This window comes from Lolium perenne, chromosome 2 (assembly GCF_019359855.2).
Source record: "Lolium perenne isolate Kyuss_39 chromosome 2, Kyuss_2.0, whole genome shotgun sequence".
NCBI lineage: Eukaryota > Viridiplantae > Streptophyta > Magnoliopsida > Poales > Poaceae > Lolium > Lolium perenne.
The window spans coordinates 315089449-315161537 of record NC_067245.2 but is presented as its reverse complement, the minus strand read 5'-3'; the positions used below and the strand labels follow the sequence as shown (position 1 = coordinate 315161537).

The 72089-nt window shown below is 44.4% G+C and overlaps 4 protein-coding genes across 6 annotated transcripts; 3 read left to right on the top strand and 1 right to left on the bottom strand.

The window, feature by feature from the left end:
- Positions 1-28801: 28801 nt before the first annotated feature.
- LOC127330765 (WUSCHEL-related homeobox 1-like) lies at positions 28802-30546 on the top strand. 2 transcript variants are annotated; one of them, XM_051356865.2, is made up of 3 exons: positions 28802-29444; positions 29535-29677; positions 29775-30546. In XM_051356865.2, the coding sequence occupies exons 1-3, from the start codon at positions 29051-29053 to the stop codon at positions 30156-30158; spliced, it is 921 nt and encodes a 306-aa protein (XP_051212825.1). In that variant the 5' UTR covers positions 28802-29050; the 3' UTR covers positions 30159-30546. The 2 variants fall into 2 exon arrangements, with proteins under 2 accessions (XP_051212825.1, XP_051212824.1); XM_051356864.2 differs by having other exon boundaries at positions 28803-29444; positions 29526-29677.
- Positions 30547-31556: 1010 nt separating this feature from the next.
- Positions 31557-34797, bottom strand: LOC127336775 (U11/U12 small nuclear ribonucleoprotein 25 kDa protein). Its single transcript, XM_051363614.2, has 4 exons — positions 34465-34797; positions 34260-34365; positions 32370-32469; positions 31557-32074 (listed from the first exon to the last, which is right to left on the bottom strand). Exons 1-4 carry the CDS (start codon positions 34685-34687, stop codon positions 31979-31981), a joined length of 525 nt encoding a protein of 174 aa, XP_051219574.1. The 5' UTR covers positions 34688-34797; the 3' UTR covers positions 31557-31978.
- Positions 34798-34930: 133 nt separating this feature from the next.
- Positions 34931-37690, top strand: LOC127336776 (PHD finger-like domain-containing protein 5A). The gene is made up of 2 exons (XM_051363615.2): positions 34931-35095; positions 37117-37690. Exon 2 carries the CDS (start codon positions 37134-37136, stop codon positions 37464-37466), a length of 333 nt encoding a protein of 110 aa, XP_051219575.1. The 5' UTR covers positions 34931-35095; positions 37117-37133; the 3' UTR covers positions 37467-37690.
- A 900-nt stretch (positions 37691-38590) lies between these two features.
- Positions 38591-44294, top strand: LOC127336773 (zinc finger CCCH domain-containing protein 30). Of its 2 annotated transcripts, none has more exons than XM_051363613.2 (4): positions 38591-38949; positions 42231-42346; positions 42433-42557; positions 42641-44294. In XM_051363613.2, exons 3-4 carry the CDS (start codon positions 42505-42507, stop codon positions 43950-43952), a joined length of 1365 nt encoding a protein of 454 aa, XP_051219573.1. In that variant the 5' UTR covers positions 38591-38949; positions 42231-42346; positions 42433-42504; the 3' UTR covers positions 43953-44294. The 2 variants fall into 2 exon arrangements, with proteins under 2 accessions (XP_051219573.1, XP_051219572.1); XM_051363612.2 differs by having other exon boundaries at positions 42137-42346.
- The last annotated feature ends 27795 nt before the right edge of the window (positions 44295-72089 follow it).

The following is a 72089-nucleotide window of genomic DNA, read 5'->3' as shown; positions in this document are numbered from 1 at the left end:
AGAACACATGTGTTCATACGAACCAGCGGAGCGTGTCTCTCTCCCACACAAGCATTTATTCAAAAAAAACAAAAACAAGAAACATAAAGACGCTCCAAGTAAAGTGCATAAGATGTGACGGAATAAAAATATAGTTTCAGGGGAGGAACCTGATAATGTTGTCGATGAAGAAGGGGATGCCTTGGGCATCCCCAAGCTTAGACGCTTGAGTCTTCTTAGAATATGCAGGGGTGAACCACCGGGGCATCCCCAAGCTTAGAGCTTTCACTCTTCTTGATCATAGTATATCATCCTCCTCTCTTGACCCTTGAAAACTTCCTTCACACCAAACTCGAAACAACTCATTAGAGGGTTAGTGCACAATAAAAATTAACATATTCAGAGGTGACACAATCATTCTTAACACTTCTGGACATTGCATAAAGCTACTGGACATTAATGGATCAAAGAAATTCATCCAACATAGCAAAAGAGGCAATGCGAAATAAAAGGCAGAATCTGTCAAAACAGAACAGTTCGTATTGACGAATTTTAAAATGGCACCAGACTTGCTCAAATGAAAATGCTCAAATTGAATGAAAGTTGCGTACATATCTGAGGATCATGCACGTAAATTGGCTTAATTTTCTGAGCTACCTACAGGGAGGTAGACCCAGATTCGTGACAGCAAAGAAATCTGGAACTGCACAGTAATCCAAATCTAGTACTTACTTTTCTATCAACGGCTTTACTTGGCACAACAAAACACAAAACTAAGATAAGGAGAGGTTGCTACAGTAGTAAACAACTTCCAAGACACAAAATAAAAACAAAGTACTGTAGCAAAATAACACATGGGTTATCTTCCAAGAAGTTCTTTTCTTTATAGCCATTAAGATGGGCTCAGCAGTTTTAATGATGCACTCGCAAGAAATAGTATTTGAAGCAAAAGAGAGCATCAAGAGGCAAATTCAAAACACATTTAAGTCTAACATGCTTCCTATGCATAGGAATCTTGTAAATAAACAAGTTCATGAAGAGCAAAGTAACAAGCATAGGAAGATAAAACCAGTGTAGCTTCAAAAATTTCAGCACATAGAGAGGCATTTTAGTAACATGAAAATTTCTACAACCATATTTTCCTCTCTCATAATAACTTTCAGTAGCATCATGAGCAAACTCAACAATATAACTATCACATAAAGCATTCTTATCATGAGTCTCATGCATAAAATTATTACTCTCCACATAAGCATAATCAATTTTATTAGTAGTTGTAGTGGGAGCAAATTCAACAAAGTAGCTATCATCAAATATAGGAGGCATATTGTAATCATAATCAAATTCACTCTCCATAGTAGGCGGCACTAAAAGACCAATATCATTATAATCATCATAAATAGGAGGCAAAGTATCATCAAAGTAAATTTTCTCCTCAATGCTTGGGGGACTAAAAAGATCATGCTCATCAAAACCAGCTTCCCCAAGCTTAGAATTTTCCATATCATTAGCAACAATGGCGTTCAAAGCGTTCATACTAATATTACTACCAGCATGCAAATAAGATTCCATAGGTTTTTTAATTTTCGCATCAAACAATCCATGTTTTAAATCAGGAAATAGAATAAGAAGATCATTCTTGTCCATTATGCCAAACTAGTGTAAACAAGAAACAAAAAGTTGCAATTGCAGGATCTAAAGGAAATAGCTTTGAGTACTTACAACGCGGAAAATAGCTTGGTAGCCGAGGTCCGGAGTGTGAGTACCTTTTACCTTTCCTCCCCGGCAACGGCGCCAGAAAAGTGCTTGATGTCTACGTTCCCCCTCCTTTCCTGTAGACAGTGTTGGGCCTCCAAGAGCAGAGGTTTGTAGAACAGCAGCAAGTTTTCCCTTAAGTGGATCACCCAAGGTTTATCGAACTCAGGGAGGAAGAGGTCAAAGATATCCCTCTCATGCAACCCTGCAACCACAAAGCAAGAAGTCTCTTGTGTCCCCAACACACCTAATAGGTGCACTAGTTCGGCGAAGAGATAGTGAAATACAGGTGGTATGAATATATATGAGCAGTAGCAACGGTGCCGTAAAAATAGCTTGCCGGCGTGTAGTTGATGGTGGTAGTATTGCAGCAGTAGTAACGCAAGAAACAGAAACAAGCAGTAGTAACGCAGCAGTATTTAGGAACAAGGCCTAGGGATTACACTTTCACTAGTGGACACTCTCAACATTGATCACATAACAGAATAGATAAATGCATACTCTACACTTTTGTTGGATGATGAACACATTGCGTAGGATTACACGAACCCTCAATGCCGGAGTTAACAAGCTCCACAATAATGCTCATATTTAAGTAACCTTATAGTGTAAGATAGATCAACAGACTAAACCAAGTACTAACATAGCATGCACACTGTCACCTTCATGCATATGTAGGAGGAATAGATCACATCAATATTATCATAGCAATAGTTAACTTCGCAATCTACAAGAGATCATGATCATAGCATAAACCAAGTACTAACACGGTGCACACACTGTCACCTTTACACACGTGCAGGAGGAATAGAACTACTTTAATAACTTTGCTAGAGTAGCACATAGATAAATTGTGATACAAACTCATATGAATCTCAATCATGTAAAGCAGCTCATGAGATTATTGTATTGAGGTACATGGGAGAGAGATGAACCACATAGCTACAGCGGAGCCCTCAGCCTCGGAGGTGGATTACTCCCTCCTCATCATGGAGGCAGCGATGGCGGTGAAGATGGCGGTGAAGACAGCGGTGGAGATGGCTCCGGGGGCAATTCCCCATCCGGCAGGGTGCCGGAACAGAGAGTTCTGTCCCCCGAATTGGAGTTTCGCGATGGCGGCGGCGCCCCTGGAGTCTTTCTGGAGTTTCGTCAATTGGTACTGCGTTTTTAGGTCGAAAGGGCTTTTATAGGCGAAGAGGCGGCGCAGGGGGCACTGGGGCGCCACACCCTAGGCCGGCGCGGCCTAGGCCTGGCCCGCGCCGCCATGTGGTGTGGTGGCCCCTCGGCCCCTCTCCGACTCTTCTTCGGTGTTCTGGACGCTTCCGGGAAAAATAGGAGGTTTAGCGTTGATTTCGTCCAATTCCGAGAATATTGCCCGAACAGCCTTTCTGGAACCAAAAACAGCAGAAAACAGGAACTGGCACTGTGGCATCTTGTTAATAGGTTAGTTCCGGAAAATGCATGAAAATGATATAAAGTGTGAACAAAACATGTTGGTATTGTCATAAAACAAGCATGGAACATCGGAAATTATAGATACGTTGGAGACGTATCACCGCCGCCAAAACACATCCGGGGCTGGGCTTGGTCAGACGAGGACAATGATGATGACGAGGAAGAAGCCTCTGCTGAAGGTCACAGTTAGGGTTGTAAATGGTACGGATAATTTCCGCTCCGAATCCGCATCCGTATCCGTTTTTGAGGATATGGTATGCATTTTTAGCAATCCGCCGGATATGGATGCGGATGCGGATAGTGCTCAAGCGGATATCCGGCGGATACGGTAGAGGATATGGTATTGATACTATCCGACGGATACGGATTATCCGCCATTTTTTGCGGATTATCCGAGGTCCTCAATGAGGATAATCCGAGAAAATTATCCCAACCCTAAATATTTAGACAATATAGTTAGTTCATGGGCTAAAATATGTATGCTATTAGCACGCAATTTGCTTTGTTGTACAAACATGTGTGTACATTTAGCTATAGCCTATAATTACAAACATATTATACATAAAAAAGCATACTTCTATTTTTTATTTGTATATTTGCTTAATAATCCGCTTCCGATCCGAGTCCGGTCCGAATCCGCTCCATATCCATAATCCGATATAATCCGCATCCGAATCCGCATCCGACCATTATCCGCTCCGATCCGAATCCGTCATAAAAATATAGTAAAGGATATGGTAATAGAAATATCCGATCCGATCCGTTTACATCCCTAGTCACAGTAGCAGCAACGAGGAACTCGTCGACAGCAGCAATGACGGCAGCTACCCCAGCGATGGCGAAGACAGCAACAACCCTTAGAGTAGGGATCTACTAGCATAGGGCTAGTAGTAGTAATCTGTTCCCTTTTGTCGAACAATCGGCTTCTCTTTGTAAGAAATCTTATTATCAATGAAAAATTTCCTTTGATTTTGCCGATGTTCTTTATGCTGATTTAGCCGATTTTTCCTCATCTGACTTTGACGATTGTTAGCCTAACCGATGCTCGATGACCAGATGAGGCCACGCCTTGGTCTCTCACGATAATCTGCAAGACAGGCCAATTCAGTCATCCTTCCAAGTTAGCCAGCTCTGCCGATGATAGCACTGGGTGCAGCCGACTGCGGCAGACCGGCGATTTGAGCTTGAGCGGGCGTTTTTAAGAGAGCCCCGGAACTGTTGCTGAATCAGCTTGGATGCTGAAACTGATAACTCTGTAACAAAAGCATCATTCTTCAGAACAGTTGCGATGTAGAGCCAGCTGATTTCGACAAAATCGGCTCCCAAAGCCAAGAACCTCTCGGGCGAGTTGCCCCCCGAGCCTCATCCGAAGCGAGCCAAATGCGTCGCCATCGGTTTCCAAGAACCAGCCGATTCCAACCAAATCGGCTCTCCAGAGCAAAGATATTTCAGGGCGAGCTGCCCCCCGAGCCTCTTGATTTCTGGAAGAACCGTTGTACTGAAAAGCTTTGGAAAGATCAGCAAATCTGTTCCTTGAACTAAGAAGCCTCAAATATAACAGCTTTCCAACTCCTCCTTTGCGCCTTGCTGATCAGATCGGCTCATCATCTTTGGCAGACTAATGCAACTTCCGGTGAGGATGTTTTTGAATCTCTGATGCCCTCCTAAACTCTGGGCGTAACAACCCCTGAAAGTGACATTGATCAAGCCGCCATCTTGGTCCATGCCAAGCAAAACGCCATAGCCGCTTGACTCGTCATCGGCTGTGCTCATGTTCCTAGGATAGGTATGCTCCCTTTGTTGGACTCACCCTTAACCTGATCTGTATGCTTGCATTGGTACTGCTGAACTTGGAAACTTTGCAGAAGGAGTTGGAAGTCTTGAGAAGGAATTTATCCAGTAGAGCCTCTCCTTGTAACTCAACAACTGCTCCATCGGGCTTCTGATTTTTTTTTACGGGGCCGATTTTTCTATCGGCCCCCAATGTTTTACTGCACACATGTTTATCTGCACATGTTCACATGTTCATCTGGTTCAGGTGCCCCCCGAGTCGAATCTGTCAGATAACTGCAGATATCGGCTCTGTAGTTCAGCCAAAGCATTGTATTTGCACGTCGGCTCTGATAGGACCAATGTTGATTCTTCTTTAACTTACTAGCCGATGTAAAAACCGCTGCCAAGTAGATTGATGCTGAACACAAGCAGAACATGTGGTGAGGATAATTTTGGCCGATTGCTGAAAATCGGCCTCCATATTGATCGAAACGCTCAATGAAGGTCTTGTAATTTTCCTTCATAGATTTTTTTGGGGCCGATCACAAGGATCAGCCTCGCCACGTTTGCTCATTGGCTTGCTCCAGTTACATGGTCAGGCCGGTGGATAAGACCAGCCCAACCTCATCCTTTATCATGTCGATGCGCTTGTTGTCGTCTACCTTGAGTGCATCGTTTAATCCTGGAGCACTAAGCTCCATCGGAAGGACGAGCACCATGTTTGTGCCAGCCGATGTCTCATCATCGGCTTTCCTTTGCTTGGGGCGCCACTCCATTTTTCGTGGACGACCCTCTTCATCCAGGGTTCGCTGAACTTTCGCAGCCAGATCAGGTCGCGCCTTCCTTAGCGTATGCAGGTATAACCTTTCGGCTTCCTCCAAGCCACGTAATCTCTGAACCCTACGCTTTTGGGAACGGTTGAGTCCATCAGGGCACCACCTTGGACGGTGGTACCTGTCTTCTTCTTCTTCTCCCTCGTCTTCTGAATCCTCGAGATCTTCCAAACGTGGGGACTTAGCGCGTTTGCTTTGTGTTGGGAGAGGCCCTAGACGTTTGAACACGGACACGTTGGCTGCCTCCTTCTTCTTCTGGTTGCATTCTGGGCAATTGCCGATTGTGGGCAATCGGCTCATTCCTGAATCCCAGCAGAAGAACCGAAGAAGGGGCAGTCCCAATGCCTATCTTCGTCGCCTTGCTCCCTTGTCTTTTCCTTGGCACGGCGCTCGTACTCCTCCTCATCGCGATCATGCCGACGATGTCTTCTGGCTTCTCTAGCCAGACGATCTCTTTCATCATCATCGCTGGATCGTCGGCGTTGGTCATACCGACTCACATACTTGTTGAGGAGGTGATCAGAGAGGGGTCGCTGATATCTTATGTTCTTCACTTCTCCCTCTGTGACGTAGCGCTTGCCATCATGATGGAGCCGATCGCGTGGAGCGGCCTCCTCTGTGTCCTTGCTACGAGAGCAGTTGCCCTCGTCTCCATCCTTGCCAGAGTGGTGCCCAGGTCCTACCATGTTGATACTGAACGAGGATCCTGGCTGGCAACCTTCAGGGTAAGTGCATTCCACCATGTTAACGGCGGGGAAGGGGTGAGTGTCGACCTTCATGGCGCATCGTTGAAAATCAGACGTCCTTGTTCTATCGCCATTTGGATCTGGCCGACGCCACACCTGCAGCCGTTGGTGGCATGGGAGAGCGAGTTATGCCATTTGCGTATGGCTTTCCGTTCAGCTCTTGTACCGTGGGGAATTTGAGACCTTCGGGTATCTTCAATCGCTTCTCCTTGAGCAGAGGTCGAAGATTTGCTCAGTTTTGGTCACGTCAAAATCAAACCCCCCGGGCGGACCTGGTGGCTTAACCCATTTGCAGGACACGGGGTTGCCCCCGAGTCCATTCAGCCATCGCTACCTCTTGATCTCCCGCAGCAACTTCGTCTTCCTCTCGCCTCGACCAGACTATCGCACGCTTGAATTTATCTTGGTACAGGTCCGGTGGCGCTGTTCATATGCTTGACGCTTCAACCATGTGCGCCAGTGAGGGATAGTCTGCTTGGGAGGCCATGTCCTTGATTTGTGAGGCAAGGCCCACCACTGCCAACTCGACTGCTTCTTTTTCAGTCACACGAGCCGAATAACATCGGTTCCTCAGATTCCTGAAGCGCTGGATGTACTCTGCCACATTTTCTCCACGCTTCTGACATATCTGTGCTAGATCGGCAAGGCTAGACTCGGAAGCTTCTGAGTGAAACTGCATGTGGAACTGTTCTTCCAACAGCTTCCAAGTCCGGATCGAGTCTGGTGGCAACGAAGTGTACCACCCGAAAGCCGATCCCGTGAGGGACTGTGCGAAGAACCTCACGCGTAGTGGATCCGACGCTGAGGCCATTCCTAGTTGTGCCAAATATCGGCTCACATGCTCGATGGAGCTGGAACCATCTGATCCACCGAACTTGGAGAAGTCAGGGAGCCGATACTTGGGTGGTAGCGGGACCAACTCGTATTCATCGGGGTACGACTTGGAATAGCCGATTGTCCTCCTTTTCGGCACCATGCCGAACTGGTCCCTGAGGATCGTGCTGATCTGATCCGCGGTGCTGGCTGCAGGAGTCGAACTCTGAAGATTCGCCGGGGTGGCGTACTTAGCCAGCCATGCTTGCTTTTCCAGCTCTGAGCCAACTGCAGGAGCTGTGCTCTGGAGGTTCGTCGGGGTGGCATATTTAGCTAGCCACGTCTGCTTCTCAAGATCTGTTGCCGACGTTCCTCCTGCTTTCCCAGAAGTCCCTGATGTTGCGGCCTGGCTTGTGAGCGCCTAGTTACCGCAGTCTGGCACGTATGTGCACATGTACCCATGAGGGATCTCCTTAGGCGCCTCATGCAAGAACTGACAGTCACTAGGGTCACCACCGATCTTGTAGACGACGAATGCCGGTGAATTCGGCACTTCTGGTGCTGCCAACGCAAATGGCAGCGGTGGACGGGACTGGAGTGGCATCTCTCCTTGGTGTGTCCCGAGAGCTGGTCCTGACGGAGAGTACTGGTGCCTCATGATCTCCTGGATCACCCGGAGAGCGACACGCTCCAGAGTGTTCACCAGGTTCTCAGAGTGGCGGTGCAGCGAGTGAGCCACCAGGTAGTTGATCTCCTGACGTAGGGACCTGGTGCGTTCTTCTGACGGGGCAGAGAGGTCTATCCCATCGAGTGCACCATTAGGCGAGAACCCCTTCCACCTGATGCCATGTGAACGGGTTCTGTGGAAAGAGCCGATGAGGTCGGCTTCGAGGATTGCTTTGACCTCGTCATACTTTTTCTTGAGCTCGTCGGTCAGATCCTCGTACGTGACTGGTGTGCCGTCCGCCATCTCAGATGTAGATGGCGCCGTGGTTGATGACGAAGCTTGTCCCACCGGGCGTGCCAGAATGTGTTGCGGTCAAAACCCACCGGCGGGCAGCGACGGGCAACACAGTAGAGCCGGGAACAACTTAGGGCTGCGGCTGGCCCTGGTCCCTCCGAGCGACGGCCCGCAAAGCCTCTGGTACACACGTCCGATGCTGATGCAAGGGCGTGCCACCTGACCTATACCTGGTCAGGAAGGTGATGGAGATGCCTCGCTTAGTTTCCTGCATGGCATACACGTAAACATTAAATACGAGCCTCGATCGGCTCTCAGGTTATCCTGTGAATCGGCTCAAGGAGCCGATCCACCCATGATTCGTACGAGGTGCACGAATATATGGTGGTCCTGCTTGATCAAGATAAAGCTAATGCGATCTACGACGATTTAGGGTTTTCACCGCATAATCGGATCATCCTACTCACGATTGGGCCTCGCGGCCACGCACGGTGATCGTAAGCCGATCCTAGACAAGGCCTAAAAACCAACACGAGGTTGATCCCCGGAACATCCTGTCTAGGACTAGCAAACGACACCCTACGTGCCGCTGGATCCTCCAACCCTTTGTAAGGCCTAACTATTGCAGATATTAAACTAATCCTTGAAGAACAAGGAGCAACCGTAACGGATTGGATCTACTAAATAATGATCAAGCGGTGTCGCCCCACACCTAAGATAGGTGTGAGGGCGGCTAGATATGCAAGGGTTGCACTACGATAGCATATGATACGAAGAACAATGCTAACCCTAACATATCTAAGATAACTACGTTGCTCGCCATCAAAAAGGCTTCAGTACGAGCAACGCATGATGCTTACCGGTAGAAACCCTCGAGACGAAGGAGTTGGCGATGCGCCGAGATTGATTTGTGGTTGAACGTTGGTTGTTGTTTATTCCATAAACCCTAGATACATATTTATAGTCCAGGGGACTTTCTAACGTGGGAATAATCCCCACCGTGCACGAGACAAACTCTACCTAAACGACACGTATCCTACTATATCACAGATACACGGGCCAACTAGCCCAAACTCTGCATAACAGGCCGATTCACGTACTTCTTCCAATGCATATTCTTCAAATCCATCTTGATCGCGGCCCACCTCTGACTCGGTCAAATCCTGGTGATAACAATGTGAACGTTGAATCTATCACATCCGATCATCACGAGATGCTTCGAAACGACGAACTGTACAACGGTGCATACGAGGGGAGAACACTTTATTATCTTGATATTAATGTGAGGGATCATCTTATAATGCTACCGTCGCGATCTAAGCAAAAAAAGATGCATAAAGGATTAACATCACATGCAGTTCATATGTGATATGATATGGCCCTTTTGTCTTTGCGCCTTTGATCTTCATCTCCAAAGCACGGACATGATCTCCATCATCTTCGGGCATGATCTCCATCATCGTCGGCGTAGCGTCAAGGTTCATGGCGCCGTCTTCATGGTTGTTCACCTCATGTAGCAACTATTACAACTACTTTGAAAAACAACTCAACATGAAATTTAAAGACAACCATAAGGCTCCTGCCGGTTGCCACAATACAATAATGATCATCTCATACATATTCATCATCACATTATGGCCATATCACATCACCAAACCCTGCAAAAACAAGTTAGACGTCTCTAATTTGGTTTGCATATTTTACGTGGTTTAGGGTTTTCGAGAGAGATCTAATCTACCTACGAACATGAACCACAACGGTGATACTAGTGTTGTCAATAGAAGAGTAAATTGAATCTTCACTATAGTAGGAGAGACAGACACCCGCATAGCCTCTTATGCAATACAAGTTGCATGTCGAACGAGGAACAAGTCTCATGAACGCGGTCATGTAAAGTTAGTCCGGGCCGCTTCATCCCACTATGCCACAAAGATGCAAAGTACTCAAACTAAAGATAACAAGAGCATCAACGCCCACAAAACCATTGTGTTCTACTCGTGCAACCATCTATGCATAGACACGGCTCTGATACCACTGTTGGGATACGTTGCATAGAAAACAAAAAATTTCCTACCGCGAGAACGCAATCCAAGCCAAGATGCAATCTAGAAGACGGGAGCAACGAGGGGATGATCAAGACTAACCCTTGAAGATTTCCAAAGCCTATAAGAGTAGGCTCTTATTGCTGCTGTAGACGATCACTTGCCGCTTGCAAAAGCGCGTAGAAGATCTTGATCACGGCGCCACGAACGGGCAGCACCTCCGTACTCGGTCACACGTTCGGTTGTTGATGAAGACGACGTCCACCTCCCCGTTCCAGCGGGCAGCGGAAGTAGTAGCTCCTCTTGAATCCGACAACACGACGGCGTGGTGTCGGTGGTGGTGGAGAAATCCGGCGGAGCTTCGCTAAGCGTGCGTGATGTGGTGGAAGAGAGAGGACCGCTAGGGTTTGGGAGAGGGGCACCGGCTAGGGCACCCTTGAGGGGTGCGGCCATGGTGGTGGCTTGGGTGGCCGGCCAGCCCCTCTCTCCCCCTCTTTATATAGGTGGAGGCCCCAAGGTTTAGGTCAAAGTGTCCGAATAAGACCCCAACAAAAACCTTACAAGTGTCCAAACCTAGGGGGAGTGGGACTCCCCCCTTTCCTTGGTGGGGTGGCCGGCCACCATGGTGGGGAGTCCACTTGGGACTCCTCCTCCCTTAGGTTGGCCGGCCAAGGTGGGTGGAGTCCCACCTTCCATCCTTATTTCTTCCGGACTTTTCTAGAACCTTCTAGAACCTTCCGTAGAACCTTCCGGATCATTTTAATTCACATAAAATGACATCCTATATATGAATCTTATTCTCCGGACCATTCCGGAACTCCTCGTGATGTCCGGGATCTCATCCGGGACTCCGAACAAATATTCGAACTTCATTCCATATTCAAGTTCTACCATTTCAACATCCAACTTTAAGTGTGTCACCCTACGGTTCGTGAACTATGCGGACATGGTTGAGTACTCACTCCGACCAATAACCAATAGCGGGATCTGGAGATCCATAATGGCTCCCACATATTCAACGATGACTTCAGTAATCGAATGAACCATTCACATACGATACCAATTCCCTTTGTCACGCGATATTTTACTTGTCCGAGGTTTGATCATCGGTATCACTTTATACCTTGTTCAACCTCGTCTCCTGACAAGTACTCTTTACTCGTACCGTGGTATGTGGTCTCTTATGAACTTTTTCATATGCTTGCAAGACATTAGACGACATTCCACCGAGAGGGCCCAGAGTATATCTATCCGTCATCAGGATGGACAAATCCCACTGTTGATCCATATGCCTCAACTCATACTTTTCGGATACTTAATCCCACCTTTATAACCACCCATTTACGCAGTGGCGTTTGGTGTAATCAAAGTACCTTTCTGGTATAAGTGATTTACATGATCTCATGGTCATAAGGACTAGGTAACTATGTATCGAAAGCTTATAGCAAATAACTCAATGACGTGATCTTATGCTATGCTTAATTGGGTGTGTCCATTACATCATTCATATAATGATATAACCTTGTTATTAATAACATCCAATGTTCATGATTATGAAACTAATCATCCATTAATCAACAAGCTAGTTAAGAGGCATACTAGGGACTCTTTGTTGTCTACATATCACACATGTACTAATGTTTCGGTTAATACAATTATAGCATGATATATAAACATTTATCATAAACATAAAGATATATAATAACCACTTTTATTATTGCCTCTTGGGCATATCTCCTTCAAGGGCGCGGTGCGATGCGATGAGGACGACGCCGATCGCGGGCCCTGATGAGGAAGAGTTGGAGGAGGACAAGTACGTCCTCCTCGGCTGCCAGCGTGCCGCGGGAGATGGTGGAGGCGGCGACGTTCTCCAGGGTGCGCCTCGGAACTCCCCAGAAGAGGACACGCCCCTCCCTGTTCCAGTTGTTTCGTCGGCCGATGAGGCCGGCGATGCTATTCATCTCCATGTCATACTGCGCGTAGAAGTAGGCGACCCACTAGGTATCATTGCCGGTGTCCGCCTAGGTCGGATCGGCCAACTCTTCGGCGGTGAGGCCAGACCGCCGGGCCCTGATCGCGTCCCTCCAGCGATCTCTGCCCGACGACGGCGGCGGCGGGACGCCTACGTCATTGACGGCCGTCCTCCACCCGTCGTTGCTTGGCAGGCGCATGTCCGGCGGGACAGGATATCTCGCGCGTTACAGCGCCCACGCCTCCGCCACGGTGAGGTTGCCGCGTCCGAAGCCGTTTGCCGCGGCGATCTTGCGGGGGGGACGATGACATTGGCTAGAGGTTGGAGCGACGAGGAGAAGATTTGAGAGCGGCGAGAGATTGGGGTGAACAAGAACCGCATGGGCGTTCTTAATGTACATCGACGGCAGGCGAAGCGGGGCGTTGGTCGCAATAAACGCCGGCGCGGATGGCCACGCGGTCATGCACGACGAGATGCGTCCCTGCGTCGCCCTGGAAATCTGGGACGCCATTAACGTCGCTTGACCAAAGGTAGGCGACGGGGTTTTAGGCTTCCGAGCCGCTGACGCGTCGGACCCGCGTCTCCTTGCATCGCATTTCGTTATGTCTGGCGTGCCCGGAACGTTCCCTGTGTAGCGGAAACGGGCTCGAGGCGCGGTCACCGTAATAGGCCGCGCCGGATAAAAAAAAGTTTTAAAACACACGGGTTCAACACATTTCAAAACCTTTTGGAGACGCTTTGTGAAACGTGGCTGTAGATGCCCTCAAAGGGCAACGTCCGGCGCGGTGAGGTGTCACTCGCCGGAAGCGGGCGCAGCCAGAAACACAGTTGTCTTCTATTTTTTCCCCGTATTCTGGGTCAAGTCGGCAATTTAACCCATGGGTAGGTCCGCCCATGGGTACCCGACCCGAATGGGTAGGGTATGGGTCGCCATGTGTGCCCATGGGGGCGACCCGTGGGCAACCCGATTAATTGTGGGTAAGGTATGGGTATGTGTCTATACCCGTGGGTTACCCGATGGGTGACCCGATTATTACATACATGATGCTATAATTTATATGTATCTAATTATTTTGTATACATGATAAGTATCACACACAAATTTATATGTATCTAATAATCACTTCATACGTACTAGTAATTAGTAGTCTAGCACACAGTCACATTCATATAGACACAGAATAATGTTCAAAATAAAAACATAGACACAGAATAAATGAAAAAGGTGGCCGGCCGAGTGCACATGAACGAGTGGGCCGTATGCGCAGAAGCCGTAGTGAAGCACACAGCCCATCTGCCCATGTGCTGCTAGCTTGCTGCGGTGCATGCACCATGTAGGCAGTCTTTGTGGTTCGGGCGTGGGTCTGGTCTTTCACCCGTGGGTAGGGTCGTGGGCAGAGGACCTCACCCATTTGGTCATCGGGCATGGGTCTAGACAAGATCGACCCGGTCAAACCCAACCCGATTGCCGGGCTTAATTCTAGGCTATCTTTTCCAATCGTTTTCACAACACGTCAGTAAGTAGGCTTTCTCCCGTATCTATTTTCGTAGGTGTAGCATTACCGGGTCGGCACACAGTTTATTACCATATCACCCCATTTGACCAATGTTACACGTGCACGTGACCTTCTTCTCCTTCTTCTTCTTATTCTTACTTGTTTGTATCTTGCGCACGAGACGCAATGATGTTTCTGTCTTATCCCCCGACGACGACGTTGGCGTGTGCCGGTGCGTGGGACCTGAACGTACGTGACTGAACCCTGTAGAGGCGAAGAAAAACTCCCGACCACGTACATACACACGCACAGTACGTAATGCTAGAATGCCTTGTCGGGTGACGACGACCATGATTGGTTGGTGCAAGGAACACACACACGGTTACGCATACGATCGATGGACGTGACGAGACGACACGAGAGACGGCATGATACGGGGATCGATGCTTGGCGTTGGCAGCCTCCTGCTGCCTGCTGCGAAGCTAGCAAAAGGACGTAGCCTGCCGCCGCTGGCTCTGTTCATTTCGCAAACTTTGGTGCAGCCATTCGTGTTGATTTTGGGATCAGAAAAATATTGATATTGTGCGATGCTCAGTCCATCCATGGATCTCGAGCATCTCAAAATTCCAACGTCTCGGCTGCATGCATGCCCGACCGTGATTTGCCCACACGACTGCACCGCAATTCCTCCGGCCGACAGATTCAAGTCAGCTGCGCACAAGTTCCTGCATGCGTGCGTGCGTGGGGGTGCCTCGTTTTCTGCACCGGATTGTTATCAATTCTTGTGATTTACTGAAGCAGTCCAGAAGTATTGAGATTCTTTCTTTGTCATGACTCGTTTTCAAACTTTAGATCATCTTTGCCTCCTCTTAAAACTTTAAAGCTTATACGATCAGACACACCATATTAAATAATTTAATTGAAATCGAGCTCAAGTTGCTTTGGTTGGCAAGTTTCCTTAAAATCTGTGTTAAAAACGACTTAAGTTAGTAAATTTAGCTATACCAAATGACGTGATCTACATGTTTAGTTATCCAGAGGATCCAAAATTATTCTCTGAGAACATCTTTGCAAACCAGCCAACCTAAGTAACATGACCTAGCTATTTTGGAACTAAAAACAGCTAAATCATTTCAGTCTAGCCAATCTGATTTACGTGTCGTGTCATGTGCTTCACTTAATCAATCTAGCATGACGTGACCAACAGCCATAAGAAATTTTAAGGTGTTTCAAGAAGCTAGAAGCCGCTTTAAAGTTTGGCAAAGGGTTAGGTCAAAGAACTCGCTGCAATCATACAAGTTCGACAACTGTTTTTCACACAAATGTAATGGTTAATTTATTTTTTCCAAAAGTCTAGATCAATTGATAAATTAACATCCATGGTAGTACATGTTGACGTGTACAAGTAGATTGCCTAGCCCTTTCCATCAGTTCGGATTTTTGGTTCAAGTGGCTAGTGCATGAAGCTTAACATGGTATCAGAGCCCCAGGTCTCGAGTTCAAATCCTGACTTTCCCAATTTATTCTAAAAAATTATCTCCTCTCCCCGCAGCCTCCTGCCGTGTGGTCCCGGCCTTCTGCTGCCTCTCCTGCCATGTGGTTCCGGCCTTCCGCTGCCTCTTTGCCTCTCTACACGTATTGACTTGTCTTCTCGTCTCCCCGTCACACATGAGAGGGGGTGTTGACGTGTACAAGTAGATTGCCTAGCCCTTTTCATAAGTTCGGATTTTTGGTTCAAGTGGCTAGTGCATGAAGCTTAACAGTACAAATAAAGCAATAATTATAAATCAATCTTTAGACCACGTACCGACGACTACATACACTGGTATGAGTCGAAAGCGCACCACCATCTGTATCCATTTATCACTAGAGGCGAGCAAAGCTTGTCATAACATAACCTATTGTTGTAGATAAAATGAATACATGCTAGGGTTCAAGGAATAGTATATCAGAGTAGCAACCATCGGTAAAGATGAGATCGGTAGATCGCAAGATGTAAACCTGAAATCACACCAGCGAACACGAAAACCGACTAGATACCAGGAGATTTGCGGGGACGCCCAACTCCACCCGCTCTCCTTTGCACTAGTAGGAAAAGCCTTATAGATGAGATTCTATTTCTGTGGCGCACCAGCTACCCGTGCAGTCGTGCGCCACACTAGCTACTCGTGCGTCACAGATTGTTTCTGTGGCGCACCAGACTAGATACACCAAAAAATAGCTTATTTTTGGGGCGCACCCGAAGCTCATGCGCCACAGACATAAGGTGGGACCCACACCCTGCCAGTCCCAACCATTAGTTTCGCTATTTCTGTGGCGCACGATACCATGTGCGCCACAGAAATAAGGCATTCTGTGGCGCACTGGTCCTGGTGCGCCACAAAATTAAGGCTTTCTGTGGCGCACGTGGGATGATGCGCCACATAAACTACGCATTTCTGTGGCGCACATGAGCTCCATGCGCCACAGAAAAATTTTCTGCTCCCCACGCAACCCCACCCCCTCCCCCCCGATCGCCTTTTTGATGTCTGTAAAATATCTAGCACCACTGAAAATTAACAAAAATGAATTTCAACTTTTTTTGCAAAATTGCATCGCAAAATCATCAAACTGGATTTCTGGTTGCATACGAACTCGAAAAAAAATGCACAATATATCAAAATGTTCCCATGATAGTTGACTGAAATTTAGTTAATTCATAGCACAAATGAGCACCATTTTAGATATTGACACGCTACTCACACCGTAATTTTGACCACAAGCTAGTCTTTATCACAGTCCTAGAAAACCCAACTAAATAGAATATTTTGAAAACAATTTTTTATTCTAAGCTGAATATTGACAGTCAGCACGGAGTTGTGTCCGAAACATCATTTATTGCTAAATTGGATGAACGTTGAAAAGAAAGTCCCTCCATTCTGTAACATGGAGTAAGCAAAATCATCGAAACTTAGTTTCAAAAAAAAATCATCGAAACTTACTATGGATCGGATAAAATATTAAAATCAGTTACTCCGTATTTTTTTTACTATGCGATTTCTTGTTTAATTTCATGCATGGAACTATTATCCTTTGTGGAGGAAATGGAACCATTGCCCCGAAATCAATCTGAAAAATCTACTACTCCCTCCATCTTTAAAAGAAAATCTCCTCAACTTTATATAGGTACGGATATATACAGATACTTTCTGCGGTACAAAGTTTTGGTCAAGCTTGCATGCGTCCATTCGAACCTGTCGTACGCCGGTACACGGCTAGCTAGCTTGTCTGTTGTGCACGGCGATAAACTTGCCGGCCGGTACGTACAGTACTGATCATCGCAGATCGACACGGCCGGGCAAGTCGAGGCGCGGTACGATATGGATGGGCACATGGCACGTACATACAGGCAGCTAGCACGAATCGGGTGCGTGCGTGCGTGTGGCGCGCCGACCTCCACAGCCACAGCGCAGCCAGGCGGCCATCAATCGTCGCACGTGGTCAATGCACGCCATTAGCGCGCGTGAGTTTCTTCAATTCTGGCCGGTGGCGGCCGACGACGGCGCCGTAGGGCCCGGCCGGTTGATTGGCAATGCTACGAGATGCTGCCGATTTTTTTCCTATCGATCGGGTCTGTTTAGATGAGTCCTTATAAAAATAAACGAAACATTTTTTAGGCACTAGTGCCATTTGTACTTGAAGGTGTCTAAGTAAGCATCTGCCAATTATAAATAAGACCGATACATAACTAAAAAATGTTTTATTCTAAACATATCTCCTAAGCATATACTATATGCACATGCGGCGAAGGGAGATCTTAGTACATGGGTGTACAAATGTATACCTATTTTTTTTTACAAAAGCTTGTATATCTGTGCATAGTTCACATCTAGAGCAATAAACATCAAACAAATGAGCAGAAATATGGGTAAAACTGTGACTCTGTACATCCATTATACACACGCTAACTCTGCCCCTCCATTTGGGTTAATTCTCGTTTACCATATGCACATGCCATTCGTGCTCAAAATGACTGTTACACACTTCGTGTTGAATTGGAGTACTATACAGACCTAGATACTGTGCTCGTACGTTAAATGAACCAAGACACATTTTATTATACATTTATCCTAAATCTACGACAACGATTTAGGGGCATACTACTTGACCAAAATCTACACATACTTTATTGCCCGATATACGGCGACCGAGAACCCACCAACGCATAAATCCTCTATATTGATCTTAGAATTAGTGAAATGTTTATGATTATTCTTCACATATATATTGTTGTTTTGTTGAAATAATACTGAAACCAAACTCAATTGTCTATCGTCCTCGCCATCTTTACGTAATGGAAGCGACTAAATTTTAATCTTATTTTTGGCAAAAATGCCAAAATATCTTGATAGGATTTGAAAATAAATATCCAATGCAATGTGGATACCTATACCTTCTTCCTCATGTATCCACCGATGGCGTGCTGTGAGAATAGCTCGGTGCGGCATCTGGACCTCCCTCTAAACTCTAAACTCTATAAACCCTGAATTGAAAGGGCTTGGATGTTGCCCCAAGTCTGGACAGACGGAACATTGGAACACAAACCTCAACACTCTCTAATGATATCGAGGTAGGAAATCAATCTTGAACTAGATCCGGATGGCTAAGACACACGACCACGCCGTTCGCTTGACATTACAACGCGCCACTGAGATAAGCCTACAACACTTGTAGGCAAAAAACAAGATCCACCACTCCAAGAAAGCACCGTCAAGATGATGGGGAAAGGTGGTAAGGAGATGGGGAAACCTTAATATTTTTTTGCACATCACCGCTATATAGCCACCATACGTACCGCCGTTAACGGTTGGCCAAACCCTAACTTTATAGACCTAACTACAACATCGATTGCAGGACCAAGGTACCCCTCCCCCTCTCGCAACTGGAACGACAAGCATAAGAGGCGAGGACCAACAATTGTCGGACAAAGACAAAGTAGAAGGCGACAACTGGGATTTAAGAGGCAGTTGTTACAAACGCCACAAGAAACATCGATTAACATGTTTTTTTATAACTTGAATCATTTAGGGGTTAAGGAGAACAAACTTCTTTTTTTCGTTTTGCAAAGGAAAACAAACATCAGCATACACATCTATCGATACGTCCTTTCGTTTTTCGTTTGGGATCGATCCATAGATTCTTCTTCCATGCGTGAATCGTGAGGGATCTGCATGCTAATCCGCACCATAAAATATTGCTTGCTCGCTCGGCTAGAGTAGCACTAGTACCAGTAGCTTAGCTCATGTGAACAAGTGTCAGCCGATATAATGAATGAAGGATCTGCATGCGATATTGCGGTGATCCCGGTGAATCTTTTCAGATCACGCAGACACAGCAGCGGGCAGGCTAGCTAGAAGCTTTTGCAGCGGTAATAAAAATCGGACAAGAAATGACGCGACATACATGAGCTATCGCAGTGAATGGAGTAAAATATGGACAGACCGTAGGCTGAAAATTAGCATCACGCTAGTGGTAATCGGGCATTGGCCGCAGTTGCTTTGCCTGCGTTTTTCAGAGTAACCTCGGGAAGGAACGCGCCTACTACGTCGGAGTGCGTACGTACGTATACGCGTGTCTTGGATCGCCATGATTGGCTCGTTGAATATATTCACGGACTCCTAGCGCAGCTGATTTTGATGGGTGCTTTCTGCTGCCTGTCCGTGGAATGAAGCGGCGGAGCTCCTAAAATATTGTCGGCGAAATAATTCAGATGAACCTGTTATTTTGTGGGTAGTGTGATACTTAAATACCGAATTTATTATATCATAAAGTTGTGCTTGTTTTCATGAACACTACGCACGACCATACCGAAAACATGAATTATGTCTAGTCAGAAAACCAACTCTTTTTTTGTATAGAAAAAAGCTAATTATCAATCCAACAAAATCCGGCTCTAAATAATGTACTCCCATCTAAATGTATCCACAAAAAATAATCCACATTTTTATAGAATAATAAATACTCCCCCCATTTCGATGAATAAGGTGTCCTTGTTTTCCTTTTTTTTTTTGCTTTGACCAAGAATTACTCAAAGTATATAACGATACTAATTATGTTGGTATAAAATTAACATAATTAAAAGTGTGTTTAATATGAATCCTACGATATTAATTACGTACAATATAATTAAGATTTTATCGCTCAACTTATATAGTCAAAGATCGCATTGAAATACGTGTGCGCCTTATTAATCGAAACTGAGGTAGCATCAATTTTGGTTTTTGAAAAGTAGGGCTCCCTAGAGCTCGGAGCAAAAATGACTAGGCCGCCATTCCTAGAAATCATTGGTTTTATTATGAATACTAAGGAGCTCCCTCGTGTGCAATTTGAATATAAACTCATAACACAGTTTTTCATCGCTAGATGTGGTTACTTTCCATTGATATCCTCTCTTGTCGCCCCGCATGCGAACTATTGGTGAGAAATCAGAGTGGGAAAGCAGTAAGGAGACCTACAATTTGGGAAATCTTGAAATACTATAGGGCTTATTTTTCTTGGATGGGAGGGATGTGTACTCTTGGACAGAGCAGAGGCCATGGAGGGTGCCCTAGAACCTTAAGTCGTAATAGAGCACTAACTCTTAATTTAGTACTATGTCCAAATGTCCAATAAGATAAGGCGTGTTTGACTTTTCACAATCCCATACGCAAGATTTTGGTGATATATTTCTGCATATAATATCCGTAAAGTTTTACAACATTGATTCTAAATATTGTAATTCACATTATATTCCTCAACAGAGGAGTATCAAGAAATGACTTGATGTTTTTCTGAAAACAAAGTGACAGCATTCATTGGCATGAACATACAATTTCAGATCCAAATTTAATCCACAACTCAAGAAACTAGAATGGTAACTTGCGCTCTGAACAATCGCAGCATGGTACTGTTCATTTAATAATGTTTCTATCTGTTACAAATCCTTGGTCTATTTTTATCTCTCTTCTCTACAAAATTTTAGATCTCATGCATTTGAAGTCGTAATTTATACTCTATGCCGTGATTATTTTTCGGAATATTTTGCAACTATTAGATTCGTTTTTCAGTGGTGGCCAAATACACCCCTTGATGTGGTGCAGTCTACATTATGGCTCTTTGAATAACAAATCTTTAGAAATATATGTGAAGTGAAAGAAAAGTAATTTGACATTATGATACTTCAATTTTTATGACAGATGTAGTGGTATGGTATCATCTATATTTTTTTACTTTTGGAATTTTTCTCTTAATTTATGATTGGATGTCAGGTTTGTTTAGTCTCACGTTAAAGTAATTGTCATGTACAAATACAAATTTGAGTAAACCAATCAGGCATCAAATTACCCCTTCCAATATATACTTAGTGTTGTGCTCCTGTGCTTTCCAACTTTTGTTTGCACAAATTCTAAAGCAGACGGATGGCTGTGATTAAGGGAGCTAATCCCACCTGGGTTTCCTAAAGAGATAGAACTGACGTCACAGAAGCGCACTTCTCTCGCCCAGGTCCAGCTCGTCCCGTTGGCCCGCCCAGCCCCTGGTCGAGGCCACGATCCCCTCCCCTCCCCTGGTCGAGGTCCCCACGCACGATCCCATCCCCTCGCCTGGCCGTTCCTGCCGACCGGGCTTGTACTGCAGCCTCCTCCGCACACCGAGCGTGCTGGTTGCGCGGGGCGGCGGCGATGGGTGACGGCAGGGGTGGGTGCGGCGCCCTCGACCAAAGTTGCGGGCGTGGCAGACTCTGGAGGTCACCGGCGTGGTTGCGCGGCGGAGAGTCCAAACGGCGGCGCCGGCCTCGTCCTCGTGACACGGGGAACGAACATGTCGTGCTGTCCGAACGGAACCGCCGGGCCAACGGGCCAAGATGGATCTGGGTTTGGACGTGTTGGGGTTTAGGGTGACGTCAGTTTCACAAATCAGGAGGATTAGCGCCCTTAATCGTGGCAGTCTGCCTGCTTCGGAATTCGTGCAAAAAAAAGTTATGGGAAAGCACAGGAGCACTAATAGTCTGCCATGTACTACTAGAAGACACCATTCCTTAAGTATGGAACAGATGTTTAGGCACCTCACCTGTCGGCATGTTTGATCCCTAGAGCCGAGGTTTGTGAATATGTCTTTTTAATGCCAGAGCTCCTAGCCAGCACTATAAAAAAGAGAGGATCATCTACCTCAGTAAAGCAAGGGTTGGTAGATAGCCATGGATTAATGTACCTTAAACACACTTCAGAAAACAATGTTCGATCTATGCCAACATTTTGTTAGACTGTCTCTTGGTACAGTTCCAAGCCATAGCAAGAGTTCTAATCAAGTTGGGATTGGTGAAGCCATATATTAGCTTTCCTGAAAAATCCTCAAGCTCTAACAAATTAAATTCTGAAACCCTTCATAATTTGGACCCAACTTCTGGGCTCTTCTCTTGTTCACTCCCACTTCTCTTCACCACAGCAGTACTACTAGTACTTATCTTGAGTTAACCGATTTGATCCTGCCCTGATATATATAGCATCTGCCGTCTAGCCCTCCCAAGTCCCTTTCACTGGTTTTTTTTTTGCGAAGGAAAGTAAGCTACTAACTAAGAGTAACATTACAATCCATACGGATGATTTTCTCAACTTCTTCAGGCAGACTGCTGAGCCATAGCTGAGCCCTTTCACTGGTTGCAGTGACCGTTTTGCCTCGCAGCATTCCATGTGGCCACAGAGTTGCTCTCCACTCCTCTCCCTATCATACAAAACAAGAAACACTCGATGGCTCCAACTGAAGTCACACACAAGCTCTTGCCAGGCTCCCCTAGACATTCAATGAAGACAGGGATGTGAGAGAGAGGAATGAGAGAGAGACAAGGGAACAGGGTCTCCAACAGGAAGGACCTATGTTCTTCAGGCACAGATAGCCGCAGGGGGTGAGTGAGGGCAAGAGCTCCTCTAGGGTAATCATGCCTCTCTTTTCGGTCATATCCCTAGAGAGAGATAGAGAATGAGAGTATAGGGGGAGAGAAGATCAATGTTGCATCACTGGAGAAGATATCACGAGCTAGCAAGCTAGGGCTGGGCTGCATGTACATGTTCACCTCTGCGTGGAAGCAACGGCAGCGCAGCCTGGCTGGCCCCTCCATGCGCATGGCTTTGTCTCTCTCTCATGCAGCTAGGTGCAGTACATGCTTGACATGGACACAAAATATTATACTACATGCACTGTTGTGCAAAAGGCTAGCTAGTGTGGCTATGAGAAGGATCATATCAGTTTGTGATCTGAGCCTAGCTGCGTGCTTCTCTTGACTGACTCGGTGGTTTTTGCCGATTCCGTGGCGATTCTTCATGCCAAAGTTATGTGGCTGATCGATCCATCACATGATCTGCAGAGGAGGAGGTTCCAGTGTGAGTTAATGTGGGAGTAGCCTGGTGGCCTAACTGATCGTGATTGGCATTGTTGCTAGAGCCTACTACAGTTCATGCGCGGAGTACGGTGCGGGTCATTGTGCGGGGGCGGCGCATATGCTTGCTACCGTGCGCGCTACTACGAGTACTTCTCTAGGCAAATTGAAGGAAACAGAAACTCACCGCTGTGCTTATGCCCTTGCTGTCCGATGTTGTGGCGTCGCGTGCTGCCATAACGATCGGGAACATGGTGCCGGGGGGACAGAGATCAGGTGACATGCAAGAGGCATGTCACGGATGAACAGTGCTGTGACATGCAACCATGTTCTGATCGTTGGATTGAAAATGGATGGCCAGATGAACATGAACAGTAGCCGCTACAGGGACAATCTACAGTGTATCGCTACAGGGATAAATCTACAGTGTGTCACTACAGTACATCTGCTACAGGGTCATCTACAGTGCAACGCTACAGTGCTTGATCTTGTCTATCCATTTTCGATCCAACGGCCTGCAGCGCATGTTACGGCACTGTTCACCGGTGACATGCCCACAGCATGTCACTGGATCTCAGTCCGTGCCGGGGGGCGTGACAGGATGCCAGATACGGGAGGTCATGTGAATTTTCATGGGGCGGAACTCATCTGCAGCACCAACCTGCTGGTGATGAAGCGGTCTGCAACTTCTATGGCAAAGCCGGCCACCGGGTCAAGGGGTAGCTGGAGGTATTCGACGCGATACCATCACGTGGATGGCCATGATCGATATCGCCGGGTGTACGCGCAGAACGGCCGGGTCAATAAGTCATTGGAGGTCTATGCCTGGGATGGTTCGGTACGGGTGCAGGCAAGATTACTGTCGGCCTCATGGGTCTGATCTTTGCGTGCATCCACAACAACTTGGTAGACGCCGACTGTGCTCACTTCAGGTCCATGGAGGCCGAGCATGGTGTAGCATCCAAGCCGGACCACTATGCGTGCATGTCGACCTCCTTGGCCGAGCCATGAGGAGGTCATGGACCTTCTCTGCCGGAGCAAAACGAGTCTGGATGCCAGAGTGTGCAAGCCTCTACTCGGCTCATGTCGGACGCGCCGGAACGTGGAGATCGTTGAGCACGTGACCGAATGCATGGTTCTGAAGCTGGACACGACGGCTGACATCCTGGACGGTAAGCCATGTCTTCAAACCTGCATTCGCGTGCGAGGAGCGGCTATTACCGCGATCAACATAATCAGGAAGGCGTACGTGAGGGATATCATACCTAGGACGCCAATTGCTTCAATCACATGAGGATGCATGGCACCTGTTCCGCAGCGACGACTGCTAGATTTATTATTTTAGTCCAGCTATGCAGGTATGTACAGCCTTGGCTATTTTTTTTCTTTATTTATCCACCGTAGGCATGTGTATAAGAGAGCGAATAGGTATATTTGCTTTCAAGATTTTGCACGTTTTCTTAAGTGTGGAATGTGCACCAATAACACTTCCCGGTTAATTATATACGTGAACACTTCCCGATTACTCCCTCTATGCTGAAATATAGTGCATATTAGGTTCTTTTTAAGTCAACCCATGTAAACTTTGGCCAAGTTTAAACAAAATTATAAACATCTAGACTATTAAATCAACATTAGTATATTTTAATATGGTATACATTAAGCATTGTAAATATAAATATTTTTTAATAAACTTAGTCGAAATTAGTGCAGTTTAACTTTCATCTAAACTATATTATAGCAGAAGGAGTGTACATGAGTAAATTTTTTTGATGAAGCAACCCATCACCGAGTAATTTTAGCCGATTTTTCTAGGCCAAGTTAATGAGAGTACAGGGCCCGTTAGCTTTTAAAAAGGTCATATGACCATCATAAGATTCTAATTAGGACGTCACGAATCATATTGTAGAGATGTAAGTGGGTCAGTGCTAGGGTACCTTTCTTTTGTAAAAATAGTTACCTAATGTCGTTGAAAAAGTTAGTGCATTTGGTTAAACTAAATACGGTAAAGGGTACCCCTAACTGTGGTCCACTTAGAGTATAATAGACATATGTACACACAATAGATGTGTTATTTACTATGAAGAATTAAGTTGGAAGTATTGTTTTCCATTTGAGGTAATGTTTGATGTGAATTGGTAGAAGGAACTATATTTTCATCTAAACTATATTATAGCAGAAGGAGTGTACATGAGTAATTTTTTTTTGATGAAGCAACCCATCGCCGAGTAATTTTAGCCGATTTTTCTAGGCCAAGTTAAAGAGAGTACAGGGCCCGTTATCTTTTAAAAAGGTCTATGACCATCATAAGATTCTAATTAGGACGTCACGAATCATATTGTAGAGATGTAAGTGGGTTAGTGCTAGGGTACCTTTCTTTTCTAAAAATAGTTCCTAAGTTCGTTGAAAAAGTTAGTGCATTTGGTTAAACTAAATACGGTAAAGGGTACCCCTAACTGTGGTCCACTTAGAGTATAATAGACATATGTACACACAATAGATGTGTTATTTACTATGAAGAATTAAGTTGGAAGTATTGTTTTCCATTTGAGGTAATGTTTGATGTGAATTGGTAGAAGGAACTATATTTTCAACTTGAGGTAATGTTGAATTGGTAGAAGGAACTATATTTTCAACTTATTTATATAATACATCATATTTCTAAAATTAACCCGTAGCAACGCACGGGCAAATTTACTAGTAAATAATAATACCTCGAATTCTATTTTCAAGTTGCCAGTATCACATAATTTTGGCGCATGGACCAGTGATGGAGTCCACAGGTGTAAAATCATCATTTTTCAAAAGAAAAACTGCCGGTATCATAGCACATCAAATACACCGATGACATAAAATATTAGGGCCTGTTCGGTTCAACGGAATTTCGTAGGAATCTCCAAGCATTCTACTACTTCCTTTTTTTTGCGAGGCACATTCTACAATGCTTGAAAGTTGATCATAGAGTGTGCTTGTTTGGTTTGTAGGATCTGAATCCATAGGGTTTTTGTTTTGCCAAAAAAAAAGTGATACTAGCGTGTGCGGTGCTAGTAGTAATAGTACTACTACTACTACTACTACAACTTATCTAGGAAAGTACCAATGGCTTGAATTATAATTTGGAATTGCTAGTATCACACATTTTTTGTGCATGGACCAGTGATGGAGTCCATATTGTAAAACCATCATTTTCAGATAAAAACATATGTATCATAGCACATCAAATACGCCCAATTACATAAATCTTAGGGCTTGTTTGGATCAATGGAATTTTGTACGAACCTTCGATAATTCTACTACTCAGAAATTGTTCATATAGTGCTTGTTTGGTTTGAAGGATTGGAATTCATAGGATTTTTCTCATATGATGTACTATGCACGCAATTACACAGGAAAATTTCCCTTAGGTCCAACCTCATGGAATTTTTCTTTTCTTTCTATGAGATATAGAGATATTCTTTCAAAAAAAAAACCTAACTTTAGAGACCTTACTACAATGGTGACCACTTCCATTCAACGGGATGTTGAGAGAGAGAGAGAGAGAGAGAGAGGAGAAAAATGTTTATTTTATTTTTATTGCACTGACAAGTAGGCCCTAGTCCACGTCAGGAATTTGTCTCTGATAGGTGGGCCAAACTGGTCAGAATCAATGTTAATTCATTGTCAATTCGGTATTTATGTGTGCGACGATGGATGGATTAATGCATGGCGTGCATGCACGGAAACTGTGGAGCTAGCTGGTGTGCTACAGTGCATGACACCGTACGTAGGCGCGCGCGCGCATGCATCGGTAGCGGGACGCGCGCCGACCCTGCCGGTCGGTTCTATTCGATGCTAGCTGCTGCTGCTACGGCCCCGGCCGCGCGGACGTACGCCACGCTTTTCCCACGGATCAATCATGGCACAAGACATATCCGTCCTCGTGTTCACTGTACACATACCGTCCCTCCAGAAAAAAGAATATTCGTGTGTACGTACCTGCGGTAACCATGAAGTTTGAGCAGACGTAATTTTCTCAAAAAAAAAAAAAAAAGCAGAGGTAATTAAATAGCAGCAGTAGCAGCTACTAGTACTCCGGGATCTAAAATCCCCATTGCACGGCTCCACCTGCTGACATCTGTCTGTTTTTTTTTATACCAAATCCACACATTTATACTCGGTATAAAAAATTTAAAAAGTTCGCATCAAAATCAAACCCGGCTCCGTCCCATGGTAGCATCGCCGTTCGCCCATGGTAGCACCCGTCGAAGACTTTGGCAGCACCACCCAACACCACTAGGAGCATACACCTTAGCTGCTGAAAGCAACTAGCATAATTTGTGGAAGCCAAAGACCTCGCTGCAGGCCGTCGTTCGCAAGCAACATGGATCACGATGGCATTGGCCAGCAGCACACACCATGTCATCCTCGACGTCGTCCTGCAACACGCACGACGAGCGAGAGGAAGCTAGGGTTTCGGGGCATGGCCATTGTCGGGGCCAGCGACCTGCACGGCCCTTGCCGTGGGCAAGCTTTGCATCACCATCCCGAAGCAAGCTTGGTGGATATGGGGAGGGTTGGCGACGCTTGAGGGGGCAGGCGGGTGAGATTCGGCGATCTGCGAGGGCGTGGGTGGCGGCGGGAATTCAACATTTGGATCATTGAGATGTGAGCGCAGCGAGAGAAGAAACTAGAGGAAGGAGAGGGTAGAGAGGATGGGAAGGTGGGTGGGACCCACTGCAACATGACCTAGTTTTTCCTTCGCCACGAGGACCATGCATGTAACTAGCTCGACCCGGGAGGATCGGTCCTCCGGGGAAGTACAAGTGTTTTCCTTTGATGAATGGGTAATTGGAGAGCACAAAGAAGCATAGTTTTGCAAGAAGAAGGTATTTCTCTTCAGCATCATATCCCTTGTATTGAGTCTGTAAAAAACAACACAAGAAAAGGGTTTTGCTAATTCTCAACTGAGAATCGGAGATGAATTCTAAGTCAACTTATAAATAGTTAGTTAACTCTGCTTATAAATAATTGGATTACATCACGGTTTGTGCTAGCCATGAGTTGCAACCGAAAAAATGCACGCAAAACCATAACATCACCTAACTTACAAACCATCGGATTGCTTCGTGATTCAATAAGATCACCTAACTGATAATTAAGTTAATTCTCCTGAGAATTATTCACTGCCTTGTGTTTCAGTCCATATCCAAAATGCTTCAGTCAGTCAACCTGACCAAAACAAACAAATTAGAAGCGGCAGACAAGAAATCACGCACACACGTCAACCTTCACATCACATTTACTCTTTGTCCCACAAACGAAAAATAAACGAAAATGGCGCAACTTGAACTCGATCAGTCCATCCATGTATGAACACCACGATACATCGATCAATGCTTTTCCCCATCTCTATCTCCCTGTGTGTGAGAGAGAGAGAGAGGGAGGGAATGCAACCTATGTTAGGCTAGGCGAGGAGGAAGCAGTTGCCAAAAGCAGGCGTCTGCGTCCCATGCCCTGTTCATAGTCCCCACATGCCTTGCTCCCCCTCCATCTCCATGATCGATGCTCGATGCTCCATGGGGTTTTCTTCTCCGAGAGAGAAGAAAGAGCTGCTACGTACGTACGTACGTGTGTCAACTTCACTTGTCCCTCTCCAAAAGATACCGCCATGATTCTCTCCAACCCTATATCACCCTACCTCTGCCCAGGCTACACTCCTATTCCTCCTACCTAGCTCATCCTGCCTCCATATATACTCTCTCATGTGATCCATCCATGTCTCCCCCAACCCTTCTTCCTCCTCTTCTTGCCACTGCTCGTCGGAGTAGTACTAGTTCTAGCAGCACGATCCTCTCGCCATGGACAGGGCGAGCGTCTGGAGACAAGTGCAGCAGCAGCAGCAGGCCAGCGGCGGCGCGGGCGCGGCTGGCCATGCCGTCGTGCCTGCCGCGGCCGGTGCTGCAGCAACTCCACCGTGTCGGCCGACCGGGGCGCGGTGGACGCCGACGCAGGAGCAGGTCAAGATCCTCAAGGAGCTCTACTACGGCTGCGGCATCCGGTCGCCCAACACGGAGCAGATCCAGCGGATCGCCGCGCGGCTGCGGCAGTTCGGCAGGATCGAGGGCAAGAACGTCTTCTATTGGTTCCAGAACCACAAGGCCCGCGAGCGCCACAAGAAGCGCCTCGGCGTCGTCACCACCTCCCCCGGCGACGCCAACGCCGGCTACCTCGGCGTCCTCTCCCCTGGTTCCGGTACGTGCGCACGTCTTTCTCGCGCTGCTACATTTTCTTTGCTTCATGCACTTCCGACATCAAGCTAATGGTTGTGCGTAGCGTGTTCAGGTGCAGCGGCGGCTGCCTCCTATGGCGGCATGTACGGCGCAGGCAACGGCGGTGGAGGCTCGGACGTGCAGATGGATGGGAGCACTACTACTACTTGTTGGGAGGACAGCAGCGCCCCCGAGAGAAGCTTCGTGCAGCTGCAGGTAATTAACTCGTGCTCGATCGATCGATCGAACATCTAGATGTACGCCGATGAAACTCAACCATTCGCACACTAATCTATCTGCTTGTTGCATGCAGGACTACATGGGAGTGATGAAGAGCTCGGGGGCGGGCAACCACGGCTCCACCGCGCCGACGCGCTGGCCGGCATGCTTCTTCTCCGCCGACCAGACGCCGCCGACGAGGGAGCCCGAGACTCTCCCTCTCTTCCCGACGGGCGGCCAGCACGGAGGCGGTGGCAACGGCAGCTACCTGCAGTCCAACTCCAGCTCCAACTTTCAGTCCTGGGTACCTGCCACCACCAACACCATGACATTCCAGCAGCAACACCATCATCAGCTGCAAGAACAGCAGTACAGCTTTTACAACAGCAACCAGCAGCTAATGACGATGCCCAGCCAAGACGCAGGCACCTCCCTGGAGCTCACTCTCAGCTCCCCGTACCCTGCAGGGTTCATGTGAGAGCCCTGCCTGCTTACTCGCCTACTGATCCAAAGAGCACTGGTGTCACTGTCCTAGCTATATCTACTTACTTGCAACAGTTATTAGAAGCATATATGGAAGCATGTCTGGAAGTTGGTTACAGTCCTAGTATTAACCGGTAGTGTGGTCCTCAGCCTCAACTGGTAGTGGTAGTGCACTCCATGCCAACATCTACAATTAGGTGTATGGCATGGCGCAGTGTGAGTTTTAGTAGAGTCTTGTGCTGGTTGGTTGTGTAACCAGCCAAAGTGTGCCTGTGGCTGGGAGACTAGAAAGCAATAGTGTGTTTGGGATTGGGACAGGAGGTAGTACCACAGCTGTGCCAAGCCCCTTTGGTGCCTTCCATATTAAGGAAAAAGTTATCCTCTCTGTGTCTCTCTCAGCCTGGTTGATCACCTGCTGTGATTTGTGCATGTTTTTTCTTCAGCCAAAGAGCATGTAATTTCTGTGTGTATCCATGCATTTTATCTTGTCAGCATTGCAGGTATGCTTGTGGACTAGTGTTTGAATTCTTGGAGATTATTTTCAAGGTAAGACCTTGGGGAATGTTGGTTCTAAGAGAAGAATCAGTTTCCACTTTCCAGTCAACACATTTTGCTTTTGTTGACTAAAATCAGGTTGTCCTTTTGGTTTTGATCATGGTAAAAAAGAAACTATGTTTTAAATCAATACATTTGTTTGTTGCTGCCTGTTTTAAACAGTTGAGACATCAACCAATTACTTCGTAACAAGGGCATGTCATACGTATAACATGGTAGATTTGATTCTCTGAACCTGAATTTTGAGTTAATAGTTTACCAAAGCTAGCTGACTTGCAAAAGCAGATAGTTAAGCTGGCTTTGGTTTGCTGTGTAGCCAGCTAAAGTGCCTGTGGCTGGGAAACTAGAAACCAATAGTGTGTTTGGGATTGGGACAGGAGGTACCACATCTGTGCTAAAAAGTTATCCCCTTGGTGCCCTTCCAGATGAAGAAAAAAGTTATCCCCTTTTCATGTCCCTCTCAGCCTGGTTAATCACCTGTTGAGATTTCTGCATGTTTTTTCTTCAGCCAAGAGCATATAATTTCTGTCTGTACATGCCACTGCATGCATGCATGCCAGTTTTATCATCTCAGCATTTCAGGTATGGCATGGCCCATGTGCCTGGGGACCACGCTGGATGAATTGTTGGGAATGTTGGTTCTAAGAAAAGAATCAGTTTCCAGTCAACACCTTTTCCTTTTGGACCAAAGTCAAGTTGGTCTGTTGGTTCTGGGCACAAGGCTTGAGGCTTGATCTTACAGGAAGTCAGAAAGTAATTTTAATCAATACATTTGGTTTTGCTTAGAACATCAGAGAGGAGCAATCTACCACTTTGTGTAACATGTGCAAGAGTTAAATATAACAAGCCAGACTTTGATTCTCTGAATAAAAAATAAAGTTAGCTGACTTGTTAAAAGTGCATTATCGTGGAATGGACTTCCCACTGGCAGATTACATGACTAGACTAGGTTTGAAACAAGAACATACATTAGCTAGGTGCTGCTCTTCCCAAGCATACACAATCTTCTGCAACTTCTGCCTCTTTTCTTCGTTCCACAAATACACTACCGGTTTCTAGTTCCCCATTTCGTTGGCGTAGCTAAATCTTGGAGCATTCTTCGTGTCGGAAATGAACTCTCCACTGCCATTATGGGCTTCTCTTGCTCGGAAATCATGAGGTGAAATCGCATTTTCCTGCTAAGACCATGGAAGAATCGGCGTTTTCTTCTCCTAGAATGCATCTGACGGGCTTCTCTTGCTCAGAAATCATGAGGTGAAATTACATTTTCCTGCTAAGACCATGGAAGAAACGGTGTTTTCTTCTCCTAGAATGCTTCTGATGAACTCTGGACATGACGTGCGGTGAGAAACAAACCTAGTTAACAGAGTCAATGACTTTAATCAGTTAAAGCTCGGTTACTACCTGCCATATCTAACAACATTATCTCTATGATATATCTGTGGTCAAACTATCTTATTTGGTCATACGGATTCCACTGCCATCTTAAGAAAGAAGTAAATATAAACATTATCCGAAAAGATAAGTATCTATATATACCATAAGAGATGTGTAGTTCCCCAAACAGGTTCCATTTGCTACTATGCATACTGATAATTCCAGAAAATTGAAATGAAGGAATTCTGTTACTCTTTAACAGGAGGAAGTATACCTTTGAGTTATTACGAATGCCCTGAGAAGAAAGTACAGAATTGTCATCTATCAACTTCTCACTCTGATGTGTCAGACAGTAGTTCTCCCAAATATGCTTCCTGGGACAAACATAAATAAATACTTAACAGAAAACTTTGGACATGCCAGTACCGTTATCAACGGAAATATGTCAAACAAAAGGTTGAGATATGCCACCAAAAGTATGCCAGTTCTCCTTATCCTTAATAGAGAAATGGACGAAAGGATTGATATTTACAGCTAAAATAATAGAGCTGAGTGATAAAATTCAGCAAAAAAGCATTGCACAGGTTGCTTACATATACAACTTATATAGTTCAGGAAGAAATGGATACCAGGGTGACACTTTTTGGGACTTCAATACAAGCCTGTCAGCTATTATATAGTTAAGTTAACATTAGAACAGAAGGCTGTATTATCAAGCCTAGCAAACATCAGTAAAGTAGGATCTCTAACTAGTTGTAAGCTTTCATGGCTGGAGCTTTTGAATTGCAGAACTCTTATATGGGCTTGAACTTATAGTTGGTAGATGCTGAACAATATTATGAACTTGTAATTGTTTTTTGCAGCATTAGTAACGTTCTATCTGTACATCAATCAAACAGTTCAGCTTTCACAACATATAGTTTAATATAACAGCACTACAATCCTCATATGACATATTATAATTTCTCTGGCAAATAGGCATAATACATTCTAAAATTTAGTGGCAAAAAATGCTAATGCCAAGAACTCTTTGCACTGAGTGCTACTGTTATATCAGACATGCAAACAGAAAAAGTGTACTGTCCTAGACAAACTTATAACCATGTAGTTGAAGCTTCATGGAGTCAAGCAAATGGGTCATAGTTTAGAGTTTAGAATCCCCGTGGAATATCTCGAGAGCAATTTCTTTCAGAGTCGAGCTCTTCAGAAGACAATCTCTTAACATTATACTCTCCTATGTTTCAACTGAAAGAGATTAGTCAAGATAGGGACTACCCTTATTCACACATGCAGATAGCCAATACCAAACATGTCCTTGTTCAGTGGAAAATCAAACCAAAAATCACAATAAGCTTCAGCTTGGATTCTCAACGTCTCGAGCTAATGCCACAAAGTGTTTGCAGGGAGTGCTACTGTCATATCTGACAGTAAAACAGTGTGCTGTCCAAGACAGACTTATAACGGCATAACCACATAGCAGAAGCTTGGAATCAAGGAAATGGCGTCTCAATTTTAGAGTTTAGAAAGTTCCTTATTTTCTCTGGAGAGAAGGATCTGAATAGCACGAGCATAAGATTGAAACAGTGTACAGAGAAAGGACTCATCCGTTCCCAAAATAGTCGTAAGAAATATTCAGTCAGCAGTCTATATTGAGCTTCAACTACTTCTACAAGTCAATCTTGGAACATCAGTTTTCCCAAGTATCAACTGAAAGATATTAATACAGAAAACGTAATTCAGATGACCTTGACAAACCCTATGTACAGACATTCAGTTATTTACTACGCCCTATGTTTGACAACTAATATGAAACGGAGGGAGCACCAAACAGGTCCAAGTTCAGTGCAAAATCAAACTAAAAATCACAATTGACTTCAGATTCTCAACTGTCTCGAGCTAATTCAGAATTCAAATCAGCCCCATATATCTTGTGACTCTCAGCCTCATATTTAGATTACCACACACATCTAAACTAGTACATTTGATAGATCAACAGCCTGTTGTGCCCAGCATGGGCTTAATTAAAAATGAATATACATCGGCAACATCTCGAAGAACGTCAAGTACCTAGATGAATTCCATTTCAACACGAATCAACTAGACACCATGAATGAAACGACACATGATCCACAATAGCAATAAATCTTACGCCGTATGCCCTTACCATGAGATATGCCGATGGCCCATCTGGCCCTGCTCTATCTCAGTGATCTTCTTCCTGACAGCCAGCTTCAAATCCTTGACAGTAGCAGTGTTCAGCACAGCGACATCTTTTCCACCACAAGCGCAAGCGTGGTAACGAATTGCTGCGGGTCAGCACATGGTTTTACAGGATCGATTCTGACGAAGATGTGGGGATTGGGATATACCGAACTGGGAGTTGTCCAGCTTGACGACGGTGACTCGCATGGCGCTGCCGAGCTCGAGGTTGATGAGCGTGTCCACGTCCCCCAGCGACGGCTTCCTCGGGACGTCCGCGAGTATGGGGTCGTCGAGCAGCGCGGCGAGCATCGACTGCAGCCTCGCCTGCTTCGCCTCGCTGCTCTGGTACGCGGCGACCTCCTCGAGTTTCGACGCTCCTTCCGAATCCATCGCCTCCTCCTCCGTCGATCGCGATTTTGTCGCTACAAACCGCGGATTTCCGCTGTGGCGGCGCTCAACGGCGGCGGCCGGAACTGACACGGAGAAGTGGGGGTGAAGAGGACGGGGGAGTAGAGAGGCCGACAGGTGGGGCCCACCTACAAGAGCAAAATATGTTGGACTGCACGGACCACTGCCAGCCGCCCGATAGTGCGTCCTGGGCGATTTAGACGGCGATCCCCATCGCGTCACCACCCGAAATCTTCTCCGTCTTTCATCTGCAAGCTTCTAGTCGCGTCGGCCGCCGCCGCCGCCGAAATCTCTTCCGCCCTCGTCGTCGCCGCCGTCTCGGGTCTCGGCGCGTCGCCTGCGGGGAGCGAGGAGGAAGCGCCGCCGCATCTCGAGCTCCTCCTTACGAAGGTGCGCGCAACTCGAACCCTAGGGCTTCTGATGTGTGATGTATGGCAATCACCAGGTTATCTTACCTGAATACGATGGGTGCATTCGCTAGCTTCCTCTGCCGTGCGTTCGTGCCACCGCTCCGGTGGGTGATCTTTGCTCGGAGTTTTGGTAGTACTACCTAGAGGCTGGATGTAATTGCTTCCCAAAAGTAATAAAGCATCCTTTATCGAAAAAAGTCCCCTGTTTCTCGCGTTATCCCTTAGGTCAGCCGCCGTAGCTTGGGGGCGGGGCGAGCCCGTTTGTACCAAACCCTAGCTCTCTAAGCACCTGGAGTAGGAGTCTTCCGAGTAATGTTCTCTAGATCCACTAAACTTCAAGTGGTTCGATTGACCGCAAATTGAAACACGTCCATGAGAGCAAGGAATACAGGTGGCAACTCTAATCCTTGTGATTCAGATGCAGTCGATATAGTTATAATCATGCAGCATCACACTTACATTATGTTGGCTATCTTTACATAGGAGTTTGGAACAAATGCTATTTGATTTGTACACTATGAGGCTGGAACCCATACTGTAAATTTTATTTTGTGGGGCTGAATTAGTGATTACTGATTAGTGAAGTAATTAGTATCATAGCAGGTATCTCCTACATGTGATGTGATTCATTTATGTTGCTGCTAGTGGCCTGAAACAAATGTATGTAACTAGTATCATAGCAGGTTGTTTGTGTCAATCGAACTGATAAAATATTCACTTAAATTTTGTGTTGTTTAGTCTTCAGAACATTTGGTTGTATTTCAGTTTTTTAATGTGTATTGTGTTTAAAATATATATGGATATAGTTATAGTACGGCACTGTCTCGTAACTTCCAAGTCGTGAACAAGATTCTTTCTGTAACTAGGTGACTGATCTGATCGGAAAATGTTATGAATCAACTTTATATCAAAGAGTTAGAACTTAGAAATTAGAAATTAGAACATCTGAACCACATTGTACTGTCGTAAGATACCTTACCTAATCATTGTGTGGTGGCATTCAGGATATTATTTGTTCTGCTGTGATTACATTTGTAGCTCGCAGTGTGTACTATGATGTGGCTTCTGTGGACATATGCCTACATGTCTGTATGCTTTTATGAGGAAACGTTTGATGTTTGATGGGACTGTAATGATAATAAATAAGTATATTGGAAATATGTCCGGTGGAATTTGAAACCATACCCATTATCTTTGTGTCAGTTAATCCATGTAAATAAGTTTGAGGTGGGCCTAATGACACTAAACGAATACATGGGAACATTGGGACTGAATTTAGAACCATACTTCTCCTTAAGAGTAAACTGTCCTTGTGTTGATTATTTCACTTCGATGATACAGGGCTTGATGAATTAATAGTTCTTAAAACAATTTCAATGTTAGGAATGAAATAAGTTAGCTCTTGTTTTCTTCTATGCCCAGAAGGGTTATTACATCTTAGTTTCCATTGATTGCAAGTGTAGCAAACATATTTCGTTAAAAGTTTGTTTCGGGTGATGTTTCTCTTTGGAAAAGATATATCCCATGGAAATATATTTAGTGGGATCCTAATTACAGTAATGAACATATCATCGAAATTTGAGTGGAATTTGGAACCATAACCACAGTATTTGTGTGAATTATCCCATGGAAATATGTCTGGAGGGGCCCTAGTGACACTAAATGAATAGATCTTCAACATTGTGTGTGGAATTTGGAACCATACCTGCTGTATTTGCGTTGATGGTTATTATGGATTCTAGTACGAGTAGTAAACTTCCTTCTCCTATAGGTCAATCTGTTCTTGTGTTAACTATTGTTACACCTAAGTGTCATCGGTTGCAAGTGCAACAGATAAATTGCATTAACAGTTTGCTTCTCCTCTAGATGCTACATTTCCAAAGCTGCACTAACTGAATTAACACTTTGTTTCTCTAAGGATGCTTCAACATTTCATTTCGTTTGCAGACAGCCTGAGATGACTAGTTCCTGACAAGTATTGGTTTGAACAATATTTCACAGGTTAGCACCTGACAGCCATGGCGAAACATCACCCCGATCTCATCATGTGCCGGAAGCAGCCCGGCATCGCGATCGGCCGCTTGTGCGAGAAGTGCGACGGCAAGTGCGTGGTGTGCGACTCGTACGTGCGCCCGTGCACGCTCGTTCGCGTCTGCGACGAGTGCAACTACGGTTCGTTCCAGGGAAGGTGCGTCATCTGTGGAGGAGTCGGAATCTCAGACGCCTACTACTGCAAGGAGTGCACGCAGCAGGAGAAGGACCGAGACGGATGCCCCAAGATTGTGAATCTGGGAAGTGCCAAGACCGACCTCTTCTACGAGCGCAAGAAGTATGGTTTTAAGAAGAGATGAACGGGGTGGATTTTCTTCCCAGGTCCTTTCGGCATGAGCGTGTGCTGCGGCGTTGATACCGAGATGAGTAGGTTGCTGAGGGTGCGGCATTGTATTCGTGTTATGATTTGGTACTAATGCGAGGATATGCATTCCTGATATGATCTGTGTTAACTATTTATGTTGTATCGTCGAAAACTCTGGACTGGTGATGAGCATCCATGGATGTTGACTTGAGATGTGAAGTGGCATGGCCTCCTCTGTCACGTAATTTCTCTTGGCTGTTCCAACATAGTATTGCATGGTTGTCATCAAAAAACAAGCTGGTACTTATCCCAGAACCAGCTGGAAATACCCTTATCAGTTGCTGTCTCTTTTTTTTTTATCAAAGGATCAGTGTCTGTCTGGCTGAGCATATGGACATACCGTGTACTATGGATTTTCAATATTTTGTGTTCTTGTAGGGAAATAACTTAGCATGCACTATGCAGCTTTTGAATTCTGATCCAGCTTTGAAGATATATCTTCAATGAGAAGCGCATGACACAGCAGACTATTCCTGTGAGCTGATTCATTGTTAAGTACCTGCGCTGCACCTGCTCAATGCCTGGCAACGCTGTACAAAATTCATTTGGTGTCGAACTCACAGGGTAGGACCTGGGTCAGTTAGCTCTGGTACAAGTAGACCAGAAGCTTCAGGTTAAAACAAAATAATCAGGCATAGAGTCAAAGAACATAAAAAAATATTTAAAATGTGATGATCTTCGGAACCCAAATTGTGCAATTTTTTAATCATAAAAGTCTCTGTCAATGAAATAATGGAGTCAGTACTGGATGGAGTTGTCCTGTCTGGTACGCACGTATATACCCTCCTAAAAACACTAACCTTCGACTAATATGTTTTTGTCAAGCAAGTACTGTACGTCTGATGAACCTGCTCGACGAGCTAATACCTGACCACGCGATAATTACGTGCCAGTTACGGACTGCGACGGCGCAATTACCAACCTACCCTCGGGCAACTTCGGTGCAGAGTCCGAACAGGACAGGGGCAGCCCGGTAATTTCACACCGACTCGGCCGAGAGGCTGGCTGGGTTTATATTTGGAACCGTATTAATCAAATCGTGTGAAACCGCAAACCGAAAAAAGGGGAAATAATAAACAACCCAAACGCAATCGACGATAGATAATAACAAAGGGGCAGGGCAGGGCAGAGCCGCCGACGCCAGCACATCCTCGCCTCTCCACCACCTCCCGTCCCCCATCCACCCGCCGCCGCCGCCGCCGCCGAGAAGCGGAGGAAACGAAACCCTAAGCGACCCTCATCTACCCGTCCGTCCGTCCGTTCCCTTCGATCGCGCCCCTTGCGGCGGCCTCAGCGTAGGGTTTCCGCTCGCGTTCCCGTCTACTAGATCGGACTCGATTCGGTTGCCGGGGGGTTAGGCGATGGGGTCGAGGCGGCAGAGGCGCGTCTCGTGGGCCGCCGCACCCAACCTCTGCAAGGTATTGCCATCGACAAACACGGATTCGCGCCGCCGGTCCCCCATTCGAGGATTTCCCCAGATTTTGATTCCGCTTCGTTTGCGTGCTGTGCTGCTTTGTTTTGATTGATTGATTATTATCTTGTTGTTGTAAAACGAACCCGGTGCCGATCCACCATCTTATTGCGTGCTTGCGCTTCTGCCTGGAGGTGCGAGAGTTTTGAATCTCGCCAGCGGCGGAAGCGAATGAGATGTGGGTTTCGTTCCGCCAATGGGCAGAAAAAAACCCAGCGCCTACGCAAAAATAATCGATTGATCGGGCAGCCTCTGGGCTGTGCGTATACATCTAACATAATCTGTATGAAGCAATGAAACAGCACCAGGATACAGATGACGTGTGGGGAAAACTAAGCAAAAGGGTACTTGGCTGCGAGCAATGAATTCATTCATCAAGCCAAACAATTAAAGAGAAGTGCAATATTGCATCTAGTAACTGCTGAAAAATCTGGCTACAAACCCCTATAGATCGCCTACTTTAGACAAAGTATATCTTATCTTTATCATCAACAAACTTCAGCCCTTTGATGCTTCACTAGGAAGATTTAAGTGGCGATTCAAGTTTAACCACATTTTCAAGCAGTATTAACATGTAATGCGGAATTTTGCTACCAACAAGAGTAACAATATGACATGTGGTCTTTGTAAGTATGTAGATTAAGTATAATTTGGGCATATGCAGTTATATTTTTCTTGCTGAATAAGTCTGTTCAAATTACAGCGTCAACCGTACATCCAACTTCGGTTTACTAAACCCAAATGGTCAATCAGGCTGAAAATTTTGGTTATAAAATTATATCTTATAGATAGTCTACTTTAGACAAAGTATATTTTATCTTCATCATTAACAAACTTCACCCCTTTGATGCTTCACTGGGAAGAGGGAATATCTTTAGTTTCTACATTATCAGGAGCCCATGATTACATGACTTAAGCGTCGATCCAAGTTTAGCCACATTTTTCTAGCAGTATTTAACATGTAATGCTGAATTTCGCTACCAACAAGAGTAACAGTATAACATGTGGTCTTTGCAAGTATGTAGATTAAGTATAATTTGGGTATATGCAGTTATATTTTTCTGCTGAATAAGTGTGTTCAAATTACAGCGTCAACCGTACATCCAACTTCAGTTTACTAAACCCAAATGGTCAATCAGGCTGCTGCGTTTTAATGCATGCAGTGTAGCCTTTTATCCTATCATCTTATATTTTACACTACATGATCTCCTCCAGTGGCTCAGTTCTTGAATAAATATTGTAGTGTTCTGCAAGTCGAAGAGCTTACTCTTAAAATTTGAAATACATCTGATCCCATAGTACAAAGCATCGCATACTCTTAAAAAGTATACACTTCATGATCTGCACCAGTGGCTCAGTTCTTAATAAATATTTTAGTGTTCTTCAAGTCGAAGAGCTTACTCTTAGAATTTGAAATACATCTGATCCCATAGTACAAAGTATCGCATACTCTTAAAAAGTATACACTTCATGATCTGCACCAGTGGCTCAGTTCTTAAATAAATATTTTAGTGTTCTGCAAATCGAAGATCTTACTCTTAAAAATTGAAATACATCTGATTCCATAGTACATCTTAAAAGTCGAAGAGCTTACTCTTAAAATCTTTGCTGGGGACTTGTTAATATACTGAGCTTAATGATTGGACTATGATACGGTTGCTTGCTGAATTGAAATATGCAAAAAAAAAAAAAGTGCAATGGATGTGATGAAATGTGATGAACTGTGCAAAAAATTCAGCCGGCATTGTTCTGTTGCATTCTTGGCCATTTTATTGTCATCAATGAATGTGATGAAATGTGTATGATTTAAGTTCATAAAAAAAACTTAGTGACACACTAGATTCTCTCTTTTTTCTTGCTATATAATAGTGTAACCATATTTGACCTATTAAGCAATGCGCTCTTGCCACTTAACTCATTGGTCTTTGAGAATCAGACACATTTGATTGCCATTTATGTTAGACATATCGTTTGGCAAGCCCTCTTTTATGTACCACCAGCAAATTTATTTTATTAATCTATTCATTAATGAGATAAAGCATTTAGAGCAACATATACACTTCTCAAGCTTGTTTTGTCAGTTAACATCCCTAAGTTGATTGCATTTTTGTTCTGTAAAACCACAAAGGCATACATCACACTCATGCTTGTCATTACAAGATTTTATGCGTATAGCCTTGTCCATGTTTCCTAAGCACTCTGGTGCTGATTCGTGGTTGGTACGTCCAGTCATTAGCCCCAAGGATCATGCATGTCTTTTTTTGGCTCAATATCATGACTGATTATCCATGTATTTTTGTTCCAATAACATCACTCCATTTACTGCTGAGCGATGCGCAACATATGAACACTTTTGATGGGATATTCATTGTTTATTGTTGATAGCCTGTATCTATAGCTAGCATCATTACTTAGCTTCACTGCTTTCTTATAAATGGAGGTCACAAGCCATGTCCTGACTCTAGCATTGTACTGATCTATCACAGAACCATTTGTCAAAATCTCCTTTCTTTTCCTTGGGGACCTCCTTAATTGATCTACTACTATTTTTTTATCATAGATCGTACATAGTCCTGAACATAGATTCTAGTATGAGAAAGAAGAAAGCAACAAGGTTTAAACTGCTCTAATATGTCACAGAACTCCTTTGAATCTCATCTTTTTGTTCGTAGGAGAGTGCCTTGATTGCGCTGCTTTTTACCATGGATAGTAGAAGTCCTGAATATTATTTCTGGTCATATTCAGAAGGAAACCATCTTCTGTGTTACCTCGTTCCGGTTAAAAGTTGACTGTTCATCCACCTTATAGACACCATTCTTCATGGCTGCGCAATGAAGGAATCCTTATGTGGTTCTCTAAAATATACAGCCAATTAGCATACACAGTTTTGATGGGCAGTGCTAAATCAAGCCATTTTTTTGTGCTATAGCATGTGCCAGTGCTGAATAAAATTAGCTTTGTTAATTAGGTTCAAGGTGTGCTTTATATCAGTTCACGTGTAGTAATCATCTTGTTGCTCAAGTACATTATCTCTGAGTTCAATGAGCTGCAGTGTAATTTTTTGTTCGAGGTAGGTTAAACATTGTAAATGTTGATATTAGGAGCCTCATCTCTTGCATTTGTAAATCTTCCAGGTAAGGCTTTTTATATCCGAGGATTCCCCTTCTCAAGCTGGATTAAGACCACAAGACAATCTCCAAGCAAAAGGCTCATGTTTTATGCATGCAGCTGGATCGAGTTCAGATGATTCCCTGCCTCCAGGCTTTGAGTCACCACAGCCAACCAATGACCTCAAAATTGACATATCTCAGATTCCCCTTATTAGGTGGAAATGCCCGTCACATGTAAGACTCGTGATTTTAGACTGCTCTTTTGCACAAAATTCCTAGAGAATTTTGATAACACTAAATTTCCCAACATCTTACTGCAGATACTAGTAGACCCAGATTGGCACGTTGCCTCTGGAGAAGAAAGCAAGGAGATAGCTATACAAAATGAAAGAATGTTTGGAGCTCTTGAGGCTATGTATCCACGTGCATCGAACATTCCTCCAAAGTAAGCAAGCTTAATATTGGTTTATTGATTCTTCAGATGTGACACTTTGTTCGTTATTCATTAACTTTTTTCTGCCAATCCAGCCCATTTGTTTCCCCTGATGTGAAAGACTCTCGTTATGATGATTCCCAAACCCTATTGGTTCCTTTGATCCCTGTTGAAGATGATGATGCTTCAGATCAGCCAGAAGCACCATTGCTCGATATGCCAAACAATCACCATCATTCAGGAAAGTATGACCCTGAGAGAATCAATGTGCCACAAATTTCACATACTTTAATTAGTGCTGCACAACAGCAGCACTATGGATCCAATGGTGCAACAAGTTATGATCTCTCCGTGGAGCCTGATGTGTTGGCTGCAGCCTCTGCTGCATTCACTGCAATAATGCAAAGCAACCAAAAGGGAAATATGGTTGACCAAGATCTACTTGTCAAAATACTAAGTGATCCTGCACAAGTTGAGAGGTTAACGCAAGAATATAACCAAATTAGACATGAACAATCTAGAAGTAGTTCTGTTGTTGCCCCAGTGCCACCAGGTCCACCACCCCAAAAGACAGTGAGTGCTTCCGCCCCATTTTCAGATCACATGACAACCTTCCATAACACAAATTGTACACTCCCTCCACCACGAATGGCAGTGAGTGCTCCAGTGAGTGCTTCTGCTTCTTTTTCAGATCATATGACAACCTTCCAGAACACAAATTCTATGCACCCCCCACCTCGAATGGCCCTTCCACCACCAATGGCTCCAGCGCCAATGATGAATAGACCACCTCAAGGATTTCCTCCGGTTGCCATGAATCGTCCACTAGGTTCAAATCCAGCTATGAATTCCATGAATTTTCTACCAGGTTCTAGCCCAGCTATGAATTCCATGAATCTTCCCCCAGGTCCTACTCCGGCTATGAATTCCATGAATCTTGCACGAGGTCCTAGTCCGGCTATGAATGCCATGAGTCTTCCACCAAGTTCAAATTCAGCTATGAATGCCATGAATATTCCCCCAGGATCAAGTCCAGCTATGAATCTTCCACCAGGATCAAGTCAGGCTATGAACTTTTCAAGTGCCCCAGCAAGGGGCATTCCTTATTACAAAACCCTGATCCATCAGCATGGAGGGGAGAGGCAGGAGCCACCTGAACAACAGCGACTGCAGTATGGAATGTACCACCAACCTGCTCCTCCGCAAACTGATGCCATGAACGGTACTTCTATGGTTAACAGAGATACCAAATTGAGGCCAATGAAACTATGTGCTTACTTTAATGGTCCAAGGGGTTGTCGCAATGGAGCCAACTGCACTTTTCTACATGACACGTCAGCTAGGCAGGATGACTCAAAAGGCTCAAAAAGGATTAAGTTAGACAGCAGAATAGCTGGTCGAAATTGAGCTGTTGGTAGCTGCTACTCAAGTTTTGACAGTTCTTTGGTTCAATGTCTTTTCACATGCATGGTTCAGTAAATATTACGCCTGCCTGCCAGCTCACTGTTCGTTCGACTTCCAGTACCCTTTGAGGAAAAGATGCTCTGGAAGAAAGGGAAATATTCCATGATTGATCAGAGCTCAGATTTTTACTGAATCATATACTCAGTTCTCTGTTGAAGCACTTTAACCGTGGCTACTTAATTGCCACGTAAACAGTGGTTGTTCTTGTTTTAATTATTTGAAAACTTAAGCAAACAAAAGCCAAAGATTGATATACTTGCTATCTGAGAGACCATAATCACTTCATATACTCCTGCAACATATAATTAACTGTGCACTAAAGCGGATGATTATGCATTGCTACGGCCATATATAATTTTTGTTGCAAACTAATTTCAGAAAATATTTGACTATTTTTAAGAAATTGAAATATTTCATGATGATTCAATGTCAAAAAATATATATTTCATGATTAATTGGAGTTAAGTTTTTTACTGTTCCAAGTAGAACTGTAGAAGCACTTAACGGTGGCTAGTTTAATTCTTACTGTTGTCAAATTATTTGAAAACTTGAAGTAGACAAACAAAGACCAACATATAGAGATATTTTGTTACCTCAAGTAACTAACCACTTTATATGCGAGGTAACTAGTGGGTTAAATGAAAGGCTCTCCCACAGTGCATTTTTTTGTGTTTACACAATCACATGCATTCAAAAAAAAATGTGAGTGCTAGTTATTTTTGTATACCACTACTATCACAAATTAATGATTGTACCTAGTGACACCAAACCCTGTGGCACTGGTAGTTATATATGGCGGTTTAATGAATTCCTTATAATGTAGTCATGTTATCACCATGACAGCTTATTGTACATACTCCGTCATATGAAAGTTGTCTAAGATTTGCTAAAATATAGGTACATCTAAATTTTAATAAAAAAATTACAACCTTCATTAGACGGAGGGAGTAATACTTTCTCCGTTCACAATTACCATGCGTTTAGGTTTAGTCAAAGTTAACTTTACAAAGTTTGACTATAAATACAGGAAAAAATATTAATATATAAAATACAAAATTAGTATCATTATAATCATTTTGAAATGTGTTTTTATATTATGTAAATATGAAGCTATAGGTGCTGATACTTTTTGCTATATCTTTGAACAAACTTTTGAAACTTTGACTGTAACCAAAACAAGATCGCAGGGTAAAATAAAAACGGAGGACGTATATTAGACTCTCTGTATATAAGCTCGATACAACCAGCTCGTAAGAGTAGCAGAAAACGTATGGACGTGCATCATATCAGTACAGCTGATTATTATATAACCTCTTAAATACACAAATAGCATTTTTTGAGCGAAAATACACGAATAGTTAGTGGTCACTGTCTATTCTGGATCGATGAGCGAACTAACTAATAGTGTGCCCATAACTGTACGTGCTAAGCTAGGGATTGGCTAATAACTGATCCCGTGCGACCTGTCCCGTATGTCTTTTTGTCCGCTCGCTCGTTCCAGAAATCCACTTGATCACTTGGCCCGCAGCTATCTAACACGTACTGGTATGGGCGGCCACGTCGCTCTCTGCATGTACACACATACCGATACCGTACAGGGTAGCTTTCTCCACGTAGCTTCAGTGAGCAAGCAGTAGCTAATTAAGTCCTCTCGGTCTCCATTACCATTCACCAGCTCCGGCTGTTTTAGTTGGAACTTGCCCTCGCGTGAAGCACTGGACCGTGCCCATTCCATGCATGTGACCGATAGAGCCGACCGCATGTTGATGTGGGCAGTTGGTACACACATGCATGCAGTGCACGGATGAAGCTGGCCCGAGATCTGGACCAGTCCGTCTCCGGCTGTCGACGAGATCATCACATTCACAAACCATGCATAAGCCCATGCATTCCGACGAACCAAATCCTCGGGCCTGGCCCGTTCTTTCACTAATCACAAGCCCATGCACTCCGACTGCTCTTTTCTGCTGAAAAGATAGAGGACGCCATGTTTGGTTTATAGATCCTATAGATCCTCCGGATCACTTATGTATTCCCTGGAACATTATCTAATAAAGCTTCTGCTGTTTTCTCAAAAAAAAAAAAAAAAAGATAGAGGAGCCCCTGTTAACGAGAATGAATGATGCACTCATAGCGGGAGAAAATACTAGTACTCCGTTCGTTCTATGAAACTACTTGTCGGAGGTTTATTAAAATTTAAGTATATCTAGATACTATTTAGTATCTTGATACTTTGAATTTAAACAAATCCTAAAAATGTTTCATGAGATGAATGGAATAACAGGTGGATGTTTTTTTTGCTGGTAGGTCGTCCTCCTAGTAAAGTTTATTTTGAAGAGAGATCATTAGCTCCACTTGATTATTCATCATTTTGCAATGCTTAGCAGTCATTTTAATAGAATCTACACAAGAAATTACCCTTTCATGAAAGACATTAATTTTATGAGAGTTCTCTATTATATCGCTTTCAATATCATGGTCAAAAGCTTTTTGATGATAAGTAGAGTCATTTCTGAGACCACCTCACGGCGGAGGAGCGGAATGACCCCCAGTGGTTGCCGGACAACGGCGACGCCTGGGACAACTTCTTCGTCCAGCAGCGCGTAGATCGCCTCGCCGCCTACGATGGCAACGGCGACCCGGCGTCCAACTACGGTTGTTGGAGATATGCCCAAGAGGCAATAATAAAAGTGGTTATTATATATCTTTTTGTTTATGATAAATGTTTATATACCATGCTATAATTGTATTAACCGAAACATTGATACATGTGTGATATGTAAACAACAAAGAGTCCCTAGTATGCCTCTTAACTAGCTTGTTGATTAATGGATGATTAGTTTCATAATCATGAACATTGGATGTTATTAATAACAAGGTTATATCATTGTATGAATGATGTAATGGACACACCCAATTAAGCGTAGCATAAGATCACGTCATTAAGTTATTTGCTATATGCTTTCAATACATAGTTACCTAGTCCTTATGACCATGAGATCATATAAATCACTTATACCGGAAAGGTACTTTGATTACATCAAACGCCACTGCGTAAATGGGTGGTTATAAAGGTGGGATTAAGTATCCGGAAAGTATGAGTTGAGGCATATGGATCAACAGTGGGATTTGTCCATCCCGATGACGGATAGATATACTCTGGGCCCTCTCGGTGGAATGTCGTCTAATGTCTTGCAAGCATATGAATAAGTTCATAACAGACCACATACCACGGTACGAGTAAAGAGTACTTGTCGGGAGACGAGATTGAACAAGGTATAGAGTGATACCGATGATCAAACCTCGGACAAGTAAAATATCGCGTGACAAAGGGAATTGGTATCGTATGTGAATGGTTCATTCGATCACTGAAGTCATCGTTGAATATGTGGAAGCCATTATGGATCTCCAGATCCCGCTATTGGTTATTGGTCGGAGAGAGTACTCAACCATGTCCACATAGTTCGCGAACCGTAGGGTGACACACTTAAAGTTTGATGTTGAAATGGTAGAACTTGAATATGGAATGGAGTTCGAAGTATTGTTCGAAGTCTCGGATGGGATCCCGGACATCACGAGGAGTTCCGGAATGGTCCGGAGAATAAGATTCATATATAGGATGTCATTTTATAAGATTTAAAATGATCTGAAAGATTTTATGGAAGGTTCTAGAAGGTTCTAGAAAAGTCCGGAAGAAATCAATTTGGAAGGCGGAGTCCCGAAGGGACTCCACCTCCCATGGCCGGCCAACCCTAGTGGGGGAGTCCAAGGTGGACTCCACCTAAGGGGGCCGGCCACCCCCCCACATGGAAGGGGGAATCCCACCTCAAGCGGGAGTCCCACCTTGGGTAGGTTTCCCTACTACATGGAAGGTTTTGGGTTGGGGTCTTATTCGAAGACTTGTAGTCCAACACTTGGGGGTTCCACCTATATAATGAGGGGCCAAGGGAAGGGGGCCGGCCACCCCAAGACCACAAGGTGGCCGCACCCCTTAGTGGCCGGCGCCCCCTTTCCCAAACCCTAGCCGCCCCCCTCTCCTCCACTCTCCCGCACGCTTAGCGAAGCTCCGCCGGAGTTCTCCACCACCACCGCTACCACGCCGTCGTGCTGCCAGATTCAAGGAGGAGCTACTACTTTCGCTGCCCGCTGGAACGGGGAGAAGGACGTCGTCTTCATCAACACCGAACGTGTGACCGAGTACGGAGGTGCTGCCCGATCGTGGCACCGTGATCAAGATCTTCTACGCGCTTTTGCAAGCGGCAAGTGATCATCTACTGCAGCAATAAGAGCCTACTCTTATAGGCTTTGGAAAATCTTCAAGGGTGAGTCTCGATGAAAGTATAGAGATGGTAAACCTAGAGGGGGGGTGAATAGGTTTCCACAGATTTTAATCCTTTCTTTGCAATATTAGGCTTTGCGGAATATAAAGGTGAGCCTAATGCAAACTAGGTGAAGCAACCTATATGAAGATACAACTATCTCGAGCACGAAGGCTCTCTCAGGCAGTTTAAATCACAAGTAAGGAGTTCGGTTAGAGATAACCGATAGCACGCGGAGACGAGGATGTATTCCCGTGTTCCCTTGCTTTGCAACAAGGTACGTCACGTTTGGAGGGGTGGAGGTCCCACGAAGGATTCCCCACGCCACGAAGGCTCACCCTATTCTCCGGAGCCTATCCCACGAAGGAATAGCTCACTCACTTATGGTAGACTTTGAGGTAGCCTCCAAACCTTCACAATCTTGCCCGGAGCAAATCCACAGCCCGGATGCTTCCGGACTCCTCTTGCCCACCTAGGGTTTCCAAGGAACCCTAGGAAGCAAGCTTCTCGATGAATACAAGGGGGAATGAGATTTGGCTTGGTAGAACAGTAGATCGGGTCCTCCTCTAGTGATTCCCCGGAGGGATTTGAGTTTGGGTGGAGGAGGAGGGAGATCGGAGGCTTTTGGTGTTTCTAATAATGGAGTAAGAGAGAGAGAGCTCAAGAACAGCTTGTAGTGTGTTGCCTAACAGTTCAGAGGTAGGAGAAGGCCTATTTATAGTGTTCTTCGAAATATGGCCGTTGGTCACTTGCCACCTCAGCATTTTCCTCGACAAACCCGGTTGACCGGACCACAGACCGGACAGCCCGGTGGGGAGGCCGGTCGGACCGGACCAGCGACCGGATTCCCTTTGCGTCGTCTTGGAGCTCCTTCGGTTGGCGGCCGGTTGGCGCCCGGTTGACGCTCGGTCGACCGGACCGTGCGCCGGACTCGCCGGTCTGTGGTCCGGCTGACCGGGCGGCAACCGGATCTGCTGGCTCTTCGTTTGGAGCCCGGTTGGCGCCCGGTTGACCGGCCAGCACGCCGGACTGGCCGGTTGCTGACCCGGTTGGACCGGGCTGCAGGCCGGATTTCTCCTGTAGACCCTTTTTGATTGTTGTCGAAGTGGGGGGTCTCCTTTAGCCTTCTTGTTCCTTTGATACACCATTTACGCCTCATTGCCTAATACCTGAGATTATCCTTATAAACATATTAGGCCAAATACTTTAGCACGGTGTCATCGTTACCAAAATAATGGATAAGGGTAAAATACCCTTACAATCTCCCCCTTTTTGGTATACGATGACAAACCGAGCTAGAGTCACAAATAGATATTATGATAAGCTCTAAACCTTGATTCCATATAAGATATTACGACAGCTCCCCCATAATGTGTGCACTTGGAGAATTTGCGTTTGAATGCAAAGTGCACCATTTGTGAAACATGAGAAGCTCCCCCAATATCTTTAGGAAACAAGCATGGTATGGTGATGTGCATATCAAGATAAGCATAGCACACATAATCATCCTAACATAGAGTAGCACACATAATAGTCGTCCATACACATCCATACACGAATTATTGGAGATAGCAAATGGTTCTTGAAAAACTCAAAGTAAACAAGCACAAGCCATATAAAATCCAAATAAAGCAACTCCCATGGCTTGTGGCAATCAAAGAACCCCGTGGTCCTAGACTCTACTCTCTTCTCCCCCTTTGGCATCGGAACACCAAAAAGGCGAAGAAAAGAGGAGAGATGCTATCGCACCCATCAAATGTGACCAAGCCCGATCGAGGAGGAGCTCTCGCCATCACCATCGCGTGCAGCCGTATCAACCTCATCGTCATCACCATCATCATCATCATCATCAGCAGGAGTGGGAGCACGAGCAGTCCTAGGGGGGAGAGCACCATGAGCGTACACGGAGAAGTCGAAGTTCTGGATCATCTCATCGGTAAGAGGAGGCATCTCCCACTGAGGTGCTACCACAGGCTCCATCTCAGGTCCAGTAGGAGGAACAGGGTGGTTCCTTGAGGCCATGAACTCAGTCTGGCGCCTCCGTGTCTCCTGGGTCATAGTAAGGGTCTGATGTGCAACATCATTGCTGTTCTTGCACATTTGCCACATGCTGGAGAAGAAGCGAGCGGCCCCATGCTGGGAGCGCCGAGAGTGACTGGAGCTAGCATCATGATCATGGTGGGCCTTGGAACGGCGCTCAGTGGAGGGCATCATGGAGGGAACGTCTGGACGAGTGGCCTCCTGAATGGGTATCCTGAATGGGTCCATGGTGACTCTTTCACCAAGGACGTTGAGAGGAGCGGGGACAATGTAGTTGATGAGCCGCTGAACGTACTGAGCATAGTTGGGAGTCATGCGGTCCATAATTGCTCGCTTCAGTTCACAGTAGATAAGATCACAGCCATCAATCTTCCTTACCCTGTCAGGATGACAATAGTACATCAGATTTAGGTGATAGTTCCGGACTTCACTGGTGTCGCTAGACTTGCTGATGAGGCTCTCACGGAACATCTTGGCAAGTACAAGATAGGAGTAGTACATCCCAGAGATAGTGGGAGGTCCAGGCGTAGGGTTCGCAGGATAGCAGAAGGAGATGTCACCCTTAGTAAGCTTGGACCGTGAATGAATCTTGTACCCTGGAACACTGTCATCACCACAACCCATGGCTGCACGGAACTAAGAGTAGGAGCATGAGTACTTCTCCTTGCCAGTCATCCAGGTGATGGTGCGGTCCGCATCATCATGGAAGAAGACGGTGCAGTGGAACTGACGGACAAGGAGGGGACAGAAGGTAGGATCGTCTTGTTGATCATCAGGCTTGAGGCACACAAGGTCATACAATCCCATACCCTTCAAGGTTTGAACCACAAAGCGGTACTTTGTGGCGTCATGCAAGGCAAATTCGTCAGGATTGATGGCCTTGGGTGATACAATATCACCATTCTTCATAAACTCATGAGAATCATAGTAACCATCCCATAGGGCTGCTTATGTCTTGGTCCAGAAGAGCTTGTCCCCACGTGTGTAAGCCCGTTGCTCAAAGCGATACGGATTTACCGTCCTCCATTCCTGCCACTCAACACGGTTTGCAATCCCAACATTGACAGTTGGCACTATCTCATCATTCTCTTGGGCGGCATGCTTATCCTTTTTCTTGCCACCAACAGACTTGCTTCTACCCCCAGCTGTGCTGCCAATGTCAGTACCCTGATGAGCTTGAGGGGGTATGCAACCACTAGAACGGCGGGGAGGATCAGCAGTCCTTCCTCTCTTGGCAACATTGCCACGTGGTGGCTCACCACTCCAACTACCTGTGAATGAGAAAATAGAGCAAGGATAGCAGTGGGGTAAGTGTACATGTCATCAGTAAGAGGGAAGCCAAAAGAGCATAGCATATATCCAAGTGTAGTGATGAGATTGTGCGAAAACTGGGCAAGCCGGCGCACAGGCCGGTCCAACCGGGCAGCAGACCGGACGAGCCGGTTGGCGCCCGGTTGACCGGGCCGTACGCCGGGCCGGCCGGTTGAGCGGCCGGTCGACCGGGCTGGTGACCGGATCTGTCGAGGTGTGAAGTTTTGCCCAGAGTTTCTACCACAAATTCATGCAAAAACTCATAAACTTGAATATAGACTATAGCAATATAGTGGAGTAAGTGCATTGTGTTGTGAGACACTCTAAAGGCATGAGGACTTACAAACCCTAACCCTAACCCTAAAATTTCCCCAAAATTTGTCAAAAAGTTGCAATGTGTGAGGGGGACTAGAGGATAGGGAGAAAGGAAGAGTACATTACCCGAAGACATTGTCCTCCTTGATCAAGAGAACAAGAAGAACACAAGGTAAGGCTTGAAAACCAAGAACACCAAAAATTCCCAAATGAGCTTGAGAGGGCTCAGTTCCTTCGGTGGAGATGTCCCAAAGAGCCCGATCTATGTTTTGGTGGAGTTTGGGGGGGTTCTTGTGGTGGGAACGGCCTAGATCTTGGTGGGAGTGACCAGGGCACCGGCCATGGAGTGTGGAGGTTGGGGAACAATGGGGAAGATGACCCCAAGGGGTATCCCTTCCCCAATTTATAGTAGGCTGCGCGGCCGGTCGGGCGCCCGGTCGACCGGACCTGGCGCCGGCTGACCCGGCCCAGGTCCCGGTTGGCGCCCGGTCAACCGGACCATCCGGTCAGGGACCCGGTCCAACCGGGCCAGGGACCGGCCAGCCCAGATTTGTCTAATTTTGCCTCGTTTTTGCCCCTATGCTTTGTGTAAACGTGTGTGAGTGCTCAAATGATGACATGTACATATAGATAGATAGATGATGATGAGATGAGCATAGACATGGGGTTGGAAACACAAAGTTCTCTAGGCATACCCATTGGAGAGAAAATCCAAACAAAATGTGAATAACAACAATGGGCATGATTCGAAGTATATATCAAGAATCATAAGTCATTTTGGAAATGATGTTCGCAATAAGATCATTTGGCCTTATATAGTCAAATCAAGTTGTAATGAAGGCTCAATGAGGGGCGGGGGATTACTCCCCCTATGTGAAAGCGCAAATGTCATGTGACCGCGAAGAGACATGTTTGGGTCCATATAATGACATTGGGTCTATTTATGTTGCACACATAGGTATGCATCATACCAAGACATGGTAGGATGACTATCCCCATATGTGCTATGCCTCTAAGCTAGATAGCAAGATAAATGCAAGAATATAGTGCAAGAAGTTAATCAATCCAAGTTTTTAGGATCAAGAATACCAAGTTCTCCTCTCAAGTTAACAAAGCGGGCTTCATCCAAAGGCTTAGTGAAAATATCCGCCAATTGGTAGGTTGTTCCCACATGAGTGAGATCAATATCCTTATTGGCAACATGATCACGTAGGAAGTGATGGCGAATGTCAATATGTTTGGTGCGACAATGTTGAACCGGGTTGTTGGCGATCTTTATTGCACTTTCATTGTCACAAAGAAGAGGCACCGTACCAAGAGACACACCATAGTCTTTCAAGGTTTGCTTCATCCATAACAATTGAATGCAACAAGATGCCGCGGATATGTATTCGGCTTCGGCGATGGATAGGGCGGTGGAGTTTTGTTTCTTGGATGACCAACTCACCAATGACCGGCCAATAAATTGGCAAGCCCCGGAGGTAGACTTCCGATCAACCTTATCATCGGCCCAATCGGAATCCGAATAGCCAATGAGTTCAAAGGTTGACCCCTTTGGATACCATAGCCCGAGAGTAGGAGTGAGAACAAGGTATCTTAGTATCCGTTTGATCGCCACTAAATGGCTCTCCTTGGGAGCGGATTGAAAACGAGCACACATCCCTACACTTAGCATGATATCCGGCCTAGAGGCACAAAGGTAGAGCAAGGATCCTATCATGGAGCGGTATACCTTTATGTCCACATCCTTCTCACCGTCACATGAACCAAGTTGCCCCTTTACGGGCATGGGTGTCTTCATTGGACTCGCATTGGTCATGTTGAATTTCTTGAGCATGTCCATCACATACTTTTCTTGAGAGATGAAGGTACCTTTTGCAAGTTGCCTCACTTGGAAGCCTAGAAAGAACTTCAACTCTCCCATCATGGACATCTCAAATTTCCTAGTCATCAATAGCTCAAAAGCTTTGTTATGATTGGGGTTAGTTCCACCAAAGATAATATCATCAACATATATTTGACATATAAAGAGGCCACCCCCTTTAACCCGCTTGGTGAAAAGGGTGGAATCGACCGTACCCATGCAAAACCCATCATGTAGTAAGAAATCCCTAAGGAACTCATACCAAGCACGTGGAGCTTGCTTGAGACCGTAGAGTGCCTTGTGGAGTAAATACACGTGGTTGGGTCGGCATGGGTCTTCGAAACCCGGGGGTTGAGCCACATATGCGGTTTCTTTTAGGGGACCATTCAAAAATGCACTTTTCACATCCATTTGATATAATTTGAAATTGTGGAAAGATGCAAATGCAAGCAAAATACGAATAGCTTCAAGACGGGCTACCGGCGCAAAGGTATCCTCAAAATCCATACCTTCTATTTGGGCAAACCCTTGCGCCACTAACCTTGCTTTGTTTCGTATGACAATGCCATTCTCATCTTGCTTGTTCTTGAATACCCATTTGGTCCCAATGACATTGATGCGATGATCCTTGGGTCTCTCAACTAGAGACCATACTTCATTACGAGTGAAACACTCCAATTCTTCTTGCATGGCAATTACCCAATCCGGATCGACCAAGGCTTCATGTACCTTAAGTGGTTCAAAACTAGACACAAAAGCATGATGTTGACAATAAGTGATAAGTAATGCATGGTGTCTACGAGTTACCACTCCTCTTGAGATGCTACCAAGGACTTGATCCACTTTCATGTCACTTGCCCTTGTAGCGGCCTTGATCTTCCGAACGGTCCCTTCATGATCAATGAATTCATCTCTTGCTAGTACTTGATCATGAGGGACCACTTGAGCTTGATCATGAGTTGAGGATGTTTCTTGATCATCATCATGTTCTTGCTCCGTGGAATGAGGATCTTCTTCTTGTTCTTCGGATTGTGACTCATCTTGAGTAGAGGATGGTTCTTGAGTTGCACTTGATGGTTCGACTTGAGTTGAGCTAGGCTCCACTTGTGGCGTGCTTGAAACATCTACTCCATCATCTTGATCATCATTATGAACCTCCATGGGCCGGATGTGTCCAATGCCCATATGTTTGATGGCACTAGATGGATCATCATCATTACCTGCAACACATGGAACAACTTGCTCCACTTGGGAGCCATTATCCTCCAAGAACACCACGTCACAAGATACTTCAATAGTCCCAGTGGACCGGTTGTAGTATCTATAGGCGTGAGAGTTCTCCGCATATCCAACAAATATACCCTCTATGGTTCTAGTTTCAAATTTACCGAGCTTTCCTTTGTTGTTTTTAACAAGACACTTGCATCCAAAAACATGAATGTACATGACGTTAGGCTTGTTACCGGTAAGGAGCTCGTATGGGGTTTTGTTGTGGAGGGGACGGAGGAAGAGCCGGTTGGAGTAGTGGACGGCCATAGAGATGGCTTCTCCCCAAAAGTTGTGGGGTGAGTTGAATTCACTCAACATGGTTCTTGCCATCTCAATGATAGTCCGATTCTTCCTTTCAACAACACCGTTTTGTTGAGGGGTGTATGGCGCCGAAAACTCATGCTTGATGCCCTCATCATCAACAAACTCTTGCATAGTGTAGTTCTTGAACTCGGTGCCATTGTCGGTCCTAATTGCCTTGATCTCGGATTCATACATACGTTGAGCTTTCTTGGCGAAGGTGATGAACTCTCTATGGGTCTCGTCCTTAGACTTAAGGAGAAAGACCCAAGAGTATCTTGAGTAATCATCAACAATGACAAGTCCATACTTGCTCCCACCAAGAGTATCATAATGTGATGGCCCAAAGAGATCCAAATGAAGGAGCTCCAAAGGCCTAGATGTGGTAACAATACTCTTGATAGGATGCTTCTTCTTGAGTTGCTTTCTGGCTACACATGCACTACAAACACGATCTTTCTCAAAAGAAATATCGGTTAGTCCCACAATATGCTCACCCTTTAGGAGTTGTTTAAGATTTCTCATGTTAACATGACCAAGGCGGCGATGCCACAACCAACCTTCGTCATGCTTGGCCGCCATTAGACATGTGGAGAAGGAGGGGCTCTCTTTCGAGAGGTCAACCACGTAAAGGTTGTTCTCCACATATCCAACAAGGACCAATTTGAGATTGTCACTCCTAAAGACTTGCACATAATATTTAGTGAAATATGAATTGTAACCGGCATCGGCAAGATGATATATAGAAAGTAAGTTATAGCCAAGGTGTTCAACAAGCATAACCGTCTCAAGGCACAAGTCCTTAGAGATTGCTACCTTGCCATACCCAAGTACCTTTCCCTTTGAGTTGTCACCAAAGGTGATGCTTGACTTCTTGTTGATATCTTCAATGAATTGATCAAGCACACCTTTTTCTCCGGTCATATGATTGGTGCATCCACTATCAAACACCCATTTTGGACCACAGGAGGAATACCCCAACAAAATCAAGTAGAGGATTTAGGAACCCATCGATTAATGGGTTCCTTTGCAATGGCAACAATATCTTTTGGTACCCAAATTGAGTACTCTCTATAAGCATAGCCATTAGGAGGGCCAACATAGTTAGCATAGACATCACCATAATAATCAACAAATAATGCATAGTGATCGTTTGGCCCCGTGCGGTCACCACTAGTGGCTTTGCCCTTTGAGGCTTTGCCATTGTTAGTGACCTTCTTGTTCTTATCTTGAGCGGGTTTCTCCTTCTTGTAGTTGTTCTTCTTGTGGGACTTGGGAGCATATCCAAGTCCATACTTTTGATTGTTTGACCTTTGCTTACTCAAGAGGTCATCCAATCCCATCTTGTTCTTGGCGGTGGTGAACTTTGCAAGTTCCTTTGTTAGCATAACATTTTCCTCAAGAATAGATGCTTGCTCACAAGAAGATTCATTAGGATGATAGTCAAGACCATATTTGGTCACCAAGGACTCAAGATATGCATTGGTCTCAACATGCAAAGAAAGTTCCTCTTGTAAACGAACATGTTCCTCAACAAGTTTATCATGCTCACTAGTAAAGGAAGTGGAGGAACAAGCAAACTTTTCAACATCAATGGGATCCTTCATTGATCCAAGAGCCTTTTTGTAGGATTCTTGAAGAAGATCATGGTTCTCTCCAAGTTTCTTGAGCTCATCCTTGACAAGCTTGTTAGCTCTTTCAAGGTGGTCAAGATCCCTAGTGAGAGAAGCATGAGCAACTTCAAGCTCCTCCTTTGAGGCATTGAGCTCTTGGGTCAATAATTGAGCCCTATCAATAGTTTCTGGGTCCTTAACTTTATCAAGTTCATAAGTTTCAATTTGTTGCTTAAGGCCTTGAGATATGCACCTTTCGGTTTTTAGCTCTTGTCTTAGGAGATTGAATCTCCGTTCCTTCTCATTCAAATGATATTCTAATTCCTCAATGGACTCATCCTTTTCTTTGAGTGAGTCCATCAAGAAATCAAACTTGACAAGAGCTTCACCACGAAGGGTGAATCTAACATCATAGAGTTCCTTAAGCACAGTTATATCATCTTGATTTTCGTTCTCATCATCAAGAACACTAGATAGGGAAGGTGGAGGTTCCATTACCTTGGTTTCCCTTGCCATAAGACAAGAGCCAATGGTTGTAGATGAGGTGGAGTCATCGGAGTCATCATCTTGAGTTATCCTTGCCATGAAGGAGGATCCAACATCATTCTCCGTGGAGTAGTCCTTGGAGTAGTCATATGTGAAGAGTGACCCGGGCTTAGAGAAAGCCAAACCGGCCACCCCGGCCTCCTTCTCCTCATCTTCCTCTTCATCATCGGACAAGTACTCGGCCCCAACAAAGGCTCTTCCCTTGTTCTTCTTGTATAGATCATTGATTGGGTTTGGCTTCAATCTTGGCTTGACCCCTTTGATGAATCTTGGCTTGTCCACCATTTTCTCATGAGGGCACTCATTTGCAAAGTGGCTATCTTCATCACAATTGTAGCAAGTTGTCTTCTTCTTGTCATTGAGGAGCATAGGGAACTTAGCCTTGTACTTCTTGGCAAAGAAAGCAAAGTCGGTAGCCATGTCACTAGTTGAAGTCATCTCTTCCTTTTCTTCAATCTCATAGTCTTCCTTGCTTTCATGATCGGCCCTAGCTTTGAGAGCAAGGTTGTGTGGCGCTTCATGGTTGTGTGAGGCTTCATCAACACGGTTCATTGCCATGAGCCTCTTTCCCGCTTTGGCCATGTTTTCATTGGCGGCCACATAGGAGACTAGATCATCGGAGTTGAGGTCGGCACTCTTGGTCATGATTTGCAAGTTGAGTGCAAGGTTGGTGTCTTCTTGTTTGACGGCAATCATAGCAATGACCTTGGACTTTATGAATGCTTCATTCATCTCGAAGCCGTCATTGTACTTCTCAACACCGAGTCCCTTGACCCTTACTCTAAGAGCACCGAGTCTTGCATAAGCATCGGCCACGGACTCTCCTTCTCGAATCATGAATTGATGAGCCTCTTGCTTTGCGGTCTCATAAAGAGCGGATTGGATCAAATCGGTTCCCTCTTGGAGTACTACGATTCGATCCCACAACTCTTTAGCGGACTCTATGTCATTGACTTGATCAAGGAGCTTGCGGTTGATGCCACTCCTAATCTTATCACGGGCGGAGGCGTTGAGTTGACGGTTGTAGAATTCGGTGGAGGTCAACCGAATGGGATCTTGTGGCTCCCGGTATCCATGAACAATGATCTCCCACAACTCCACGCTGCAGCTGCGAATATGAGATTCCATAGAAGATTTCCAAAAAGGAAAGTGAGTTCCATCAAAATGGGGAACATTCCCACTGTGGTTTATATGAGGCATGGGTGAAGTGTTTTTGGGATAGTCATGGTTGACTTCGCGATAGCTCCCTAGTGAGGCCGAAGCCGTAATAGGAGGCCCACTAGTCAAGTTCTTAAGCATGGTAGATGATACGTCTCCGACGTATCGATAATTTCTTATGTTCCATGCCACATTATTGATGTTATCTACATGTTTTATGCACACTTTATGTCATATTCGTGCATTTTCTGGAACTAACCTATTAACGAGATGCCACAGTGCCAGTTCCTGTTTTCTGCTGTTTTTGGTTCCAGAAAGGCTGTTCGGGCAATATTCTCGGAATTGGACGAAATCAACGCCAAACCTCCTATTTTTCCCGGAAGGCTCCAGAACACCGAAGAAGAGTCGGAGAGGGGCCAGGGGGCCACCACACCACATGGCGGCGCGGGCCAGACCCTGGCCGCGCCGGCCTAGGGTGTGGCGCCCCCAGGTGCCCCCCTGCGCCGCCTCTTCGCCTATAAAATCCCTTTCGACCTAAAAACGCAGTACCAATTGACGAAACTCCAGAAAGACTCCAGGGGCGCCGCCGCCATCGCGAAACTCCAATTCGGGGGACAGAACTCTGTTTCGGCACCCTGCCGGGACGGGGAATTGCCCCCGGAGCCATCTCCACCGCCGTCTTCACCGCCATCTTCACCGCCATCGCTGCCTCCATGATGAGGAGGGAGTAATCCACCCCCGAGGCTGAGGGCTCCGCTGTAGCTATGTGGTTCATCTCTCTCCCATGTACCTCAATACAATAATCTCATGAGCTGCTTTACATGATTGAGATTCATATGAGTTTTGTATCACAATTTATCTATGTGCTACTCTAGTGATGTTATTAAAGTAGTTTTATTCCTCCTACACGGTGTAATGGTGACAGTGTGTGCATCCGTGTTAGTACTTGGTTTATGCTATGATCATGATCTCTTGTAGATTATGAAGTTAACTATTGCTATGATGGTATTGATGTGATCTATTCCTCCTACATAGTGTGAAGGTGACAGTGTGCATACTATGTTAGTACTTGGTTTAGTCGAATTGATCTATCTTGCACTCTAAGGTTATTTAAATATGAACATTGAATTGTGGAGCTTGTTAACTCCGGCATTGAGGGTTCGTGCAATCCTACGCAATGTGTTCATCATCCAACAAGAGTGTAGAGTATGCATTTATCTATTCTGTTATGTGATCAATGTTGAGAGTGTCCACTAGTGAAAGTGTAATCCCTAGGCCTTGTTCCTAAATACTGCGTTACTACTGCTTGTTTATTGTTTTACTGCGTTACTACTGCTGCAATACTACCACCATCAACTACACGCCAGCAAGCTATTTTCTGGCACCGTTGCTACTGCTCATATATATTCATACCACCTGTATTTCACTATCTCTTCGCCGAACTAGTACACCTATTAGGTGTGTTGGGGACACAAGAGACTTCTTGCTTTGTGGTTGCAGGGTTGCATGAGAGGGATATCTTTGACCTCTTCCTCCCTGAGTTCGATAAACCTTGGGTGATCCACTTAAGGGAAAACTTGCTGCTGTTCTACAAACCTCTGCTCTTGGAGGCCCAACACTGTCTACAGGAAAAGGAGGGGGAAGTAGACATCAAGCTATTTTCTGGCGCCGTTGCCGGGGAGGAAAGGTAAAAGGTACTCACACTCCGGACCTCGGCTACCAAGCTATTTTCCGCCGTTGTAAGTACTCGAAGCTATTCCCTTTAGATTCTGCAATTGCATCTTTTTGTTTCTTGTTTACACTAGTTAGGCATAATGGAAAACAACAAAAAAAATTAGTGAGCTTTTTAATCTTTTTCCTGATTTAGAATTGTTTGATGCGAAAATTAAAAAACCTATGGAACCTTATTTGCATGCTAGTAGCGATGTTATTAGTATGAATGCAATTACTGCTAATACTATGGAAAAGTCTAAGCTTGGGGAAGCTAGTTTATATAAAAATAATCTTTTTTGCTCCTCAGCTTTGGAAGAAATATTTTTCTCTGATAATGCTTTATCTCCCATATGCGATAACTCTAATGATGCTTCTGATATTTTAAATCCACCTGCTGAAAGTATTCCGTATAAAATACCTATGAAAATTATTGAACGTGTTATGGACAACCACTATAAAGGGGATGGAACTGTCCATCCTAGAGATCATTTACTGTTTTTGCACGAATTATGCGGGTTATTCAAGTGTGCAGGTATCTCTATGGATGAAGTGAGGAAGAAGCTATTCTCTGTTTCGCTATCTGGTAAAGCGGCGCATTGGTATAAATTGTTGGAGAATAGTCATTCTCTTGGTTGGGAGGAAATTGCATCTCTCTTTTATTCTAAATTTTATCCTCCTCATGAAGTGCATATTGATAGGAATTATATTTATAACTTTTATCCTCGTGATGGAGAGAGTATTTCTCAAGCGTGGGGGAGATTGAAGTCACTAATGCTCAAATGTCCCATTCATGAGCTCCCCCGTAATGTTATTGTTAACAATTTTTATGCGAGACTTTCAGGACAACACAAGGACTATCTGGATGCCTGTTCGGAGGGATCTTTCACAAGCAAGGAGGTTGAAGCTAGGTGGGATCTTCTTGATCGGATTAAGGAGAACGCTGAAGGATGGGAGAACGACAAAGGTAAAGAGTCAGGTATAAATTATGATTATGAATGCATTGAAGCTTTTATGGATACCGATAAATTTCGAAATATGAGTGCTACTTATGGTCTTGACTCTCAAGTTGCTGTAAATTTTTATAAAGCCTTTGCTTCTCATTTTGAATTGCCTAAAAAGAATTTTGATAAGTATCATGAACCTTTTAAAGAGGCTTGCATGAAGAATGAAATTGTTGTTAATTATTGCAATAAGCATGCTCAAACTCCTAAGAATGCTATTTCCTATAAGCATGTTAATTTTTGTGGAATACATAGACCTTGTGGAATTAATCAAATCAAAGATGAATATTGTATCCATCATACTACTGAAAAAACTAGAAAGTGGCTCAGGGCTCTAGATGATCTTGGTAAAAAAGTTTGTGCCCTCTATCCTTTTATTTGTGAAGTTTGCCATGAAGTGGGTCATTTTAATTTTCAATGCTCCTCCAATGATAATTTGAACCCAATGAGTGCTGCAAATTTGTATTGTGATGATGAAATTACTCCTAATCAGCATGATGAACTTACTTTATTTTTGGGGTGTGAAGAACTGTCGAGAAAAATCTCTTTGTTACATATGAGTGATCTTGATATTGATGATGTCCTGCATGGGTGTTTTTCTTATTGCATTGATAATAGCCATACAAATACTTACATACAAAATATTTTAGAAGATGACACCTTGCCAAAATATGATAGGACCGCTGTGTGTTTTCAACTAATTAATGAAAAGGAGGGATCCTCCCAAGTTTCTTCTATTGTTTCTGAAAGTAAATCAGGATATGCGGACAAGCTACCCTTCAAGCCTCTTCCTCCTAAAGAAGGGAACGAGGAGAAGGAAGAGAAGAAGAAGAAGAAGGGAACGAAGAAGAAGAAGAAGAAGGAGAATAAAAAGAAAGAGGTAACGGCGTATCCCCGCGTGAATGAGATAACGCTAGGTAACCGTAAGTATGTTGCTCCTAATGATTATTGTGATAATGAATCTGAATACGATGATCTTCCTATGCTCTTTACATACATTAGTGATCATGATTTGAATGAGCATACTACTTTTGATATTGCAAATCTCTGGGAAACTAATTCTGAAAATGATGATGATAATAATTGCCATAGTGTCAGTACTATCCATGCTTCCTCCCATAATGATATAGAAAGTTCTAAGCTTGGGGAAGAGGTGTTTGAAAATCCTTTTGCTACTGATCATTATGTGGTTGATACATCTCCTTCTAATAACAACGATGGTATGGTCATAGATAAACCGACTATGAAAGATAACTATTCTATTTCTTATGATGACACTGTGCCTCCGATCTTTGATGATTATTATAAAGAATACTATGATATAGGTTATAACTACCCTTATGAAACTTGTCATAGTCATGATTGGATTACCAAAAACGATTCCCTTAATATGCAACTTGTTTACCATGTTCAAATTCTTGATAATAATCCTGCTCCAATTACTATTAATGAAAAGAACTCTCCTTATGCCAAAATTAATGATACTTCTATGCATATGAACCATGATAAAAATGTTTTGAGTAATGGGTATATTGTGGATTTCATCAATGATGCTACTGAAAGTTATTATGAGAGAGGGAAATATGGTTGTATGCATCTTAATAATATTAAGTTTCCTCTCTTTATGTCGAGAATCTTGAAGTTACTCGTGTTTTATCCTCTTATGCTTGTCACTTTGTTCTTCATGAATTCATTTGTGTACAAGATTCCTCTTCATAGGAAGCATGTTAGACTTAAATTTGTTTTGAATTTGCCTCTTGAAGCTCTCTTTTGCTTCGAATACTATTTCCTGCGAGTGGATCATTAAAACTGCTGAGCCCATCTTAATGGCTATAAAGAAAGAACTTCTTGGGAGATAACCCATGTGTTATTTTGCTACAGTATTTTGTTTTATATTTGTGTCCTGGAAGTTGTTTACTACTGTAGCAACCTCTCTTTATCTTAGTTTTGTGTTTTGTTGTGCCAAGTGAAGCCTCTAATCGAAGGTTGATACTAGATTTGGATTTCTGCGCAGAAACAGATTTCTTTGCTGTCATGAATCTGGGCTGTTTTCTCTGTAGAAAAATCAGAAAAATATGCCAATTTATGTGCGTGTTCCTCAGATATGTACGCAACTTTCATTAGTTTTGAGTTTTCTGATCTGAGCAACGGAAGTATTTATTAAAAATTCGTCTTTACGGACTGTTCTGTTTTGACAGATTCTGCCTTTTATTTCGCATTGCTTCTTTCACTGTGTGGGTGGATTTCTTTGTTCCATTACCTTCCAGTAGCTTTGAGCAATATCCAGAAGTGTTAAGAATGATTGTGTCACCTCTGAACATGTGAGTTTTTGATTATGTACTAACCCCTCTAATAATGTTTATGAGAAGTTTGGTGTGAAGGAAGTTTTCAAGGGTCAAGAGAGGAGGATGATATACTATGATCAAGAAGAGTGAAAGCTCTAAGCTTGGGGATTCCCCGGTGGTTCACCCCTGCATATATCAAGAAGACTCAAGCGTCTAAGCTTGGGGATGCCCAAGGCATCCCCTTCTTCATCGACAACTTATCAGGTTCCTCCCCTGAAACTATATTTTTATTCCGTCACATCTTATGTGCTTTGCTTGGAGCGTCTGTGTGCTTTTGTTTTTGTTTTTGTTTGAATAAATGCTTTTGTGGGAGAGAGACACGCTCCGCTGGTTCATATGAACACATGTGTTCTTAGCTTTTAATTTTCATGGCGAAGTTTCTTCTTCGATAAATTGTTATATGGTTGGAATTGGAAAATGATACATGTAGTAATTGCTATTAATGTCTTGGGTAATGTGATACTTGGCAATTGTTGTGCTCATGTTTAAGCTCTTGCATCATATACTTTGCACCCATTAATGAAGAAATACATAGAGCATGCTAAAATTTGGTTTGCATATTTGGTTTCTCTAAGGTCTAGATAATATCTAGTATTGAGTTTGAACAACAAGGAAGACGGTGTAGAGTCTTATAATGTTTACAATATGTCTTTTATGTGAGTTTTGCTGCACCGGTTCATCCTTGTGTTTGTTTCAAATAGCCTTGCTAGCCTAAACCTTGTATCGAGAGGGAATACTTCTCATGCATCCAAAATACTTGAGCCAACCACTATGCCATTTGTGTCCACCATACCTACCTACTACATGGTATTTCCCGCCATTCCAAAGTAAATTGCTTGAGTGCTACCTTTAAAATTCCATCATTCACCTTTGCAATATATAGCTCATGGGACAAATAGCTTAAAAACTATTGTGGTATTGAATATGTACTTATGCACTTTATCTCTTATTGAGTTGCTTATTGTGCGATAACCATGTTCACTGGGGACGCCATCAACTACTCTTTGTTGAATTTCATGTGAGTTGCTATGCATGTTCGTCTTGTCTGAAGTAAGAGAGATCTACCACCTTATGGTTAAGCATGCATATTGTTAGAGAAGAACATTGGGCCGCTAACTAAAGCCATGATCCATGGTGGAAGTTTCAGTTTTGGACAATATCCTCAATCTCATATGAGAAAATTATTAATTGTTGTTACATGCTTATGCATAAAAGAGGAGTCCATTATCTGTTGTCTATGTTGTCCCGGTATGGATGTCTAAGTTGAGAATAATCAATAGCGAGAAATCCAATGCGAGCTTTCTCCTTAGACCTTTGTACAGGCGGCATAGAGGTACCCCTTTGTGACACTTGGTTAAAACATGTGCATTGCGATGATCCCGGTAGTCCAAGCTAATTAGGACAAGGTGTGGGCACTATTAGTATACTATGCATGAGGCTTGCAACTTGTAAGATATAATTTACATGATACATATGCTTTATTACTACCGTTGACAAAATTGTTTCATGTTTTCAAAGCTCTAGCACAAATATAGCAATCGATGCTTTTCCTCTATGGAGGACCATTCTTTTACTTTCATTGTTGAGTCAGTTCACCTATTTCTCTCCACCTCAAGAAGCAAACACTTGTGTGAACTGTGCATTGATTCCTACATATTTGCATATTGCATTTGTTATATTGCTTTGCATTGACAATTATCCATGAGATATACATGTTATAAGTTGAAAGCAACCGCTGAAACTTCATCTTCCTTTATGTTGCTTCAATACCTCTACTTTGAATTATTGCTTTATGAGTTAACTCTTATGCAAGACTTATTGATGCTTGTCTTGAAAATACTATTCATGAAAAGTCTTTGCTTTATGATTCAGTTGTTTACTCATGTCATTACCATTGTTTTGATCGTTGCATTCATTACATATGCTTTACAAATAGTATGATCAAGGTTATGATGGCATCTCACTCCAGAAATTATCTTTGTTATCGTTTTACCTGCTCGGGACGAGCAGAACTAAGCTTGGGGATGCTGATACGTCTCCGACGTATCGATAATTTCTTATGTTCCATGCCACATTATTGATGTTATCTACATGTTTTATGCACACTTTATGTCATATTCGTGCATTTTCTGGAACTAACCTATTAACGAGATGCCACAGTGCCAGTTCCTGTTTTCTGCTGTTTTTGGTTCCAGAAAGGCTGTTCGGGCAATATTCTCGGAATTGGACGAAATCAACGCCAAACCTCCTATTTTTCCCGGAAGGCTCCAGAACACCGAAGAAGAGTCGGAGAGGGGCCAGGGGGCCACCACACCACATGGCGGCGCGGGCCAGACCCTGGCCGCGCCGACCTAGGGTGTGGCGCCCCCAGGTGCCCCCCTGCGCCGCCTCTTCGCCTATAAAATCCCTTTCGACCTAAAAACGCAGTACCAATTGACGAAACTCCAGAAAGACTCCAGGGGCGCCGCCGCCATCGCGAAACTCCAATTCGGGGGACAGAACTCTGTTTCGGCACCCTGCCGGGACGGGGAATTGCCCCCGGAGCCATCTCCACCGCCGTCTTCACCGCCATCTTCACCGCCATCGCTGCCTCCATGATGAGGAGGGAGTAATCCACCCCCGAGGCTGAGGGCTCCGCTGTAGCTATGTGGTTCATCTCTCTCCCATGTACCTCAATACAATAATCTCATGAGCTGCTTTACATGATTGAGATTCATATGAGTTTTGTATCACAATTTATCTATGTGCTACTCTAGTGATGTTATTAAAGTAGTTTTATTCCTCCTACACGGTGTAATGGTGACAGTGTGTGCATCCGTGTTAGTACTTGGTTTATGCTATGATCATGATCTCTTGTAGATTATGAAGTTAACTATTGCTATGATGGTATTGATGTGATCTATTCCTCCTACATAGTGTGAAGGTGACAGTGTGCATACTATGTTAGTACTTGGTTTAGTCGAATTGATCTATCTTGCACTCTAAGATTATTTAAATATGAACATTGAATTGTGGAGCTTGTTAACTCCGGCATTGAGGGTTCGTGTAATCCTACGCAATGTGTTCATCATCCAACAAGAGTGTAGAGTATGCATTTATCTATTCTGTTATGTGATCAATGTTGAGAGTGTCCACTAGTGAAAGTGTAATCCCTAGGCCTTGTTCCTAAATACTGCGTTACTACTTTGCTTGTTTCTTGTTTCTTTGCGTTACATTTGCTGCAATACTACCACCATCAACTACACGCCAGCAAGCTATTTTCTGGCACCGTTGCTACTGCTCATATATATTCATACCACCTGTATTTCACTATCTCTTCGCCGAACTAGTACACCTATTAGGTGTGTTGGGGACACAAGAGACTTCTTGCTTTGTGGTTGCAGGGTTGCATGAGAGGGATATCTTTGACCTCTTCCTCCCTGAGTTCGATAAACCTTGGGTGATCCACTTAAGGGAAAACTTGCTGCTGTTCTACAAACCTCTGCTCTTGGAGGCCCAACACTGTCTACAGGAAAAGGAGGGGGAAGTAGACATCAGTAGACATCTCTGCCATTTGGCTTTGTAGCTCATCCTCCTTTTTCTTCTTCTCGGCATCATATGCCAAGAATCTAGATTTCATCTCTTTAACCGAAAGGTTAGAGTTTTCATCTAGACCCTCGAATAGTTTTTGAAGGAGATATGCCCAAGAGGCAATAATAAAAGTGGTTATTGTATATCTTTATGTTTATGATAAATGTTTATATACCATGCTATAATTGTATTAACTGAAACATTGATACATGTGTGATATGTAAACAACAAAGAGTCCCTAGTATGCCTCTTAACTAGCTTGTTGATTAATGGATGATTAGTTTCATAATCATGAACATTGGATGTTATTAATAACAAGGTTATATCATTGTATGAATGATGTAATGGACACACCCAATTAAGCGTAGCATAAGATCACGTCATTAAGTTATTTGCTATAAGCTTTCGATACATAGTTACCTAGTCCTTATGACCATGAGATCATATAAATCACTTATACCGGAAAGGTACTTTGATTACATCAAACGCCACTGCGTAAATGGGTGGTTATAAAGGTGGGATTAAGTATCCGGAAAGTATGAGTTGAGGCATATGGATCAACAGTGGGATTTGTCCATCCCGATGACGGATAGATATACTCTGGGCCCTCTCGGTGGAATGTCGTCTAATGTCTTGCAAGCATATGAATAAGTTCATAAGAGACCACATACCACGGTACGAGTAAAGAGTACTTGTCAGGAGACGATGTTGAACAAGGTATAGAGTGATACCGATGATCAAACCTCGGACAAGTAAAATATCGCGTGACAAAGGGAATTGGTATCGTATGTGAATGGTTCATTCGATCACTAAAGTCATCGTTGAATATGTGGGAGCCATTATGGATCTCCAGATCCCGCTATTGGTTATTGGTCGGAGTGAGTACTCAACCATGTCCGCATAGTTCGCGAACCGTAGGGTGACACACTTAAAGTTGGATGTTGAAATGGTAGAACTTGAATATGGAATGGAGTTCGAATATTTGTTCGGAGTCCTGGATGAGATCCCGGACATCACGAGGAGTTTCGGAATGGTCCGGAGAATAAGATTCATATATAGGAAGTCATTTTATGAGATTTAAAATGATCCGGAAGGTTCTATGGAAGGTTCTAGAAGGTTCTAGCAAAGTCCGGAAGAAACCACTATGGAAGGCGGAGTCCCAAAGGGACTCCACCTCCATGGCCGGCCAACCCTAGAGGGGGAGGAGTCCCAAGTGGACTCCCCTTAAGGGGGCCGGCCACCCCCCACATGGAAGGGGGGAATCCCACCCCAAGTGGGATTCCCACCTTGGGTAGGTTTCCCTATCACATGGAAGGTTTTGGGTTCGGGTCTTATTCAGAGACTTGTAGTCCAACACTTGGGGCTTCCACCTATATAATGAGGGCCAAGGGGAGGGGGCCGGCCACCCCAACAACCACCAAGGTGGCCACACCCCAACAACCACCAAGGTGGCCGCACCCCTAGTGGCCGGCGCCCCCCTCTCCCAAACCCTAGCGGCCCTCTCTCCTCCACCACATCCCGCACGCTTAGCGAAGCTCCGCCGGATTTCTCCACCACCACCGACACCACGCCGTCGTGCTGCCGGATTCAAGAGGAGCTACTACTTCCGCTGCCCGCTGGAACGGGGAGGTGGACGTCGTCTTCATCAACAACCGAACGTGTGACCGAGTACGGAGGTGCTGCCCATTCGTGGCGCCGTGATCAAGATCTTCTACGCGCTTTTGCAAGCGGCAAGTGAACGTCTACCGCAGCAACAAGAGCCTCATCTTGTAGGCTTTGGAATCTCTTCAAGGGTGAGACTCGATAATCCCCTCGTTGCTACCGTCTTCTAGATTGCATCTTGGCTTGGATTGTGTGTTTGCGGTAGGAAATTTTTTGTTTTCTATGCAACGAATCCCTACAGTGGTATCAGAGCCGTGTCTATGCATAGATGGTTGCACGAGTAGAACACAATGGTTTTGTGGGCGTTGATGCTCTTGTTATCTTTAGTTTGAGTACTTTGCATCTTTGTGGCATAGTGGGATGAAGCGGCTCGGACTAACTTTACATGACCGCGTTCATGAGACTTGTTCCTCGTTCGACATGCAACTTGTATTGCATAAGAGGCTTTGCGGTTGTCTGTCTCTCCTACTATAGTGAAGATTCAATTTACTCTTCTATTGACAACATTAGTATCAACGTTGTGGTTCATGTTCGTAGGTAGATTAGATCTCTATCGAAAACCCTAAACCACGTAAAATATGCAAACCAAATTAGAGACGTCTAACTTGTTTTTGCAGGGTTTGGTGATGTGATATGGCCATAATGTGATGATGAATATGTATGAGATGATCATTATTGTATTGTGGCAACCGGCAGGAGCCTTATGGTTGTCTTTAAATTTCATGTTGAGTAGTATTTCAAAGTAGTTGTAATAGTTGCTACATGGAGGACAATCATGAAGACGGCGCCATTGACCTTGACGCTACGCCGACGATGATGGAGATCATGCCCGAAGATGATGGAGATCATGTCCGTGCTTTGGAGATGAAGATCAAAGGCGCAAAGACAAAAGGGCCATATCATATCACATATGAACTGCATGTGATGTTAATCCTTTTATGCATCTTATTTTGCTTAGATCGCGACGGTAGCATTATAAGATGATCCCTCACTAAAATCTCAAGATAATAAAGTGTTCATCCTTAGTAGCACCGTTGCCAAGACTTGTCGTTTCGAAGCATCTCGTGATGATCGGGTGTGATAGAATCAACAAGTGCATACAACGGGTGCAAGACAGTTTTGCACATGCGGATACTAAGGTGGCCTTGACGAGCCTAGCATGTACAGACATGGTCTCGGAACACGTGATACCGAAAGGTAGAGCATGAATCATATGGTTGATATGATGAACACTTTGAGTGTTCGCCATTGAAATCACACCTTGTCTCGTGATGATTGGACTTAGGTGCGGTGGATTTGGTTCGTGTGATCACTAAGACAATGCGAGGGATATTGTTTTAAGTGGGAGTTCACCTAGATTTTTAATTATGTTGAATTAAAATTTGAACTCAATTTGTCATAAACTTAGTCTAAACTTTTGCAAATATATGTTGTAGAGATGGCGTCCCCAATCAATTTTAACCAGTTCCTAGAGAAAGAAAAGCTTAAGAGCAACGGTAGAAACTTCACCGACTGGTTCCGTCATGTGAGGATCTTCCTCTCTGGCGGAAATCTGCAATTTGTGCTTGATGCACCGCTATGTGACCCTCCTGCAGAAACTGAAACCGATGAAGTAAAAGCTGTTTATGCGACTCGGAAAACTCGGTACTCTCAAGTTCAGTGTGCCATCCTGTGCAGTCTGGAATCCGATCTTCAAAAACGTTTTGAGCACCACGATCCTCATGAGTTGATGAATGAGCTGAAAGCTATATTTGAGACTCATGCGGCCGTGGAATGCTATGAAGCATCGAAACATTTCTTCAGCTGTATGATGGAAGAAGGTAGCTTCGTTAGTGAGCACATGCTCGCCATGACCGGGCATGCGAAGAAACTCAGTGACTTGGGAATAGTGATTCCTAATAGACTGGGGATTAATCGTGTCCTTCAATCACTGCCACCAAGTTACAAGAACTTTGTGATGAACTACGATATGCAGAACATGAACAAGGAGTTACCTGAACTCTTTGGCATGCTAAAAGCTGCTGAGATTGAGATCAAGAAAGAGCACCAAGTGTTGATGGTCAACAAGACCACCAGTTTCAAGAAACAGGGCAAGTCTAAGGGAAAATTCAAGAAGGGTGGCAAGAAAGCTGCCACACCTCCTGTGAAACCTAAGAATGGCCCTAAGCCTGATGCTGAGTGCTATTACTGCAAGGAGAAGGGACACTGGAAGCGTAATTGCTCCAAGTATCTAGCTGATCTGAAGAGCGGCCTTGTCAAGAAAAAGAAAGAAGGTATATCTGATATACATGTTATAGATGTTTATCTCACTGGTTCTCGTTCTAGTACCTGGGTATTTGATACTGGTTCGGTTGCTCATATTTGTAACTCGAAACAGGAACTAAAGAATAAACGAAGACTACTGAAAGATGAAGTGACAATGCGCGTTGGAAATGGATCCAAAGTCGATATGATCGCTGTCAGCACACTTCCTTTACATCTACCTTCGGGATTAGTTTTAAGCCGAAATAATTGTTATTTTGTACCCGCGTTGAGCATGAACATTATATCTGGATATTGTTTAATGCAAGACGGTTATTCATTCAAGTCTGAGAATAATGGTTGTTCTATTTTTATGAATAATATCTTTTATGGTCGAGCACCTGAAAAGAATGGCTTATTTCTGTTAGATCTCGATAGTAGTGATACGCATATACATAACATTGATGCTAAGCGAATTAAATTGAATGATAATTCTACTTATATGTGGCAATCGCTGCCTTGGTCATATTGGAGTGAAACGCATGAAGAAACTCCATACCGATGGATTACTTGAATCACTTGACTTTGAGTCACTTGATAGATGCGAAGCATGTCTAATGGGAAAAATGACTAAGACTCCATTTTCTGGAATGATGGAGCAAGCTACTGACTTATTGGAAATCATACATACCGATGTGTGCGGACCAATGAGTGTAGCATCGCGCGGTGGTTATCGTTATGTTCTAACCTTCACAGATGATCTGAGTAGATATGGGTATATCTATTTCATGAAACATAAATCCGAAACTTTCG

Bases quoted from the DNA above. Each gene is read 5' to 3' on its own strand.
- LOC127330765 (XM_051356864.2), top strand. From the start codon at position 29,051: ATGGACAGGGCGAGCGTCTGGAGACAAGTGCAGCAGCAGCAGCAGGCC. The intron at 29,445-29,525 runs GTACGTGCGCAC...GGTTGTGCGTAG, and splicing joins CGTCCTCTCCCCTGGTTCCG to CGTGTTCAGGTGCAGCGGCG. The intron at 29,678-29,774 runs GTAATTAACTCG...TGTTGCATGCAG, and splicing joins GAAGCTTCGTGCAGCTGCAG to GACTACATGGGAGTGATGAA.
- LOC127336775 (XM_051363614.2), bottom strand. From the start codon at position 34,687: ATGGATTCGGAAGGAGCGTCGAAACTCGAGGAGGTCGCCGCGTACCAG. The intron at 32,470-34,259 runs GTAAGGGCATAC...TGTTTGTCCCAG, and splicing joins GGCCATCGGCATATCTCATG to GAAGCATATTTGGGAGAACT. The intron at 32,075-32,369 runs GTATACTTCCTC...TCTGTTAACTAG, and splicing joins GCATTCGTAATAACTCAAAG to GTTTGTTTCTCACCGCACGT.
- LOC127336776 (XM_051363615.2), top strand. From the start codon at position 37,134: ATGGCGAAACATCACCCCGATCTCATCATGTGCCGGAAGCAGCCCGGC.
- LOC127336773 (XM_051363612.2), top strand. From the start codon at position 38,893: ATGGGGTCGAGGCGGCAGAGGCGCGTCTCGTGGGCCGCCGCACCCAAC. The intron at 38,950-42,136 runs GTATTGCCATCG...TAAATCTTCCAG, and splicing joins CCGCACCCAACCTCTGCAAG to GTAAGGCTTTTTATATCCGA. The intron at 42,347-42,432 runs GTAAGACTCGTG...ATCTTACTGCAG, and splicing joins GGTGGAAATGCCCGTCACAT to ATACTAGTAGACCCAGATTG.